Raw genomic sequence first — 71642 nt, 5'->3', positions numbered from 1 at the left:
AAGCAAAGTATGTAATGAGCCAGAAATATGCATATCAAAGAAGACACTGCACTGAGAAAATGGACAGCATGAAATAAATGAGCAGCACAAGTGCAGCGTACAGGCCTTTATCAAAGAATTTATTTTTTGTTTATTTACCACGTCCTGGTAGTGTTAGCTCCATAAAGCATTATCAAAATTATCACAATTTTCAGTTTTATTTGCTTAGGAGAAGGTTAGAGCATTAAGAACTTGGCTCATAAATGCACCTCAAATATTGCCATAAATCATCGTACTCTTCGTCCTGGGCCACAAGAGCTGGGGCTTCATGAGATAATTATTACGGTGCATTAACGAAAATTTCAACATGCCGTCAGCATGCAAAGATTTTATACTGGCGCTGAAAAAACCGCATTTTTTTAATTTTCGCTGGCAGGAGGGAGTAACTTTCTTGACTGCGCTGCTTTCTTCCTAAGCAAATGAAAGACGTGTATGCCGAGCAAAAACAATTCGAAAATATGTAGCGTAAGATATAACACTAATGCACTGTGAAGCTTGATGCCTTATTGGTCCAGTAGAGTGGAGAGCTGGGCGAGTTAATTGGTTCACGATTGTAGAAAGAAAACCAGCGCAAAAGACGGGGACACAGAACTCGGAACACAGAATACACGAACACAGAACACAGCGTCGTCCTGTGTTCCTGTTGTGCGTCTCCGTCCTTTGCCCTTGTTTTTTTTTCCTTAATTGGCCATGCACTTGTGGCAATTTAAGTGCACTTCCTGTGAATTTTGCACAAAAGTAGTGTATTTTTGCATTCACCTTTTTTACACGCTGAGTTGTTTTATCTTTTGGTCACTTCAGAAGGGAGGAGTTAGTATAGAAGTAATTTACTTGGAGAATACAAGGAAATATCTCTTGCGATGAATTTTCTCATATTTTAATTCTGCCTGATGGGAATGCATTACGCGCCATACGGTGTTACTCACAACCAAACGCCCAAGGCTCTAAGTTGGGCAAAGCATGTATCATATATGTGGAAGTGCGAATATGGCTGTGGTGCGCTGGGCGTCTTGCATGCACAGCAGGAAGTGATTTGTGTCTAGACCATCCAGGAGGGCATGTACAAGGACGGGAAGATAGTACAAACGCAAAAAAAAAAAGCTAGCTGGGGCTAGAAACGCATTTTTCGTTCTAGCAAGTACCAACGTTGGGGCAAAGCAACCAGTTTTGGGCGCCTTGTAAGAAGAAAGGATGGTTCTGGGAAGCGGAGGCAGGGCTGGGTACGGCGCACGCGAGGTCGCGGGGTCACGGAGTAGCGCTGCAGCAGCACATCGGGAAAAGGTTAAATTCTTCCACTCGCCACTCGCAGCGCACCGCAGAGCCGGCAGCCTTCTCTCTTGTCCGCCTACCCGGCAGGTTCCGGCCGGGGAGACGGACAATAGTCGCGGGCGAGAGCGAAGGAGGGGGGGGCACCACATGAAAAGCATTAGAAGAATGTCACTGGCGCCTCCACTACGGCTCAGCTTGTACTATTCTGGCGCAGTGCTGCGTTTCGCCGTAATCGCTTGTCAGCAAAGTGAACACAGCACCGTGCCTTCCCGTGAATAGTACAAGCAGGGACGTCGCGGCCACATCGGCATTCGCAGTATAGCGCCGCCCTGTCGCTTATTTGCTCGCTTATCCTCTAACAAGTCAAAAAGTCTTCCTGTTGTGGCACGCCATCCATGGCTTACGACACCACGTCTGTCATTCCCCTTCATACTTCAAGCGTTTCTCTTGCTATGGAAGTATTAGCCGTTGCGGCCACCAATTCAAGCAGCGAGAAAAATTTCAGCGCCGCAGGATTCGTAATGAAAGAGCGCCGCTCTTGTTTCGATCAAGCCATCATCAATGAACAACTTGCATATTTAGAGTGATAAATCTATACCTTTATGCGTTGTGTCTTGTGTATAATCCCAAACTGTGATCTGGAATGCGAGGTCAAAATTTGAATGTCATTGAAATAAACTCATTTTCCTGAAATTCTCTTTTTGTGTCGTCGCCGCTTTGCAGGTCGGGCCGAGCACGAGCGTGCTCAGGGTCCTTCAGTGTCGGGCCGGGCTTCCTGTCGGTAGGTTAAGTCCCGGGCCGGGCGCGGGTTCGAAATTGCGGCCCGTGCACAGCTCTATTAAGAAACCTAATCACATTTCCTTTTGTGAAAAAAGAGCTATGTGCAGAGTTTAAATGGTGCAAGTATGAAGCTACAATGAAATCAATTACCAAACACATCGAAACATCAGTTGTGATGCCTGAAAAAAGATGTACTGCAACATATAAATACTCAAGTCTCGATAAGCAGGAATACTGAAGGGGAATAAAAACAGTTTTCTTTTGTTCGGGCTCATGCACCTGCTACAAACATATTCTTTATACATAGCAATAAAACTTGAAATAACTGTTTAAGAAGCCTTTTGGTCAAAGTATAGCTAAGCATGACTGAAAGGAGTCCGCAAGAAATGCACGGAAGCAGGCATGCAGTGTGACAGCGCAGCGCGACAGGTGCGCTTTTTAATCTCGCGCGCGCACTGAAGAACATGGGTTTATGGTTTATTGGGGTTTTAACGTCGCAAAACGAGTCAGGCTATGAGGGACGCCGTAGTGAAAGGGGTTCGGAAATTTCGACCACCTGGGGTTCTTTAACGTGCACTGACATCGCACAGTACACGGGCCTCTAGAATTTAGCCTCCATCGAAATTCGACCACCTCGACCGGGATCGAACCCGCGTCTTTCGGATCAGCGGCCGAGCGCCATAGCCACTGAGCCACCGCGGCGGGTCGAAAGACATGACGGGGACACGCCGAGGAGGCAACGCTGCAGTGCACGCTGCCTCCTCGCCTCTCGGCTCCTCGCGAGCAGCCCCGTCCGCTGACGAGCGGTGGCGGGGGAAAATCTAGGGAAAACATGCCTGTCCCCAACCGGACATGACGTCATTAAAAATCACGTGACCTATGACGTCACTTGTATGACGTCATATTTTTTTGACCAATCAGCGTTTCCAGCCTGCCGTCCCGCAAACGCTTGTCTCGGAAGAGCGCGCGTCGCAGGATTGGCTCTCGGCGCGGCTGCGAGTAGCCGCTGTTTGGATTTGGATTTGTGATAGTGATCTCCATGTCCATTAGACTGCGGGGCGTCAATGAAACCAGCACTAAATTTCTTCGGCAGTTTTAATTTTGTCTGCGTGTTTTATTGAAAAACAAAGTAATTCCAGCTGTTTAAAAATATTTTAGATACAAATATATCTTTCTACTTTAGTGTTACATAGTGCAAGCACACTTGCACTGCTCACCATTTGCATACACACCACATGCAAACTTGCACTGGAAGTAATTAATAAATAAATAAATTAATACTGTCATGGTGAGGAGAAGTGATCTGGTACCGGCTTTTCTATTTGGGCTTCAGAAATAGCCTGAGAGGGCAGACAATTAGCCTATAGCATGAATGTTACGGCAATGCCATCGTATGTGGTTCAACATTTATTCATCATTTGACAATATTGCTGCAATGTGAAAAGACCACTTCAGAGCAACGTTATCCGCATGTTGTTTGGTAACATTGCAGCAACATTATCTAATGTTGAAGAATGTTAGCGCAACATAGTAGAACATTGGCAATGTTGTTAACGTTGCAGTAACATACTGTGCTACTACATGGCAAAACACTTGTCATGACAACCAGGCTGAAGAAGCGAGGAGAGATAGATGTGGTTATGAGATGAGATTTACAAACTCTCGCGAGCTGGCTATTTCATTTACGAGACGTTCCGGTCGGCTGATCAGAAAGAAAACCAAACGCGCTTAAGTTTGTGAATTTTTCCACATGAGAAAAATAAAGCTATAAAATATATAAAAGCTAAGTTTTTGGGGCTTAAGGGCCCAATGGGGGTCAGGCTGTGAGAGACACCGAAGCAGAGGGCTCCGGATCATTTCTACCACCTGGGTTTGTTCACCGAGCAATGATACTACAAAGTACGACATGGCTGCTATGCTTGCCGCCTAAAGAGAAATGCGGCCGCCGAGGCTAACAGCAAACCTCTGTTCCCCGGCTCAGTAATCAAGCGCTTTGACCACTAAGCCACCGCGGCATGGAAATACGGAAATATATTAGTCAATGAATAAAGCTTAGTTTTTTTCTCAGCGCGTATACTATAACCGCCTAGCTCATCCGTGTCGCTGCTCCAATGCCACAGTTGTGTACTTCACTCTGCAATAGTGAATGAATAGTCGGACACCAGCCGTTTCTGTACGGACCCAAGCCCGGCTCGGGTCCGCAGCTTTAAGCCCGAGCCCGGACCCACAACTTCAGGCCCGGGCCCGGCCCAGGCCCGGCAAAACAAATCATGTCCCGGCCCGAGTCCGTGCAGTGCACTATTCTGCATATCTTTCATGAAGACTTAAATTTTTTTTGCTGCCTCGACCGCTAGCTGGCTAATTTGCAATGAGAATGAGCCTAGAGCTCAGGCATTGGGTAACGTTTTTTTTTAAGTCTAACAACGGTACTTTCATGATTTAGCTGCGCATTATGGAAACCCATAACCGTCTGCGCTGGGATAAGCGAACTGAAAGCCACCGGCGCCAGGTTGCCGCCGATGGGCAGCGGTAGCGCCTTCGAAGGACGCGCGCAGTTTGCAACGCTCTCCTTGGTGTCGTGGCGCTTAACGAAGCAGGCAACAGATGGCGCCACTAGTCCCTTTCGCAAAATTCCGTCGGCTTCTGGTTTTTGAATCTCGGCGCATCCGGTCTCGGGTTGCATCATGCGCAGCTCAACCTAGGTAGTACCGTTGTCAAACTTCCTAAAAGACAAAAGTTACAATTCCAAAGCTCTGCGAGCAGTTTTACTGCAAACGAGACAGCGGTTGAGACGGGAAAATTTATAGGTTTTCCAGGTAAAGATGGACACTAAAACATGCACACACGCTGCGTGAATTTTGGACTTTCTGGCATGCTGTTACAGAAAACTCAACATTGATTCTACACCCACAAAAAGTTGGGGAATGCTTCGCTCTACTACGGCCACGCTACTAGAAGTACTATATGCTGTATAGAGCACAGTGGAGATCGAAATTTCAAGCAGCGCTCGGTCTATTCGCCGCGGCTTCATTCAAAATCCAGTTCCGCCCTGTTTCCGGAGGCGGCGCACCAATTTGCCCGAGGATTCGTGGTTAACCGGGAGGTGCGCTACTCCGAGCTCAGATCGGCCAAGCAGTGACACCTACAAAGAAATTACTACCCACTTCAAGAAAAAAAGCCACATCTTCCCAGAACCACATAAATCTCTGTGTAAAACAGAACAAGTCAGTTGGCGGCAGCTCCAAACAGACACTTTCTTCAATCCGTACATGTACTCCATACGGTTCCCGGAGCAGTACAGCCCCATCTGTTCTCTCTGTGGGCACCAAAAGGCAGACACACAGCACACCGTATACTCATGTACTCAAGACAAGCCATCGCACAGTCTGCAGCTCTCTACCCAATCTCAGTGGGAGGCCGCGCTGCTCAGCTCGGACCCGCAGGTTCAACTTCGAGTCACAGAGCGAGCCGAAAAGGTCGCTGAACGACATCGTCGGTCGGCCACCTGGCGCCCGGCCTAGAAGAGGAGCCCACCGCGGGGAGGGAACGTCACCCCAATCCGCGCATAAGACCCGTTCTTTAAGAAAGATTACCTCCTCCTCGTTTCGTTTTTAAATCGAAGTGTCGTCCGACATACCCAGGTGGTCCTCATTAACGGTAGGGCGGACGTCGCTGTAGGTCCAGAGTCACTGCATCATGCTGCATGCTACGCGCCTCTTCCCTGAGAAGGTGTTGAAATCCATTCAAGTGATTTCGTTCGCTTATCTGCTTTTAATCCCACAGTAAACACACAGAGTATAAGCAGCATTCGCCAAGAAAATTTCCTTTCCCTCCCGAAACACAATTCTCTCTCTGTAGTAGTGAATGGCAGGTAAGAGCAATTTTCAGCGATCAACAATACCGGTTGCAATGCCAAAGAATCACATAATAAAAGAAAGTGCTCCAACAAAAGAAAATTTAACAAAAAGAAGCTCCGCGGGCGACATTGACCGCAACCCCCGCCACTGTCGCGGCCACACCCAAGGCTTTTTTTTTTAATGATGAGTGCCCAGCTTTTGCTGTGGAGCAGTGCCACTGAACTCACGTTAGAGCGAACTCACTTCGTCGAGCTCTCGACACTCCGTTGAACCCGTCAACTCTCCACTTTGTGTTCGAAACTTGTTTTGCCCCCGAAAGGGCGCAGCGGGGTTAGCGTAGCCTCCTCCAATGCACACCCCTGAAGAAGCCGGGCGCCGGGCCCGGGGTGGCTTGTACCCATTTTACCGGTGGGTGTCCGGCGGTGGGTTTCGAACCAGCCACCTCCCGCAGCCGAAGCGGACGCCCAGACCACTAGGCCACGACTGCGGTGAATGCCCCAGGCACTTCCCATAGTTATTTAGCCGCAATGAAGCTGGGTTATTGCTAATGAGGCGTTCTGCGGCGGCTGCGGACTCGTTTCGCGCTGAACATCTCACAAAAGGCCGCATGCGTTCATTCATGCATACGTTCCTTCGTGTCGTCTAACCAAGACAGCTCCTGCGCACCCAAGGTACCCGCGCAGATAGTTTTCCCAATCGCCGCTAGATGGGAGCACCTGTCCAAACAAAAACACCAATTTCGTTTGGTTTGCTTGCTCGCCGTGCTCTTGCCAGTGGCCGACTGGTGCCTGTCACTTACCTCTTCTTTTTGAACGTCACATTCTTATCGCTTAACGAGAATGTCAGTGATGCGTCAAGGACACTGCACCGTATATACTGGCTGTGTCCGCTAAAAGCGCACATATAAACACGCAGAAAACTTTTTATAACTGCACTGCAGCCCTGTTACTATTTGTAATAAGAACTATAGCTGTGTTTTTTTTTTTGTTAAAGTGACAGCAAAAAATTAGCGCATAATGAACTGGCAGTTTTTGTATTAAAGGTTATAAAGAGTACAGTTCAAATATGATGCAGTAAGTGCTGCATCAGTGTCTTTATCGCAAAAAGAACTTCGCTTCCTGAATTGCACATCTTAGTTTGTGTTTGCTTGCAGGGATCCGGGTGCATGAATTAGCTCTATGCGTTGTTTTCTATTTTGGTGTCTGAATGTATTTATACGCGCAGCGTGCCAAATAAATGTCAGTTGCTAGTTCAGAGCTGTGTTGTCCATTTCCTCCTTTCTTCCGCTCTTTTCTTTGGCCTTCGGCCTTGCGCTGTTTCAATCATATCAAATATGAGAGAGCTTCGGCGTTAGCATCATAAAATTGAAAATGGCCCGTTTTGTTCCTGCTTATGTTAACTTTGCACGCCAATGCAAGCAGCTATACAACTTAAAGGGGCCCAGCAACGCTTTTCTCATATGCTTTAGATGATTTCTTCATGACACGCAGATACGGAATCAAAAAGAATCACTGGAATCGGTGCACTAGAACAGGAGTTATTAAGGAATGAATTTTCAAAATACAAGCAAACAAAACGTTGCCCTGGACTCAAATTTTCCCGGTCTTCTCTTTGCCGTTTCACTCACGCAATGACGACACGCGGCGAGACCAATCGAAACAGCGTGCACGGGCACGTCACCAAAACGTCCGGAAGATAGTTTCTCATGGTTTCCTCTTCGCTGTAACACGTTTCCGCTTACGCTGACGGCGTCGTTTCCATAGTTACAAGCACTGCTCGAATCTAGAAAGAATCCTTTCAGGTAGCATGGCTGTTTTTGTATTTTCTTGTGCGAACGTGAAGTAAGTTGAGCCTGCCGGCCGGCCAGCCTGGACGCCGGCAGACGGGATGCCGTCTGCCGGCGTCATAAAAACGAGCTAAAGAGTGTTCTTGACGTAAGTAATAAAGCCTGGGATAGGAAAATGAGAAATATATAATTTTTCTGGGTCACTGGCCAATGCCGAGTTACTGGTAAAAGGGACAACTGTGGCACGAGCGAATTTGTTGCGAGAACCGCCTCGCAGCTGCCTCTGACCCGACGGGGTCCGGCTCGACTGGCCCCCTCTAGCTCTGCTGCTGAGGGCGTAGCGGATATTGACCGCGCTATTATTTTATTGCGAGAGAATGCTGTTGACAGAAAAGCGGTGTGAAGAGTAGGCATTTTATTATAGCGCAGGCGCCTTCCGAAGCGCCGGCCGCTGTGGCTTCGACGCGAAACGAGCTATAGGCCTAGCGACGACCACGGCAGCCAGGCAGCAGCAGAGCTCGTCGCCCGGAGCGCCCGCGAGCGGTGCCGTTGCCGTAGGCTCGCAACATAAGCAGGCATGCTTTGTCGCTGCTCGAGTATAGCTGGCAGTGTTTCTGATAACAAGGCGATCTTGTGTTTCCTTGCGATATTTATACCAAGCCAAGCAGCGCTCAGGCACTAGGCACTGCTGCACGGCGGCGAAGTGCGACACCGGATGTGGGCGGAGCTTGGGCAGAGCGGCGCAGCAGGAGGCTACGAAGTTATTTGATGCAAAGTGATAGCCAGCGCCTCTGCTGGGGCTTTTTTTCTAACAAGCTTTGAAATGATTTTGCGTCAGAAAGATGCTAGTTTTTTCAATTTAATATAAAAGGACACAACAAAACAACATATTTTTGCTCACGAACACAATTAGCTTGTTATTAGTTGTTCATCCAATCATAATCGTCCGCCAGCTCAAGTCATATCCGCTGCAAAAATGCAAAAGACCACCGCTGTGTGCCGACGCCGTCAGTGCCATGATTTTGATTCTCGAGCAACTTAAAATATTAAATACAGAAATATGCGTGTTATGACCGGTGGTAATAGCGTCGCCATAACTCAACAATTACAACAAGGAAGCAAAACAATGCACTCAGATTATGGTGCATGGCCTCTTAAAGTCTGCAGTGAAGCTCCGCCCACATGCAGCGTCCGCGCACAGAATTCCTCCGCGACAAAAAAGTAGCCCGCTGCTTAAACGTTTCTTGTTACGTAAACAAGAAGCTTATCACAAGAAAAAAATTATAAGCTCTAGGATTTTGACACGTGGATTGTTTGATATAGTCAATCATTAAAAAGCTGATTTCGTTTACAGTTGCGGTTGGCCAGCGGAGTAATACAAACCGCCGCGGACCGCGCCTTAATGTTAGCAACTGCTGTTTTTTTAAGTTGTATACCACTTTTTTATATAGGGAGAGGACGTTGTCACCTGCACATGGAGGAAGGAAAGTCACTTGCGTTACAGTGAAGCAGTTCACTGGACTTGCGGGCTCTCACTCCCACTGCTGTCTGCGCATGCGCGGGATTGCCATAAGCTACAGCCATGGAGACGTCATTATAGTCTCATTGTCTGCTTCCCACGACGCCGCGGCCCCACAGCCACCGCGGTGTTAGCGTCAGCTCTAAACGTGACTGTAAGGTGCAACTCACTCGCTTCACCATTCGCGCCAAATTTGCGGGCGGTGGTACGGCCATGCAAGTTTCGTGCGGTATACCGGACTGCGCCTCGCAGTGGCCAGGCGTCGTGTCAACGGCATCGGAAGAAGAAATTCTTAGTAGACATTCGCTGTACGCAAAGAAGCAAGGATTCGTGTGAACAGGATATGCGCCATCTCGCAAGGGGTTTTAGGGTATTCAACAGGACCTCGCCGCATGAACATTCCGAATACAGTGTATATAAAAGGTTCGTGCATGCGAATTATCTCGTCTGCATGTCTCTTGACACTTTGGTTGCGCCGTCGAATCTGCTTCTATAGCACGCGGTATAATATAAAGATGCGGCGTGCACCGCGAACGACTGTAAAGGGCAACTCCGGCGATTTTTCAGTCATTTTAAAGGGACACTGAGGAGAAATTGAAGTTAACTTGTATCGACAGAATACCAGCTCCTGATTACAAAAACGCCACTCATACTGACAACATAGGTCTTGTAACGTAGAAAAAAGCAAGAACCAAAATATAGATATCGCCGCCACAGGCCAAACTCGCAATTACAAGCGTGCTGACGTCGTAGGACAGAACAGTGTTGCTAGAACCAATGGTCCTAGCAACACTAGAACACGAGAAATCACCAATCACTGAGGCGCAGCCAATCCATGCGCAAATCTCCTTAACGTCGCCATATGGCGCCACGATCCTAACATTGATTGTAAAACATTTTATTCGCCGGGAAGAGCTTGGCAAGAGGTCGCGTTAAGTGGTCGAGAGTACATAGCCCTCGACGATTTTGTCAGCCCACTCCACCGCCAAAACTTGCGTTCTGGGGTCAGAGCTAGCCAGCACGGTCTCCCACCGCTCGAGAGAAGGAGCTGTAACTAGAGCACCCGGAGGTGGCTCTATTTTGCAGTCCCACAGGATGTGATCGTAGGTAGCACGGTGGCCACAGTGTTTGCAGTTTGGGTTGTAAAGATCTGGATAAATGTGCGCGAGGAGTGATGGGGTGCGTATCGATCTCGTCTGTAGACGACGCCACGTAACCTCTTGTTCTTTAGTAAGTCTTTTGTCTGGAGGGGGGAAAATTCTCCTCTCTAGTTTAAAATGATTGGTGAGATCATGATATGTGATCATGGAGTCCTTCGTGAAATTCAGGGAGCCAGACTCATCCACTGCCCGGTCGACGAAACCTCGGGCTTTATTGTGGGCTGCCTCGTTCCCCGGATTCCCCGAATGGGCTGGGACCCATATCAATTCGGAATAATTTGGTGAGAATTTGGTTGCGTTAAGGATTCTAAGGGAGGTGTTTGTAATTCGCCCTTTAGCGAAATTATTGATACCCATTTTGGAATCGCTGAAGATGATGCTCCCTTGGGTATGCGCTAGGGCGAGGGCTATAGCCGCCTCTTCTGCCGTTTCAGAGGATTTCGTTTTGATTGTCGCCGAGACGATGTGGTCACCATTCTCGTTCACAACCACAATTGCAAAGGCATTGGTATTTTTGTATTCTGCCGCATCTACATAAAGTGTTCCAGCGCACTGTCTGTATTTGTTATGTAAGGCTTTGGCTCTTGCTTGTCTTCTACCCTCATGGTGTAAGGGGTGCATGTTTTTGGGGAGTGGTTTGATTAGTAGGGCCGTCCTATAGTCGCGGGGTAAATCTACTTTAGCATCGTTATTCGTAGGTTGAAAGTTAATTCCGAGCCTGGTAAGAATACTCCTGCCAGTTCTGGAATTGGCTAATCGCGCTGTTTGAGCCATTAAATGGGCTTCTTTCAGTTCATTGTAGGTGTTATGTATTCCTAACCTCATAAGCCTTTCAGTTGAGGCATTTAGGGGGAGTCCTAACGCAGCCTTATAGGCCTGCCGTATCATACTATCCAATTTGTCCTTTTCTGCTTTCGAAAATTTGAGATAACAGCTATAAAGCCCCTCGATAATTTGAAAGTAGCGACACTCTCCTCCACTCCGGCGTTTTCCTCCTCGAATATCCTCGCCCGCCGGCTGCGCGCGCTGCACACGGCACGCTTTTTTGGCCATCGCTCGCTCGCCGTCCGGGCAGTTGGCTGACACATGCGCGCGCTCTTTAAGTTCGCGCTTTTTCCACGCTCTGTTATTGAATAAGTTCGCGCTTTTTCTACGCTCTGTTATTGAATAAGAGAAGAGGAAGAGGACGGAGCTGTGCTGACGTGTCTCGCATGGGCTCCCGCCTCGAAGCCACTTTTCGGCAGAAAGAGTCAGCCTTCGGGCTCGAATATTTTGGACGACATCTGGGCCATTGTCCAGTGCCTGCTGAAGCCGGATTTTGCCAATCTACGGACACCTAGGCATATTGCCGGCTGACTGCCGGCCTAGCCATCGAGCTCGACCTAGCTCGTCACCTCTCCGCCGGGAACTGAGCTCCCAGGGACCTGCAAAGATGGAGTACGCCGTGGAAGGCGAGAAAATATCAGCGTCGGAGCTCGAGGACGGAAAATGGGAAACCATTCTTCGGTACCGCGACCGACAACGAGGCCTGAACAATAAAGGGCCCGCATCAACCGACGACGAGCCTGCGCAGGGGCACGGCCAAGGCAAGTCTAATTCCAATTTTCCATCGCGAAAGAACGGGAAAAAGCTACTTGCACTCAGCAAGAAAGCACTTCTCCCGCGCTTACCGACCGATGACTACAAAATCGTCTGCCGACCACAAGGTTGGAATCTGAGGGACTTTGCGTCCGGACTACTACTCTTCTGCGCCTGCGAGGTGTCCAGGCTGCCGTATGATACGGTGAAGAATGAAGACATTATCAGAGTCAATACGGCCAACAACACCTTCACGCTATGCGCGCCCGATCGTCAACGGGCGACTGCATACGCCAAGATTGAAAAACTGAACCTCTAAGGTCCAACCTACAACGTTACGTCGTACGTGGCGGCGCCCGAAGACTCGGTAAAAGGGGTCATTTACAACGCCTACGCGGGAGACTCGCCCGAAGCGGTTCGCCAAGGCTTCGGAAACAGAAACGAAGGAATAGAAGTTGTGGATGCCCGAAGGTATGACAGTCCAGAACAATACAAATCACCTTTTTTGGAAAGAAGCTACCCAGCCAAGTAATCTATCAGTGCGGCGTCTTTCGGGTCCACCCCTTCAGGGAGCAACATGAAGTATGCTACAACTGCAGGAGGGTAGGACACCGGGCCGACGTCTGCTACAAACCTACAACGAACCTTTGCCGCCGCTGCGGAGAAAATCACTCGCCTCCACCTGAGGGAGAACAGCCAACCTGCCAACCCGTCTGCATCGTCTGCAACGGGGGCCACAACACAGGCAGCCGGAACTGCAAATTCCGGCTGATCAACAGGAACAAACAAGGAACGCCCCATGGCAACCAGGCACCCAAGCAAGGGGACAACGACTCATCACTACACGGACACCAATCTAGGCCCAGGAAGAAGGAACAAGGTGCTACCGGAAAAGGAGGCAGCCACAGCCGGAACAACTCCAGCTCCTTCCCGCCCCTGGGGAACCCTGCAGGGAACGACAAGCGAAGCTCGAGCCGCGGACGCAGCGATAGCCGCTCCTACAGAAAGGTGAGCTGGCCAGCAGAGGCCTCCCAATCTATTGATGCTCGAGAGAAGGAATTTCAGATCCAACTACAATCCCGAGACAGAGAAATTGCCAGCCTTAAAAAAGAGTTGGCTGACATTAAACGCGTTACAAGCGCATCAGGTACAGAATGCCAATGCGGCTAGAATGCCACCCACCGCGTCCCAGGCTTCGACCAATAATGCGATGGAAACAGACGCCATTTGCCACACTCCCTCCACCGCGTCCCAGTCTTCGGCCCATAACGCGACGGACACAGACGCCAGAATAGCAACTAAAAGACCGCTTCCTACAAAAGAAGGCGAGGAATCCAAAAGAAAGGCCGAGGCTTCGGAAGCCGACACCCCGCAGCCGTCGAAAGCGCCTACCAAACTCAGGGCAGACATCAATACTCTGTCAGAGAGAACTAGCGCTATATCAACAGAACAAGCAACCTTCCAAGGCCTCGTTACTACCAAATTTGCCGAGATAGATATTCGCTTTGCAACACTAGAGGGACAGGTATCCCAAATAGCCACGTGCATGCAGCAAATAATGGACAGGCTTACAACTATCGAGGCCCGCCTACCCCCCATCTTGGATCTGTCCACGACGCCACAACCATCTATAACCCAACATGGCACCACGCCAAAAATTTGAAATTTGGCAATGGAACTGCAGAGGCTTCCGCCGCAAGCGGGCCCACTTGCAGCTCCACATCCAACAAGCACCGTCTGTTCCAACCCCAGACGTGATTGCGTTGCAAGAAGCTAGCGGCAGGGCTACACTGCCAGGCTATAAAGCATATCTGCCACCTCATTATGATACTAGTAACGCAGCCGGCTCCTTCACAGCCACTCTGGTACATAGAAATATCACCGCAATTCAACATTTCATAAATGATTCGGAAGAAGATTACACCCTACTTGAAATAGTACCAAGGCAAAAAGGAGACTCAAATATCTTCATCCTTAATGTATACAACCCGCCCAGAAACAAAGGCAATGGACTCCCACATTTGTTGATAAAGACAGTAAAGCTGGCTGCTGGGGCTCAACTAATAATTGTGGGAGACTTCAACGCTCAAAACCCAGCATGGGGATATGTATACCAAAGCAACTCCGAAAGGGAACCTGCTCTGGCAAATCATACAGTCACTAGGGCTCACAACGCTAAACAACCCGAGCGACCACACACGCATGGGTAACAGTGTATGTGTAGACACATCTCCAGACTTATCCCTCTCTAAAAACGTCAAGGACGCAAAGTGGGTCAACACCGGGCAAAACCTTGGTAGTGATCACTTCATCCTTAGCATCACCTTCCCCACGACAAAACTTAAAAACAAAGCAAAAGAAATATGAACCACAGATTGGGACAAGTTCAGGCAACTTCGCGACAGAACAGCCCCAAAGAAGATCTCTAACCTTAGCGGCTGGGTTATCTCCCTGAATGAGGATGTCAGCTCCACTAGCGTTGTGGTGCCAGTTGAGAAGGAGGAGCAGATTGCAGACTCAAAACTGTTACACCTGTGGCAGGCACAAAAAGGCCTCCAAAAACGCTGGAAGAAGCAAAAACACAACAAGCGACTACGCAAAAAGATCGCTGAAATCGAGAGGCGAATCGAGGAACATACACTTACTCTCCAAAAACAACAATGGAACCAAATATGTGAAAGCGTCAATGGACAGCTCGGAAATAAGAAGACATGACATCTTCTAAGACACCTGCTCGACCCAGAACAAACACGTCCCGTGCAACAAAGTCAACTGTACAGACTCATACATAAATATGAGGGTACAACTGAAGACCTAATCAAAGAGCTAGCAGAACGTTATCTAAACACGGATGATGGTACCACTCAACCAGACTACCGGGGGACTCCTAATCCAAATTTAGACGCACACATCACAGACGCAGAGGTCTGGTACGCAATTGGAAAACTGCGGACAACATCTGCGGCAGGACCAGACAAAGTAACAAATAAGACTCTCAGGAACTTAGACGCAACGTCGATCGCGGCGGTTACAGACCTTATGAACAAATACTGGCATGCAGGCAACATACCACCAGAGTGGAAACACGCGAAAATCACTTTTATTCCTAAAGCGGGTAAGAAACTCAGCACTGAGAATCTACGCCCAATTTCATTAACATCATGTCTAGGCAAACTCATGGAGCATGTCATCCTCAATAGGCTCCAAAACTATGCGGAGGACATGAACCTCCTACCTGAAACAATGTTAGGATTCAGGGCCCAACTATCTACCCAGGACATACTCTTGCAGCTTAACAAGGACATAACTGAAGCTTACGAGGGAACAGGAACGAAAGCAATATTGGGTTTAGACCTTGTTAAAGCTTTCGACAACGTCACCCACAAAGCCATTTTGACAAACTTGTCAGAAATCAACCCGGGAGAAAGGACGTACAGCTACATCCGATCCTTCCTCACTAACAGAACAGCAGTGATAACGGTCGGAACAATAGAGTCTGCCCCAATCACACTAGGAAGTGAAGGAACGTCACAGGGCTCCGTCCTGTCCCCTTTCCTTTTTAACCTCTCCCTCATCAAAATTCCCCCCAAACTGGCACAAATACCAGACCTACATCACACGTTCTATGCAGATGACATCACACTTTGGGTAACCAAAGGATGCGAAGGCTACATAGAAGACACACTCCAAGCAGCAGTGGACATCATTGAGGCATGCGCATGGGAATCCGGCCTCACTTGTTCTGAGCAAAAATCTGAACTCTTCGTGATCCGTCGTAAACAAAGAGGTAGGCGTACCACGACATCCCCCCCCGCAAATAAACGTCTATGTTAATGGACGATCTGTCAAAGAGGTACAGACCATGAGAATACTGGGGTTGTATTTACAAACAAATGGAAAGAATACTGACACACTCACTAAGCTAAAACGCACGGTAGAAGCGACGGCGCGATTAATCCGCCGCATAGCTAACCGCAGACAAGGGGTGAGGGAAAGATATTTATGCCGACTATAGTGCAGGCCTTTGCGCTAAGCAGGATACTCTATGCCACCTCTTATCTCAAATTTTCGAAAGCAGAAAAGGACAAATTGGATAGTATGATACGGCAGGCCTATAAGGCTGCGTTAGGACTCCCACTAAATGCCTCAACTGAAAGGCTTATGAGGTTAGGAATACATAACACCTACAATGAACTGAAAGAAGCCCATTTAATGGCTCAAACAGCGCGATTAGCCAATTCCAGAACTGGCAGGAGTATTCTTACCAGGCTCGGAATTAACTTTCAACCTACGAATAACGATGCTAAAGCAGACTTACCCCGCGACTATAGGACGGCCCTACTAATCAAACCACTCCCCAAAAACATGCACCCCTTACACCATGAGGGTAGAAGACAAGCAAGAGCCAAAGCCTTACATAACAAATACAGACAGTGCGCTGGAACACTTTATGTAGATGCGGCAGAAAACAAAAATACCAATGCCTTTGCAAGTGTGGTTGTGAACGAGAATGGTGACCACATCGTCTCGGCGACAATCAAAACGAAATCCTCTGAAACGGCAGAAGAGGTGGCTATAGCCCTCGCCCTAGCGCATACCCAAGGGAGCATCATCTTCAGCGATTCCAAAATGTGTATCAATAATTTCGCTAAAGGACGAATTACAAACACCTCCCTTAGAATCCTTAACGCAACCAAATTCTCACCAAATTATTCCGAATTGATATGGGTCCCAGCCCATTCGGGGAATCCGGGGAACGAGGCAGCCCACAATAAAGCCCGAGGTTTCGTCGACCGGGCAGTGGATGAGTCTGGCTCCCTGAATTTCACGAAGGACTCCATGATCACATATCATGATCTCACCAATCATTTTAAACTAGAGAGGAGAATTTTCCCCCCTCCAGACAAAAGACTTACTAAAGAACAAGAGGTTACGTGGCGTCGTCTACAGACGAGATCGATACGCACGCCATCACTCCTCGCGCACATTTATCCAGATCTTTACAACCCAAACTGCAAACACTGTGGCCAACGTGCTACCTACGATCACATCCTGTGGGACTGCAAAATAGAGCCACCTCCGGGTGATCTAGTTACAGCTCCTTCTCTCGAGCGGTGGGAGACCGTGCTGGCTAGCTCTGACCCCCAGAACGCAAGTTTTGGCGGTGGAGTGGGCTGACAAAGTCGTCGAGGGCTATGTACTCTCGACCACTTAACGCGACCTCTTGCCAAGCTCTTCCCGGCGAATAAAATGTTTTACAATCAATGTTATTGAATAAAAACACGAAAAAGACATGCGACACGCGTGACTACCATGAGTCGCATAAATTAGCGTCTCGTACGCGCAATGAAAGTGCCAATTCCGAGCGCTTACGGCACGAAATAAAACCACTTGCTGCATACATCTCACATTCTTTTTGACTTTTCAATACCGTCTGTCTCAACACGGCATAATATATGAAGCATAATATTTACAATATATTTGAACATTCCTGAATATTTTCAGCATACCAATGTTTAGTTAAATGTAGATTCACTTCGAACTAATTATCGCGGAAGTACAGTTTATGAAGTTGTTCACGAGTGGAGTTTTGAGTGGAACACTCTGGGGCATTTGCTTCGATGGCCGTCCTAAAATTTTTCATGAAGGTTCAGTCTGAGTTTGGCACCGCGCATTGCCCATGCAACGGGTTAATCGTTTTTGTAGTTGAGAATTTTCGCGGCGGCTTGAAAACGAATATGAACTTTTTTCTATTAAGCATGAAACTACTTCAGCTCCCGCTGTCGGCACCTTGAGGTGATGTCGAGCCGAAGCCGAGAACCAAAGATCCGCGCACCGATTTTCCGTCATCCAAGGAAAGTGTCCGCACCCCAAAATTTGGCCCTCTCAACCACCGAAATTTGACCTTGTCCGAATTTCATCAAAATTGGTGTCAAGCCTAATTTTAATATGACCAATTCAATGGTGAGCTCCAAAATTAGATGGGCTATCCCCAAAATTTGTCTCTCTGGAACCCATAAATTTGACGTCGTCCATATTTGACCAACATTGGGGTCCAACCTAATTTGACTATGGGAAGGTCAGTGTTGGCTTCCAAATTTAGGTATACCACCCCCAAAGTTTCGCACACTTGGGCATTTTCCGTCTACATTCTATTCCTTTTTAAATCCGCTTAAGAGATGTTACGTTAGGAAAGAAAAAAAACTGATAGCAGCGACCGTGACAAAACCAAAGAGAAAGTTTAGGGTCTTAGCAAGTTGGTCAGCCACAGTCAGGGCTATCCTAAAGCAAGTGCCTGACTGACATAAGTCTTGAGTATAGATACAGTCACAATATGACACACAGTTTTTTCAGATGCAATGTTTATTACAGATGAGTCGCGTAGTTTTACGCCGAAAATATACATAAAAACCGCGAATAAGCCAGCTGTGGACATCTGTCACCCGTTGGGTGCAGTCCGCAAAACAAAATACAGAAAACAAAAACATACTTAGGGAAATGAAACAGCTCAGATGTAGGCCTATAGTTTTTGAGTGGATGATGTATTCAACAAAAGGCTACGCGACCATGCTCAACTAAATCAAATGATCACAAACTGTAGCAATGAATACACAAAAATGGCATGCATTGGATATTTACAATACTTGAGTACATTTAGGCAACAATGGAAAGCGCTGAAGTGATTAAAAAATGAATTATTTATGTGAATGCAATGTGAGGTCTTTTCCGACAATGTGGAATTGTTAAACTCACCTGGTATAAGTGTAACGGTTCAGCAAAACAACAAATAAGCGTAGGTCGTTAGACAAGTTGCATTCATAAAAAAAATCTAGGTTAAATCTCGCTCGGGACATGCGCCGCATTACTGCGATGTGCACCATTACCAGAGGTTCGAAAAATTTACCGCACCGCTGATACTGCTGCACGCATACCAACACTTTTGCTTCCACACTTTCTAACACATGCACACACATTGCATGCATCAGCCGCCGCTGTTATAGCACGTTGAGCGGAACCATGAAGTGACAACAATAACACCCATAACGACGCAAAATGGTCAGTGAATTAAGTGAGGTTGTTGGCTTTGTGATGCGCATGCATGCAGTTTCAGTACACACAGTCGCTTAGAAGAAATGCACAGTTGCTCGCAGAGGTGGGCAGTCCTCGTCGGGGTAAAGTTTGCCGATGTTGCGCAGCCGCTTTTTTCTTCTAGTGCTGTCTTTCTTGCCGCTCGGAATCGCGAAAAGAACAAAGGCTTTTTCACGCCGGCTTGTGGACTGAATGAAATGCGCAGCAACTCGGCATAGCTGCTCTAAAAGCGCGCGAATAACGCGAAGTGCAAGCGCGCAATGCCAGGGAGCTCGGTCGTAGCAGCGGCGGCTGGCCAAAAAATGGCGCCGACGAAAAATGAAAACACAAAAAGAGCGAACTTTCCGCGCGCTTTTCCCGGAGACCGCCCGCGGAGCCAATCACCGTTGAGAAAAGCGCCGATGGGAGAGGTGAGAGAGGAGGATCGGCGAGGGTGCGCGGCGCGGCGGCATAGTTCACAGAAAGACCCTACTTTCAAATTATCGAGGGGCTTTACATTTATCTACATTTATCGCATGTCGCTGCGTTATTACTATTATTGTTTGTATTCTGTGGACTTTGTTGTTGGCAATTGTTACAAGTTGATTAAAAGAATGAGAGACCGACATTTTAAGAGTATATTTGCCAGAAAAAAAGAAGCCGCGGAACGTTTCAAGAGCTTGTGTCCTTCATAAGGAGAACAAAAAAGGTAGCTAAAATGAACTAGACATTGCGCATTCCCCAAAAGCCGTAGAGTAAAGGCGATGCTTAGCCGCGTAGAGTGAAGTATTAAGTTTCTTCACGCAAAATCTCAGAACTGCCACGTGCTGGTTACCTGAAGAGTATTGCATTCCGTTTTTAACTATTTCGAAAAAACGCTAAATTTGATCAAGAATAACTTTTAAACTAAACAAGGCAGACGGATGAAATTTTCAGAATGGAAGAGCGATTAGACGATCTCAAACTGTACAAAACGTCGCCGCAGTGTAATACATATCCCAAAAGTTATTGCAGATTACATTGTTCTGTTTTCTTTGCTTTTCAACCATGCGTGGCTAATAAACTAATCTATACACGTACTTCTAAATGCTTAAATATGCTCATTAGCATCCGATCTCAAAGTATCTCGAAAGATATTTCTCTAGGTGCAAGAGGTTTTTCACAATTTTGCATTTCCTGAGTCAAGTTGAGCTCAACTGCCAGTTTTCATCCTTGCGTTTTCTTTTACAGTTGAAACAAATTTGCAGCTACAGTTAAACCAAATCCTTTGAAAGCAGAGAAAACTAGCTTTTCGGAGATATCTGAACCATATATATGAAGCGAACGAGCGAGGTACAGTCGACGCACAAATATCACCAAAAATGGTTCCCGCTCACCGTCAGAGTGGGACCGCCACCACCGCGGCATGGAAATAAGGAAATATATTAGTCAATGAATAAAGCTTATTTTCTTCTCAGCGCGTAATAAAACCCATAGCTCATCCGTGTCGCTGCTCCAATGCCGGAGTTGTGTACTTCACTCTGCAATAGTGAATGAATAGTCGGACACCAGCCGTTTCTGTACGGACCCAAGCCCGGCTCGGGTCCGCAGCTTTAAGCCCGTGCCCGGCCCGGAACCACAACTTCAGGCCCCGGCCCGGCAAAACAAATCATGTCCCGGCCTGGGCTTTCGAACTGGCCCGAGCCCGTGCAGCGCACTATTCTGCATATCTTTCATGAAGACTTAAAATTTTTTTGCTGCCTCGACCGCTGGCTCATTCGCAATGAATATAAGCCTAGAGCTCAGGCATTGGGTAACGTTTTTTTTTAAGTCTAACAACGGCACTTTCATGATTTAGCTGCGCATTATGAAAACCCATAATCATCTGCGCCGGGATCAGCGAACTCAAAGCCACAGGCGCCAGGTTGCCGCCAATGGGCAGCGGTAGCGCCTTCGAAGGACGCGCGCACCTTGCAATGCTCTCCTTGGTGTCGTGGCGCTTAACGCTGCAGGCAACAGATGGCGCCACTAGTCCCCTTGGCAAAATTCCGTCGGCTTCTGGTTTCTGAATCTCGGCGCATCCGGTCTCGGGTTGAATTATGCGCAGCTCAACCAAGGAAGTACCCCTTTCAAACTTCCTAAAAGACAAAAGTTACAATTCCAAAGCTCTGCGAGCAGTTTCACTGCAAACGAGACAGCGGTTGAGACGGGAAAATTTATAGGCTTTCCAGGTAAAGATGGACACTACAACATGCACACACGCTGCGTGAATTTTGGACTTTCTGGCATGCTGTTACACGAAACTCAACATTGATTCTACACCCACAAAAAAGTTGGGGAATGTTTCGCTCTACTGCGGCCACGCTACTATAAGTACTATATGCTGTGTAGATCACAGTGGAGATCGGAATTCAAAATCCAGTTCCGCCCTGTTTCCGGAGGCGGCGCACCAATTTGCCCGAGGATCGGCCAAGGAGCGAGTGACAACCTACAAAGAAATTACTACCCACTTCAAGAAAGAAAGTCAGATCTTCCCAGAACCATATAAATCTCTGAGTAAAACAGAACAAGTCAGTTGGCGGCAGCTCCAAACAGACACTTTCTTCAATCCGTACATGTACTCCATACGGTTCCCGGAGCAGTACAGCCCCATCTGTTCTCTCTGTGCCATGCTCTGTGGGCACCATAGAGTTTCTTACTATTACCTAGAGGGAAAGCTGGCGGCGCTGCACTTCAGCCACCATGGACGCCCAAAGCATCATGGGGCGGTGAGCTACTTGTTGCGGCACAGTCGTAGTTTTTTGGGAGTTGCACTACTAAAACGTTTCATTCCGAAAACGCTGTTCGTGTGTTTAAACGCTGTTTAAATACCTTAGCTGCCCATCTGTTATCGTCCAATTTCCTCAGGCGTTCTTCATATAGTATTTTACTCTTAGCTTCCCGTGCTCCGAACGATGCCCAGCCCATATATCCCCTTGTGTACTGCCTCGTTTGTGGTTTTGTGAGCAAAACGCCGGTAGCGCCGCCTGTCGCCAACACCGCGAAGTGTAGACGGGCTCGGTCGGCCGCTGTTCCCGCCAGCGTCTATGCATGTCCACACTCGTGCGGTCGTGTGGGTGTTCTTGATTGTAATTAACGCTGCTGTCAGCCTTCAGCGATGTCGAGAAACAACTTCTGCGTAGTTGGCTGCTCGAATACCTACAAAAACTCGCCAGGAACGCACTTCTATAAGTTTCCGGTCCTGCCTCACGAGCAAGAGCGACGGCGGCGATGGATCGCGGCTGTACGACGCAGAAGGTGAGAAACCGCGCTATGTTTGCTTCAGCGTTCGATCGTTTTTCTTTTCTTTTTTGTCTTGCTTGAAGCGCTGGACCTTTAGCGAACGCTTCCCCGTTTAAACTTCGCCTCGTCAACAGTTAAAATCGCTAGCGAAGCTGTGATGTGCTCATTGCGCTTAGATGGTTTGAACAAAATGCTCCATGTTAAAAACAAGGTCGCGGTGCCTTTCAAGAATTAAGCATCAACGTGACACCTGTGGGCATTAAAAGCTTTCGATAGGGCGTACAACCTCTGTGTTGAATGCTTTTAGCGTGACTTCGCGGTAACAGTAACCGCCTGAACTTCGAAACATTTGTTCTGCGGTGAATGCGTAATCTCTCTACCCCGGCTATGTTACGCGTTGTGGTCACAGTGAAAGAAGTTGTAAACTCTGTGAGACCGTCGTTTTTTATTAACCCTTGTAGTAGTTCTAGCATGCGTGGTTCTCTTTTTTGCATGATATGACTTAATGTTTTCATGCTGCTTTATTGCGGTTTTGTTTCGCCTCTGAAAGCCGCCGCGGTGGCTCTATGGTTTAGATGCTCGGCTGCTGACTCGAAAGACCTGGGTTCGATCCTAGCCGCGAAAGAAATGCTTAGGTGCCCGTTTTCTATGCGATGTTAGTGCACGTTAAAGAACCCCAAATGGTTGAAATTATCCAGAGTGTTTCACTGCGGAGTCGCTCACAGCCTGAGTTTTGTGTGATGTTAAACTCGATAAACCATCTCTACCTTGAAAAAAAAAATCAATTTAACATGTGATTTCAATCAATTTAATGTGAAATCAATTTAACATGTAATCAATTTAACATGTGATTTGCCTGGCTTTGCATTTCATTTCACACTGTTAATATTGTGTCATGTGCCCTTTCAACTAATTGCTTAGTTCATGCGCCTTCCTGTTATCTAATGAATCTTGTAGAGAGGATGGCAGCCCATGGGAGCCTACGAAAAACACCAGGATCTGCAGCAAACATTTTCTACACGGCGAGAGGTCAAATGATCCGAGAAGTCCTGCATACATTCCCAGCACATTCCCAAGTGTGTACAGATGCCCAAAGCCTGGAAGTTCAAAGAGGTATCAAAGGTAAAAATAAACTTGACAATAGATATTTTCTGCTCCTTTATGGGAGACAACTCGGGTAGAGCTGCAGCGTCATAAATGTGCTTGTTTCTGGTATTTCCACAAAGGCATGGTATGCAGGAGTAAGTGTATGAAAATGAGACTAACTAAACCACCACTGTCATTTGATGGCACTGGTAGCTTACAATTGCTTGTTGCTTAATTTAAGACAAGTATTTTAATGACAAGATTATTTAGACTTTCTGGCTTCCACAAAATTGTGTTAAAGAACATAGGCAGTTAAAAATAACCGCTGGATCTCAAAGAACCTATACATACAATCCCTGTCTAGGACGCAGTACCCGTCAAGATTGTAAATTATTTTACATTCATTTCATCCTCTGCTTTACGTTACTATCAAAGAAATTTCTTGGCAATGTGATGAGGGAATAGGAACTTAATTGCACTTCGTGGTCTTAGTTCAGCTCAGAGGCCTCATGCAGGCAGAGGCACAAGGTAAGAAAGGCACAATTTGTGCATACAGAAGAGTGTCCCATGTACTGTGCATAGCTATTTATATCAGAACTGCTGTTCCTTGCGGAAAGGCCATTACTATATAAGAGTGGACTTTATGTTTTGTTATGGTTGCAGGTTGCGTGCACGTGAGCAAAAGAAGGACAGCGTTCCTTCGGAAAGCCCACCACTTGAGGATGCCATGGATGACTGCAGTATGGAGGTGGAAAAGAGAAGTGTAAATACAATTTCTTTCATAGCTGCAAATGGATGTTTATCTTTAAATGTCAAGAAACGGCAAGAGTCTGTATATGAATTGCCCTTTGTCATTAGTGAGAAAAGCCATTATTACTGCTACACCACTGCTGTCACTTACTCATGCACCTGAGAGACTAATTTTTTAACCGGTTTCACTGCCGGGCTGCTTTACTGATGCACCTTTGTAGCAGTAATTTCTTGCTGCATCAGAAAACTTTATGCATGAAACAAATGACAATTTTGATGCTGCGTCACTGAATGCTAAATATGAGAAATTGACAGCTGGCGTTCAAGCATTAAGTAATAAGTCTCGCTAAGAACTGATAAAAGTGACGACAAGTATAGCAGGCCTGTAGTCTTCTGTGCTGATTACATGACTACATGTTTATTCACATTATGTGATAAACATAAAATCATTTGATTCTTATTTTTGCTGCTGTCACACTGCACCATGGCTGGGGTGCCACACGATGGCATAGGGAACTGCGTTGCTGTGATGTGGTTGACTTGCATTTAAGTGGCTCATTACAGAGGATTTAAAATAACAAGGGTTCCACATTTTATACATTGTACAGATCGGATTGCAAACAGACCCTTGTGCATGGAAAACAACTTGACATGCCAAGCCTGTTCTTTTGCTGCATGCAAGACTGCAATGCTGAGACGCAAGTAAGTGACTGGTTGTTTATCATTGTTGCACACTGCATGATTCTATTTCTGTGCGCGAAAGGTGTCGATTGAAGAGATTTAATTTCAGGCGAAAACAAGTTGCCACATGCACAGCAATTTAAAATTAAGGGCGGCCGTATCCCATGGTTTTGATATCGTACTCACCATTTGCTTGACCCGAATTTATATTCTTTTTTTTCTATTTGTATTCCTTCTGTTTCAATTTCCTAATTTCATGGACATATCTACCGTATGTCTCTTGATTCTGCATGCTAGAGGCACGCAATTTATTTTTCTTTTTTTGAAGAATTGTGAAAATTAACAAATGAATTGAATTTCCATTAGGCCGTCCTTCCTATGAAGAAGAGCACCAAGGATGCTTCCTGGGGCACAACAACAGAGCTTAAAGACACTGCATGTGACCCGATGAATGTAGTGGTGTCGAACTCGAACACTCCCAATTTTCAAGGCTATGAGACACTTGCAGCTTGTAGCGAAGACAAGGCTGCAGACATACTCAAATCGGTTGGAGGTGTTTCAGTCCCAGTCTTTGAAAAGCTACGAGGAATAGTTATGGAATCTTTTAAAGCGCACAGATCTGAGGAGATAGTTAGTGCTTCAAACAAACTTCTCCTGTTTTTAATGAAGCTAAAACTAAATCTATCATACTGTTCTCTGCCAGTATTTTTTGGTGTTCACAGGACCACCTGTTCTAGGTATTTCTTTTCCGTGCTGAATGTTTTGCACGAAAAGTTGAGGCCCCTTATATATTGGCCCTCACAATCGACTAATCAGACGATGATGCCAGAAAGCTTTAAGCCACATTTTGCAGACTGTCGGGTCATTATTGACTGCACAGAGGTTGCTTGTGCGGCACCAAGCACTGTGCATGAACGCGTTCTAATGTATTCAAATTATAAAGGGTGCTTTACTGTCAAGTTTTTAGTAGGCATCACACCAAGCGGCATCATAAGCTTTCTTTCAAGGCCTTATGGTGGTCGTGCCACAGATTCATTTATCACACAGACTGGAATTTTGCACCTTTTAAAACCTGGGGATCTTGTGCTGGCTGATAAAGGGTTTCCTCAGATAAGAAGCATGCTGGCAGAGCATGGTGTAAAATTCCAAATGCCAGTTTTTGCCCGCCCTAATCAGCCATTTACCCGAGAAGAGGTGAATACCACATACACTGTTGCAAGTGCTCGGATTCATGTAGAGAGGTCCATACAATGGATAAAAATATACAGAATTTTGTCTGATAAGCTTTCCTCAGACCTTGTTCCTCATGTCGGAAAAATAATAGACATGTGCGGGGTACTTGCGAATCTGCAAAAGCCAATTCTGAAAGCAAAGGACCATGCCTGAAAGTAAATGCATTTTGGATCTTGTAATGTCTATTGCTGGTTCACAAAATCATGCAGCATTAAGAGAGATTTTTTTAGTCATACCATGTAACAGTTGTGTTGAAAGTGAGACAGAATGCATGCTTATGTCGGTTTGACCTTGAGAAATAAAGTTTATTGTTCTTATTTCTCAGTTTGATGTGATGATTTAGTAATTGCTGGGAGGAAATGCTTGAAGTAGAATGCCTGCAACCGTGGAACAGATGTGGCAATAAAATTCTCATCCACATGAACTTCAATGAGAATTTGCTGCTTCTTCGAGTAAACATAAAAGAAGCACTTCTGCATGCCAAGAACATACAGGGAAATCTGAATCTGCGTGTAATACTGGTGCGTCTTTTTCACTTCCAGCCTGCAGTCTTTGAATACTAAGTAAGGTACGTTACAGGATTGTTCGCTGAACTCGACAATATTTCTGTCCTTACATGTGTAAGGACATTTCACTTCAAGTAGGGCCTGCACCGGTTCTTGAGGTACAGTGGCGTCGGGTGTGCAGCACAGCCACGGCTGTTCAAGCATCACTACAAGCCCACAAGTACGGACTTGAATGCACATGTCTTCTTCAAATGATCTCACAGCTTCAGCTTCCAAGGTACTTCCATATGCTGTGGCAGGGGACCAGAATCTTGTGTCTTTTAGAAACCCTTCGGCTACTGCAATGGGATCCCGTCTCAATTTTAGTATTGTGTGCGGCCGGCTACTTGCAGATATGCGAATGGCTCGCATACTTCTCCAATGAGCAAGATCTCTGCGTGGTTCCCTTGTTGTTGCTTCAGTATGAAGTATGTCATGAGGAGTAGCCACGACCTTTGACATATAAAATTCCATTTCAGAGTCTCTGTTTGTCCAGGTCTCAACTGACCGGTAAAGTGCTGAAGTGCGCATGTTTCCCTCTACAACTGGTGTAGGGTGCTGGGCCGCTTCATCTCCTTCTGCTAAAATCTGAGGGGAGAGCTCGTTGCTGACTGCCGTGAGAAGTGAGCAGTTTTCACCCCAAAGGCCGTCAAGCAGAGCAGCCACTGTTGTCGCATCTTGAACAGGGGGGGCTGCTCGTGGCAGTGCAACCACCTCTTCCACTTGCTTCCCATAGAAGCTTTCCAGGCATGCTCCCTTTTGGTAAATTCCGAGGCTTTTCACAGAAGGCTTTCCCCACTTCCTCGGGTCATTTGTTTGAGAGCTGTGCTCTTTTGAGTTAACATATTGCACCACAGCTGCAATATGTTTACAGCGTCCTCCCTGTCCCGCCTTTCAAGTGCATTTTCCATCTTCTAGCAAGAAATCAGGCACCTGTGGGAAAAAAATAAAATGCCACTTGTAAAGCTGCCCTGTAGAAAGCTTGAATCGACTACTTTGTTTCACCAGCCCTCACAGCCTGAACAAACTATTTTTGCAAATTCTATATTTTGGAAACTTTCTGTGCAGGTAATTTGAAGGGTAGAGAAACTGTTCCAGTAATCTGGCTGGAATGTGAAAAAGCAATGACAAGACGGTGCTACACAGATTAAGCAATGAAGTGATTAAGCCAATGTTTTTGCTTTGATTAATGCACTCGATCGCTTTTTCCGCTTGCATGACGCGTATTGTTACAGTAATTTGAGGGAGTGCCGTCCAACCTGCCAGAGACTCGTGCAGGTTGCGGTCGCTAGGCCAGGTGATAAATCTTTCGCCTCAACTATGCATTCGGGAGTGAGGGTGATATGAATAACAATGAGAGCGACACTAAAAATAAAATACTTATCAAATTTAAAAACTTTTTGCTACCGGCGGTGCAACTTTCCAGCTATTTGCTCGACTGATATCTCACTCGCGTGCTCTCTTGTAATCATCGAAACGCTCTTTTTTAACGACGGAACACGTGAAATTCGAGCTGTACGGGCAGTGGTAAAGTGCAAGAATAAAAACGTTCAGCCCTTACTGCCGCAGTCCAACCTGAGATGTTTTTTCACGCCCATCGTGCTGCTTTGCACACTCGCTGGCTTTTCGCGCGACCGCAACCTGCACGAGTCTCTGGCAGGTTGGACGGCACTCCCTCAAATTACTGTAACAATACGCGTCATGCAAGCGGAAAAAGCGAGTGCATTAATCAAAGCAAAAACATTGGCTGAAGCGGCAAGGAATGAATGCATTAGAAGGCATACTCACAATGAGCTCCACTTCGTAGGCAAGCTTGTTGATGCTCGTCTGCGGCAGACATTTGGCGCGTATGTAGACGATGTCGTCCCAGACAGCCGTGAGGTCGGACACATGTCCACTATTATGAAGTGCTGTCCCCTTGCGCACACTCTCACCGAAGAAATAACCGTCCGGAACACGCAGAAACGGCAAATCGCACGGACGCACCTCAGCCATGCTTGCCGTGTGAGGCTCACTGCTGCCCGCCTGCAGTTCCAACGGCCGCCGCACCTGCGCTGGAGTTTTCTCCCTAGAGTTCCTGTATATGCTACCAAATGGTAGCATATACAGGAACTCTATTTCTCCCGTACCAGTAGCGCCGCCTAGCCGTCGGCTCCTCAAGCGCTCGGTAGGACAAAGATGGCCAACGCTGCTGAGACGTCCGAGGGCCGGCAAAAAAAAACGCCGAAACAGAAGGTATTGCTGCGTGTACAAATGCCACACCGAAGAAGGGTACGAAAAAGGAGTCACATTTTACGCGTTCCCGTCGAAGCCTTACGAAAAAGAGCGCCGGGAGAGATGGATCCAAGCAGTGCGGCGAGTACGGTACGTAAGCCCGCTCTCGACGCGTTCATGTGTTGTTTTTAATTTTCCAAATGAAGTACGGCCGCTATACTGTTGCGTACATTACAGAAAGAACTATTCATTCACACTACAGCCCAGACGGCGCACCATGGCAGCCGACATCCAATACTAGAATTTGCAGCAAGCACTTCGTCGGCAATGCAAAGAGCAATATTATGCACCACCCGGCTTACGTGCCAACAATTTTTCCCGCGGATTACCACCGGGAGACTCACTGTGATTCATTGATGCCAGTTGAAAGGTTCAACAGGTAAGTTCAGTGAAAGGAAAAGTTAATCTGCTGACGTAGGGCTGAAAGTTTTCTGCCGCGATACATATCAGATCGTAATCATTGCAGCAGCACTGATAGGACTTTCGGTCTCGAGTTACGCATGCTCATACTTGTTTTATTTTTTTAACTTGCATGCTAATGCCTAGCCTTTGCTTCGTTTTCTTTAATTTCGCCGCTTTCAAAGGCGTTACGCTGAACACTTATCTTTCAGCGGAACGTATTTCTTATACATCGCTTTTTGACATTTACGAAATCGATGCCCCGTTCTTAGCGTTTCGCGAAGTTCTTCGGATGAATCTGTGATTGCAGCACTGGGAAACGGGTTGCGAAGGAAGGATTTAGGTGCATTGTGGTCGGTATGTCTTGATCCCGCAGAGGTAGACCGCGGCACTGGTTGTATATTGACAAAAATTTTAAAGACATACCGAAGCAGGCACCGAAGTAAATCTATCAGAATAGAAATGTTCCTAGCTTTTAAACGATAAACAGCATTTGAGCGTTCTGACTTTTCTTGGTAGCACTGATTTGTGTAAATAATACAGGGGTCATGACTATGTGATCCTTTATTTTCACAGATGGAGAGTGTGCTCTCAGAAGAGTATATCTTCAGACGATGACCAGAGTATGAGTCTCAATGAAGAAAAAAAACACAGAACCACCTGCAGAGGCTGAAAATAAACAGGTGTGTCCAAAATGCATGGCTGTGTTTGCATTTTTTTTTTTTTCAAAGGTGTACAATATAGATGTTCGCTTGTCATTTTTCAGGTTGAGTGGGATCCCTGCACATCTGACGTCTTAGAGCCAGTGCCAAATTCAGAAACAGTGGGCAGCAATGTAAGTTTCCAATTGCCTAATCTTGTAGTTCCTTTAAACCAATGCATGGCTCTGTGCGGAAGTTCTTGTTTTTGTCTAAAATGCACAACATTGTCTGCTTTCCATACAGAATGTTGAAAGAGATTCCGACACATCTAGCTTTTCTGAGCCAGTGCGAAATCCAGAAACTGCGGACACCAATGTAAGATACAAATTACTTAATCCCGTAGTAACGTTCAGATGGATGAAAAAATTGTATGCCACTGTACACTATCAGTTTTGTAACCCTGTGGCTGTGTTTTTTTACTCTGCAGCGAGCAGTAAGTGATGCACTGGAGCAGTTCGAGCCATTGGACCTCTCTGTAAAAAAGGAAACAAGTGAGCAGAAAAAAGGCACCACAAACAAAATGGCAGGAGGAGTGACAATGAATGCGGCCCCCTTACCACCACCAAGCTCAACACTGGTCAATCGAGCAGTGGGACCTAATTCAAGATCTTGTTTTTTCGGTGGTTATGAGACTCTCTCATTAACCCCTGGGGCCATGGACCTTTGTGGCGTTGACGAAAATGTTTTCGCTTTGATGCTTAGCTTGCTACCCCAAGTAAGAGAAAAAGGGAGTGACGTAAGACTACCAAATAAGCTCATAATTTTCTTCCTGAAGCTTAAACACGGGCTGCCATTTAGTGCCATTGCAGTGATGTTCGGCATTCACGAGACAACAGCGTCACGAACATTTCACGCAGTATTAGGAACACTGGTTCATGTGACAAAAAAAATGGATATTCAAGCCAGAACTTTATGTAATACGTGAAACTATGCCAGAATGTTTTAAAGCAAATTACCCGCAATGCACTGTTGTCATTTAGTGTACAGAAATTCGTACAGAAACGCCAACAGAAGTAAGGCAGCAACATGTATTGTTCTCTACTTACAAGAACGACTTCACCCTCAAATTCTTAGTAGCAATTGCCCCATCCGGATTGATAATTTTCAGGTCCAAATCGTATGGAGGGCGCTGTTCAGACACTGAAATCGTTCTAGACAGTGGTTTTCTGGACTTAATTGGGGAACAAGATACCATTTTGGCTGACAAGGGTTTTCCCGGAATCAGGGCAGATGTAACTGTGAAAAGTGGCGTGCTAATCATGCCGCCATTTTCAGTAAAAGACCATCCTTTTTCACAGCATGAGCTAAAAGCAAATTACAACATTGCACAAGTGAGGGTGCACGTAGAGCGTGTAATACAAAGGATCAAAACACATGGAATTTTGCGGAACCGCATTCCTGTCTCTCTTATTCCAGCGATGTCCGATATTTTTCATATGTGCTGTGTGCTGGCTAATCTTCAAAGCCCCGCTATTCAAAAAAATGAAAATTAAACAGATTTGTGAGTATATTGAAACCTTTCAGCTGAGCGATTTTATATGGACACATAACGCACCATAGGTGCGCACAGTTTATGAAGAATGTAAATTTAGAAGGCTAGAGAGTATTTAAACCTCCTGATCATTTTTTACGTGCATTAGCAGTTCACACTGCATGTCCTTGCATTTACCTCTCAAAATATGATTGGCTAACATAGCTTGGCTTGAATATATTAATGATCCTATTTGTAAATGAATGCCTTAGTGTCAATGTTTCTTACACAATTTTACTTTACAGAGGCATTCTTAGCAAGGCAGTAAATAGCACCCTTGTTTGGGTTTCTGCTAGGGCAGGCACAATGAGGAGGTGCACGTGGTCAAGTATGCAGGCTGCCATGAAAAGCACCTAGTGCCCTAGTATTGCCTGGATCCTACTGGAAGCCTAAGATAGTTATTGCAGTATCCACCGAAAATGTGTTCAGCAAATCTCGCTTGAAACCAGTCACTGCATGATCTCTTTAATGAAAAAAGAAAAGTAAAAATCTTCCAGCCGAGGAATTTTCTCCGACAAGAAGATTTCATCCCTTTCCACAATGACTGTGACACTTTGTTTTTTGCTGTAGACAAAAAAAAAGCATTCTGTAGTGTTGGTCACATACATTGCTACTTGTACCTGGCAGTAGTAGGGATGATTTCGGCACAATTTCAGGCAGCCATCGTCATACACCAAATAGGTCACAAAGCTTGTGCAGCTCTCGTGATCAATGAGGGCTTCATTTTTCCTTGAGTAGGGGCACTTGATTTCCAGTAAGATGGTCCCGTCACATAATTCAAAGAGCCCATCAGGACTTGCACAGAGCCAAGGCTGTTGCGGGTGAACAACGAGTCCGACCTGTACAGTACATTACATGGTTATATGTCATAGCATGTACACAATAAAGCTTTTCTTGTATGCATGCGGCAACAAATACTATCTCAATATAGTAATGAATTGGCTAAATATAGTTGAAAGCTAGAACAGAGGCATGGAAGTCGTATCGACAACAATGCAGTTTAGTTTGATAAATTCATTTTTTGATGAATTATGCAAAGAAGCACACAGAAAGTAGCCCTTTTGCATAAAAAAAGCAATAACCCAAGAAAGTTAGCACAAGTCTATTAATTTGTGTAGTTGTTCTTAGTGTTTAGCAGTACTGATGTGGTTGGTGCCTTCATGAATAGAGATGCACATCAGCTATTTGCTTTTGTATTGTGCTTTGTAGTTCCTGTAAACACAGAATTGTTGTTTGATTGCTGTTTTATACATATGAAAATTTAAGAAAGCTATTTTCCCACAGTAAAAAACATGAACAGAATAAAAAAAGTGATAAAATACCTTTGTTACTTGTACATGGTGCTTTCTTTCAAATTCTCTTCTTGCCTGTGGCTCAGTCTCAGTGCCTGGAGAAAAGGGAAGGGGAAGTTGTGCTTAGGCCTTGTCACTGCTTAGGATTATGCATGTATTTGAGCAGAGACAAGAATATCAACAGGTATGTTTACCAATAATAAATAAATCCATGCAAGAGCACAGCAAACTACACGGCTTGTTCTATTTCAAAAAGTTAGTTTAGGCATGTTCAGTGGTTTAGAAAAATAGATGCCCACCGTACACAACAGCTGGCACATGGGGCGTCTTTGAGTGCCGCAACTGCTTAGCCAGTGAGTCGAAACCACGTCGTCTGGTAAGCACTCGATGGGCAGTAGAGCTCGAAATTCACAATGCACGCTCCGTGTGCCACCTGCGAATCCAAGCAAAGCAAGAATTCAGAGGATTATCGTAAACAGAACATTTCCAAACAGTGAGTGCAAGAATGACATGCCACTGTTGCAGTTGACATTAACATGGTGTCACGCCTCAAATCAATTTCACTGGTCCTACATTTGCTCATGGATAAGAGCATAGTTGGAGAATGCCAAATCAAGACCAAGTAACCCAAAAATTAAGAACCATTACAGTTAGCATATTTGAAGGCTTCCACAGTTGTTTTGGAGAGCGTAATGCTGTCATAATTTTATCATACACTTCTTTAAGTGGGAAGTCATGTTCATAGAAATATGTCATTGATAAATGACCCGTAAAGCTGCCCTGCTGGTATATTGCCTTAGCAAGCTCAGCATGCATTCTCACACAAAATTTTAGAGGTGAAAGCATTACTGGCCCCATCGGACGACATTACAGTTTGATTAAATAAATACATGCATGAAATACATAAAGCATATGATGAGGGTAAGAATAAAAACAATAGAAGCTCTGCCACCAACCGTGCACATTTTGCCTGCATTACAGTCTGTGCTGCTAAAACTGCAGCCTCGGACTGTGTACAAGCCACTCTTGACTTAAAGAAGAGCTGCTCCTGAGGGCCTCCAGCAGCAACCAACTGTGACATGCTTTTCGAGGTGTACACTGGCAGCTGCTTTTGATAATCAAGCATTTTTTTCTATTTTGCTTATATCAGCATTTAGTGCTGCTTGGGATATCAGGTCCTCAATGACTTCTTGCTCTTCACGCTCAGTATTGCCAACCTGCTGAATGCGCAGGGCAGCATGCATGCTGCTGTTAATGTCTGGGAAGTGCGAAAGAACATATGATGGTGGCTCTTCCTTCGGAGCCTTGGCTCCTACATATATAGGCTTGTACTCTGAAAAAAAAAGCAAGTAGAACACATACAACCAACATCAGATTCACAAAAATGTGAGGTTTTTATTGTAAGTATAGCTGGGTACCCTGCAAAAAATATGAATATACACCGAGCATTATTTCATAATTAAATATTCTTACGTGATGGTAATACAACCGTAAAAAACAAACGAGCTGGTTTAGGATGCTGGGCTGATTTTCATAAAAAAAAAGAAAACCGAACTCAGTGGCTATTCTCAACGAGTCGGTTTGTCGGTTCATGAAAGGACTTTAGAGGTGGAGCGAAGAAAGCACATGAAAATCAGCAATGCACAGCAGATGCTAGTGGCTGGAATGATTCAATAACAAGTTCAATAACCAATGAAGCTGTGTGTAGGGCAGCTTTCAGCATAAATAAATAGGTCGCGGCAACATAAAATGCTGCAGTCATTTTATGCCTTTCATTTATTTTATTTACCTCCAAAGAGATCCCCCATGGACTCTTTTTTCGAGGTGTCCGGTTTAGAATCAGGGCGGCCCCAAACCTGCAGCTTGTCAGTTCACATACAGCATCACAGCCGCAGCATGTTTGCACGTGCCAACAGCACCTGCTTTGCACGTGCACGATGCGCTGTGGATCTCGCGCGCTGCAGTCAGCTTAAAAAAATAAACACAGGCCACAAATATCATGAGCGCCGGCCGTACACACTAAACTGCGGAGTGGTGCGCATCGATCGAAACGCAAGGACACGACATTAGCGGCGTAAATATAGTTCAAGAAAAGCGCGAAACACGTGGTGATGTGCACATGTTTACCATGCTTAACTTGTAAAGTAAATGCGTGAAAATTCACTTACGTTAACGTCGTACGAGGCTTTCTTCACTTGCGAGTGGCACTTCGCACGCAGATACGACGGTCCGCCAACAGCCGGGATAGATTCTTCTACTGCGTACACATATTTCGCAGTACAAAGCTTCCGGCCCTTCTTAAGTGCGCCGCCGTTAAAGGTATCAGTGATATCGGAAACTATTTTCCGAAAACCATACTGCAGTATCACTGGCGGCATGATGACAGCCGCTGCAGTGTGTGTGACACTTCAGTTCGCTGAGGGCTATGGCAATCAAGTCACTCTGAATCTTAAATGTCGTTCAGGAAGCTGCGGTTTACAACACAGACAAAGCGAAAAAGATCTTACAACCGAAGGCAACGCTATGCTCGCCGAACGCTACACAGGACCCCTCGCGCCGTCCTACTAGGGTTTTACGATTTGTTCACGAGGTGGCGCGGCGTGTCCAAGGGGCTTTAAATTTAGCAGCGCCACCTAGGCAGCGCAGGTTGCCCCAGGATCGCACAGTCTGCAGCTCTCTACCCAATCTCAGTGGGAGGCCGCGCTGCTCAGCTCGGACCCGGAGGTTCAAATTCGAGTCACAGAGCGAGCCGAAAAGGTCGCCGAACGACATCGTCGGTCGGCCACCTGGCGCCCGGCCTAGAAGAGGAGCCCACCGCAGGGAGGGAACGTCACCCCAATCCGCGCATAAGACCTGCACTTTAAGAAAGTTTACCTCCTCCTCGTTTTGTTTTTAAATCGAAGTGTCGTCTGACATACCCAGGTGGTCCTCATTAACGGTACGGCGGACGTCGCTGTAGGTCCAGAGTCACTGCATCATGCTGCATGCTACGCGCCTCTTCCCTGAGAAGGGGTTGAAATCCATGCAAGTGATTTCGTTCGCTGCTCTGCTTTTAATCCCACAGTAAACACACAGAGTAAACAGCATTCGCCAAGAAAATTTCCTTTCCCTCCCGAAACACATATTAATTCTCTATCGGTAGTAGTGAATGGCAGGTTAGAGCAATTTTCAGCGATCAACAATACCGGTTGCAATGCCAAAGAATCACATAATAAAAGAAAGTGCTCCAACAAAACAAAATTTAACAAATAAAAACAAACAAAAGGAAGCTCTGCGGGCGACATTGACCGCAACCCCCGCCACTGTCGCGGCCACACCCAGGGCTTTGTTTTTTTTTCAATCATCAGTGCGCAGCTTTTGGTGTGGAGCAGTGCCACTGAGCTCACGTTAGAGCGAACTCACTTCGTCGAGCTCTCGACACTCCGTTGAACCTGTCAACTCTCCACTGTGTGTTCGAAACTTGTTTTGCCCCCGAAAGGGCGCAGCGGGGTTAGCGGAGCCTCCTCCAATGCACACCCCTGAAGAAGCCGGGCGCCGGGCCGGGGGTGGCTTGTACCCATTTTTACCGGTGGGTGTCCGGCGGTGGGTTTCGAACCAACCACCTCCCGCAGCCGAAGCGGACGCCCAGACCACTAGGCCACGACTGCGGTGAATGCCTTAGGCACTTCCCATGGTTATTTAGCCGCAATGAAGCTGGGTTATTGCTAATGAGGCGTTCTGCGGCAGCTGCGGACTCGTTTCGCGCTGAACATCTTACAAACGGCCGCATACGTTCATTCATGCATACGTTCCTTCGTGTCGTGTAACCAAGACAGCTCCTGCGCACCCAAGGTACCCGCGCAGGTAGTTTTCCCCATCGCCGATAGATGGAAGCACCTGTCCCAACAAAAACTACAATTTCGTTTGGTTTGCTTGCTCGCCGTGCTCTTGCCAGTGGCCGACTGGTGCCTGTCACTTACCTCTTCTTTTTTGAACGTCACATTCTTATCGCTTAACGAGAATGTCAGTGATGCGTCAAGGACACTGCACCGTACATACTGGCTGTGTCCGCTAAAAGCGCACATATAAACACGCAGGAAACTTTTTATAACTGCACTGCAGCCCTCTTACTATTTGTAATAAGAACTATAGCTGTGTTTTTTTTTTGTTAAAGTGACAGCAAAAAATTAGCGCATAATGAACTGGCAGTTTTGTATTAAAGGTTATAAAGAGTACAGTTCAAATATGATGCAGTAAGTGCTGCATCAGTGTCTTTATCGCAAAAAGAACTTCGCTTCCTAAATTGCACATCTTAGTTTGTGTTTGCTTGCAGGGATCCGGGTGCATGAATGAGCTCTATGCGTTGTTTTCTATTTTGGTGCCTGAATGTATTTATACGCGCAGCATGCCAAATAAATGTCAGTTGCTAGTTCAGAGCTGTGTTGTCCATTTCCTCCTTTCTTCCGCTCTTTTCTTTGACCTTCGACCTTGCGCTGTTTCAATCATATCAAATATGAGAGAGCTTCGGCTTTAGCATCATAAAATTGAAAATGGCCCTTTTTGTTCCTGCTTATGTTAACTTTGCACGCCAGCGCAACCAGCTATACAACTTAAAGGGGCCCAGCAACGCTTTTTTCATATGCTTTAGATGATTTCTTCATGACACGCAGATACCGAATCAAAAAGAATCACTGGAATCGGTGCACTAGAACAGGAGTTATTAAGGAATGAATTTTCAAACTACAAGCAAACAAAACATTGCCCTCGACTCAAATTTTCCCGGTCTTCTCTTTGCCGTTTCAATCACGCAATGACGACACGCGGCGAGACCAATCGAAACAGCGTTCACGGGCACGTCACCAAAACGTCCGGAATATAGCTTCTCATGGTTTCCTGGTCGCTGTAACACGTTTCCGCTGACGGCGTCGTTTCCATAGTTACAAGCACTGCTCGAATCTAGAAAGAATCCTTTCAGGTAGCCTGGCTGTTTTTGTATTTTCTTGTGCGAACGTGAAGTAAGCCGAGCCTGCCGGCCGGCCAGCCTGGACGCCGGCAGACGGGATGCCGTCTGCCGGCGTCATAAAAACGAGCTAAAGAGTATTCTTGACGTACGTAATAAAGCCTGGGATAGGAAAATGAGAAATATATCATTTTTCTGGGTCACTGGCCAATGCCGAGTTGCTGGTAAAAGGGACAACTGTGGCACGAGCGAATTTGTTGCGAGAACCGCCTCGCAGCTGCCTCTGACCCGACGGGGTCCGGCTCGACTGGCCCCCTCTAGCTCCGCTGCTGAGGGCGTAGCGGATATTGACCACGCTATTATTTTATTGCGAGAGAATGCTGGATGGATGGATAGGAGCGCCCCCTTTGAAACGGGGTGGTGGCAATTGCACCATGCTCAGCTTTTCTTTATTTATTTTTTTTTTGTTTACTGTGTTGGCAATTCTCATTAAGATTCTCCATAACCTTTGCCTACGGTTTCCTACTATTCTAACCTTATGCCACATCTCTACTTTTCAGCCACCAATCCTCCAATCGCTTTTTGCTGACTTCCACTGCAGATTTATTTACATGACCATTGTTATCTTTAAACCCTAGGGCCTCAGAAAGAGCGACTGTGCCTGCATCGACATCCGGATGGATACCATCACATTTGATTATGAGGTGTTCAATTGTTTCCACAGATCTACCACACACTGCACATGTGTCATCTTCTTCGTTAAATTTCTTTTTGTAGCTGCGCGTTCTAAGACACCCTGATCTAGCTTCAAAAAGTAGGGCACTGCCTCTTGAGTTATCATAGAAAAATTCTTTCCTAATCTGCCTTTTCCAGAATCGATATAGTTCTACACTATGTTTCTTTTCCATTGAATTCATCCAATTTTTAACTTCCGCGTTTTTAACCTGTCGTTTAATGCTCTTTCTTTCTCCGTCCTCATGACCGCCATACTTACTGGTTAGTTTTCTAGTTCTTTTCCGCCACTGTGAGTCAACGTTCTTTCTGTATAAATATTTAAATACCTTAGCTGCCCATCTGTTATCGTCCCGGTCCGGCTCGACTGGCGCCCTCTAGCTCCGCTGCTGAGGGCGTAGCGGATATTGACCACGCTATTATTTTATTGCGAGAGAATGCTGTTGACAGAAAAGCGGTGTGAAGAGTAGGCATTTTATTATAGCGCAGGCGCCTTCCGAAGCGCCGGCCGCTGCGGCTTCGACGCGAAACGAGCTATAGGCCTAGCGACGACCACGGCAGCCAGGCAGCAGCAGAGCTCGTCGCCCGGAGCGCCCGCGAGCGGTGCCGTTGCCGTAAGCTCGCAACATAAGCAGGCATGCTTTGTCGCTGCTCGAGTATAGCTGGCAGTCTTTCTGATAACAAGGCGATCTTGTCTTTCCTTGCGATATTTGTATACCAAGCCAAGCAGCGCTCATAGGCACTGCTGCACGGCGGCGAAGTGCGACACCGGTTGTGGGCGGAGCTTCGGCAGAGCGGCGCAGCAGGAGGCCACGAACTTCTTTGATGCAAAGTGATAGCCAGCGCCTCTGCTGGGGCATTTTTTCTAACAAGCTTTGAAATGATTTTGCTTCAGAAAAGATGCTAGTTTTTTCAATTTAATATAAAAGGACACAACAAAACATAACATATTTTTGCTCACGAACACAATTAGCTTGTTATCAGTTGTTCATCCAATCATAATCGTCCGCCAGCTGAAGTCATATCCGCTGCAAAAATGCAAAAGACCACCGCTGTGTGCCGACGCCGTTAGTGCCATGATTTTGATTCTCGAGCAACTAAAATATTAAATACAGAAATATGCGTGTTATGACCGGTGGTAATAGCGTCGCCTTAACTCAACAATTACAACAAGGAAGAAAAACAAGCCACTCAGATTATGGTGCATGGCCCCTTTAAGTCTGCAGTGAAGCTCCGCCCACATGCAGCCTCCGCGCACAGAATTAATCCGCGACAAAAAAGTAGTCCGCTGCTTACACGTTTCTTGTTACGTAAACAAGAAGCTTATCACAAGAAAAAAATTATAAGCTCTAGGATTTTGACACGTGGATTGTTTGATATAGTCAATCATTAAAAAGCTGATTTCGTTTACAGTTGCGGTTGGCCAGCGGAGTAATACAAGCCGCCGCGGACCGCGGCCCAATGTTAGCAACTGCTGTTTTTTTAAGTTGTATACCACTTTTTTCATAGGGAGAAGATGTTGTCACCTGCACATGGAGGAAGGAAAGTCACTTGCGTTACAGTGAACCAGTTCACTGTACTTGCGTGATCTCACTCCCACTGCTGTCTGCGCATGCGCGGGATTGACATAAGCTACAGCAATGGAGACGTCATTATAGTCTCGTTGTCTGCTTCCCACGACGCCGCGGCCCCACAGCCACCGCGGTGCTAGCGTCAGCTCTAAACGTGACTGTAAGGTGCAACTCACTTGCTTCACCATTCGCGCCAAATTTGCGGCCGGTGGTACGGCTATGCAAGTTTCGTGCGGTATACCGGACTGCGCCTCGCAGTGGCAGGCGTCGTGTCAACGGCATCGGGAGAAGAAGTTCTTAGTAGACATTCGCTGTACACAAAGAAGCAAGGAATCGTGTGAACAGGATATGCGCCATCTCGCAAGGGGTTTTAGGGCCTTCAACAGGACCTCGCCGCATGAACATTCCGAATACAGTGTATAAAAGGTTCGTGCATGCGAATTATCTCGTCTGCATGTCTCTTGACACTTTGGTTGCGAAGTCGAATCTGCTTCTAAAGCACGCGGCGTAATATAAAGATGCGGCGTGCACCGCGAACGACTTTAAAGGGCAACTCCGGCGATTTTTCAGCCATTTTAAAGTGAGATTGAGGAGAAATTGAAGTTAACTTGTATCGACAGAATACCAGCTCCTGATTACAAAAACGCCACTCATACTGACAACATAGGTCTTGTAACGTAGAAAAGAGCAAGAACCAAAATACAGATATCGCCGCCACAGGCCAAACTCGCAATTACAAGCGTGCTGACGTCGTAGGACAGAACAGTGTTGTTAGAACCAATGGTTCTAGCAACACTATAACACGAGAAATCACCAAACACTGAGGCGCAGCCAATCCATGCGCAAATCTCCATAACGTCGCCAGATGGCGCCACGATCCCAACAGCTACGCGCGCTCCTGCAGCATCGGGACCAATCATCGCCTGATCACCGGCGGTAGGCCGGCTCCCGGTATTCCGCTAACGGTAACAAGGTACACGGTATGCTAAAAGTGTCTATTTGCTAGAACTTAGCTGACGACTTCGAGAACGGGATCCATCGTAACGCTATCAAAACGCCGGTGCAAACGTAAACGAAGCGACGTTAGCGACTGCTGCAATAGCCGATAGATGCCTTCAACGTGCGGCCGGCGGTAGCTTTCTTTTCGGCTGCTGCCAGGCCGCACTGTTGGCCGTCAGAAATCACGGAGTCTGCATTACAGCATCTGCACATCATGTTTGACGTCACTTAGTCCTGTGTCGCACATAAGAGACTCCCAAGTTTGAATCAGAGCGGTGGGAAAAACTTTTTTCAACTTCGAATCGAAATTTCTTAGAAATAAATGCATCTTTCGCTGCCGGCCAAGTGGCAACAAAACCATGAAATGCCGAACTATCGGATTTTGCCGTAAAAAAATATATTAATATAGCTCTCCTCACAGTCACTTTGAGTTAATGGCTGTTTTGTGTTCCTAAGAACCTCCTGTAATGTGTACGATACAAGGTTTTCAAAAGCAACCCTCAAATGATGTTTAAACAGCAAAAAACGCCAAACCGAAATGAGGGAGGTGCCTTCGTGCGGTATTGACTTTGACGTCACTCCCGTGTTCGCCGCGAAGTGAAGTCCCCGAAGATATCGCAACTACAATGAGCCGCGCTGTCGACTTGACTGAAAACGCGGTGAACAGCTTTTCCGACACCAGCGAGTCTCTAGAAGAGGACTCATTCGACGATTTTGGACTGGACGAGTCGCCTTTCAGGTATTATTTACCGCCGTGCCAGCCAACCGAGTCACACCACAGGCCGCGCGTCACCTGCAGCATGGAGACGGTCTGAACTCGGAGAAGTAACTGCTTGAGTCAATTCTCGTGCATGAATTTATGACACGATCCTCAGAACAAAAGTTAATGTGATGCTCCCGCTGACAGCTGTTCGTGTGGCGACTGCCGGCCGACCCAGCCTGATGAAAGAATCTGCTACCGGAACGTTGCCGCGGTGCACAACGCTCTTACAGGGGCATGCATCACCAACAGTCCTCTCTTTGCGAAGCTTTGTCTCGACGGCGAGCTTTTGGAAGTGAATTCACGCCAGCCACGCTTATACAATCCAACATACTTTGAGCACGCTTACCGTGGTGCGCTTCATCTTGACGGCCGCGCTTCGTTGAGCTGGCCGCTGCGATGGGCGGCTCTACTCGAAGAACGATGGCACAGAATCTGCCTTCAAGCGCCGGTTGAACGAAGCCTTTGCGAGTCCAAAGCTCTCTCTGAGGTACACGCTGTCTTAGCAATCTGACGCGAAATGTTCCGAACACAAGCGGGAATGCATCCTCGGAGACCAGTTGACACGGTGGACAGCTCTCACCAACTTGTCGCGAAGGTTCTTATCGGTAGGAAACCTATGGTAGATCACGCCCTTTGTCACAGATGAAGAATTTGTGCACCCCAGAGCACAACAGAAGTTGTCGTGACCCATCACTCTGGCGTACACATCACATCAGGCACGTTGAGATGGCGCGAAATTGCGCGGGTGGCCGAAATAATTCCGGAGACTTCCACTACGGCACCTCTTTGTTCCTTTCTTCTTTTACTCCTTCCTTCTATCACTCCTCTCTTCCGTCGCGGTTCAAGTGTCCGTGACTGCGTAATTTACTTTCCTCAAAACTAATTTTCAGTTTTCCCCTGCACTGCCAAAACCAGCGCACGCCCGACCAGCTTGACATCATCATCATCATCAAAACGTTTATTTCCACCGAAATGAGAGTCCTTTTTGGACCCCCCGGCACGCAGGCCTAAGGGAGCCCTACTTAGGAGCCTCGCAAACTAAGGTCTGGTGAAGACACATTGTCTCTTCACGGCCTCAGCCGCCAGGCGGATAGCTTGTTGCTGCTTAGCGGGGTCCTCGCTCTGTAGCAAGGTCTCCCAGGCTTCTCTATCTTCTATCTTTTGCTCGGCGCTCGGGCTTCCAGCACATTCCCATATGACATGGTCCAGAGTGCCCCTCTCCCCGCACGTTATACAATATTGGTCTTTCTCCTCTTTGGAGATTGTTATGTATACCCAGAAGGGGATCATATGATTCCCCCCTTGCAATCTTCTCCGCGCAATTGCCTCCTCTTTTTCGAGGGAACGGTCAGGCGGCGGATAGACCCTCCTGCTCAGCTTATAATGTTCCGTGATCTCGTGGTATGAAATTAGGCTATCTTTCATGTCTATGCGGGAGGGCTGCTCTGCGGCCGCCCGGTGATAGAGAGCTCGGGCAAGCTCGTGTGCAGCCTCATTTCCTGCAATAGACTCATGCGCTGGGATCCATATTATCTCGATGTTACGTTCTATCGGCCTCGCCTCGAGGACGTGTTTGGCCTCTTCCGAGATTCTTCCTTTCTCGAAGTTTCTTACTGCAGTTTTGCTGTCACTTAAAATCGTCGTGGCCTTGGTACCGACGCAAGCGAGCGCTATCGCCAACTCTTCCGCCGCATTGGCATCTCTCGCGCGGCTCGAAGCCGCTACCGTTGGTACTCCTGCCCCGTCGACCACAGCGGATAGCCGCCCCGTGCTGTCCGCACGCGGCGTCTACGTATGCCACCTGGTCTGCCGGTCGCTCCTTCATCTTCCTCTCGTAGGCCTTAGCCCTATGTTCTCGCCTTTCCTTGTTATACACAGGGTCGACACGCCAGTGACGTCACAGTAGAGGGTGGCCTGTAGAAGTTGCTTGATCGATGGGTGCCGCTCGCGTCAGCTCGCGTCGAGGAGCGCTTGTCTTCAAAATTCCTTTGCGGAGAAACTACGCCGCTTTCAGGTGGGAAATTTTACATGAGAGATCAGACTACCATAAAGAATACAGACTTAAAATTTCATTTCGATCGATGAACATCGAAAAGTCGCCAGAGTTGCCCTTTAAATGTACGGATTCCTTTTGTTATCCCGGTAGCATTTGGTGCACCACTTTAGGAGCAATGCTTTTTTCTGCAACTGCAGCATCGCGCCGTCGTTCTAAACGGGTTTTGCTTCCCAAGGTTTAGGAGAGCCTGTCGCAAGCGCGCACCCCTGTGCACGACCGGCCGTGCCCTGAGGAAGCCGGGCGATGGACCGAAGAGGGGTGGGAGGAGCGCTGGGACCAGTTTTTGGCCCTGACGGGAAGAAGTGGGAAAGGGAAAGACAACTAACGTCCCCCTCTCCCATCTTCCTTCCCGCCTTTTAGAGGAGTGAGGGGCCAGTCGTATCTCCCACCAGCAATGTGCACTGTCAGTTTCGAGGAGCCTCCTCCTATTTTTTGCGCAAGTCGCGAAATTCAGGGAAAGCTACGTAAACGCCAATTCATATATAAAAACAATTGCGGTCGATCCGCGCAGTTAAGCCAAATGCAAATTAGGTGCGCTGGCACTTCAGTTTTAACCTCGGTTCCAGTGTTCGGGTATACATTGTTCACGAATGCAAGTAGTTCATACAGCGTTAATGGGTTAATGCCCATATACGCACAATCAGTTAGTCTCTACTTTGCATCACGGATCCCTGGGAGTCCTCGTAATATCCTTGGAGCAGTTGCAGTGGTAAAGCAATGCTCCACTTCCCTGCGGTGGAAGGTGCTGCCATCGGTGGGGTTTGTGAGACCCAGGCTGCTCTTACCGAGCAACTTCTCGCGACAAGTCGTTAATTTAATTCCACCGTCCATTGCGGGCAGCTTGCACAGTGGGCAGTACATATGTATACACGTCTGGCAGACTTGTTGAAGTGGAAAGACGGGCTAGTCTCGGTACGTAGAATGCATTTTTTTCAGCGCAAGACACAGGGCAAAGAAAAAAGATACACGCAGCACGAACGCTGGACGACAGTGACACAGACAGACAGACAGACAGAGAGACAGACAGACAGACAGACAGACGGACGGACGGACGGACGGACGGACGGACAGACAGACAGACAGACAGACAGACAGACGGACGGACGGACGGACGGACGGACGGACGGACAAAGACAGGCTGAAAGACCGACAAAGGCAGACAGACTGACAGACAGACGGACGGAACCCCTTCCCTTATCCCTTCCTTCACACGGTACGGTTTAGTGTCCAACTCATTGTGCAACGTGATTGATTGATTACAAACATCTTTATTTGTTCAGTATTCTCAGAACATGTGGGTGGGCCGCCTTGTCCGGTAGTCCATTGGCTGCTGCTGCTGCGCTGGCCCTCCCCACCAGCCAGTGCTGACGGTCAGGATCATCGCTGAGCAGAATAGCCTCACACTGCTCCTCCGAGGGGTTGGGAATGGGGTCAACTAAGGGATTAAATTGGCATCCCCACACCATATGGTAGAGGTTAGCTACCTCTCCACAGTGTGGGTATTGCGGAGAGTATAGTGTAGGGTACCACTGGTGTAATTTAGCTGGTGTTGGGTATGTGTTGGTGGTGGTGGTGAAAACATTTATTAAGAATGAACAGGAGGTATGTTTGGATCAGCACGTAAGGGACCGATCCTTACGAACACTAGGTGGAGGTCCCTAGCATGGGATCCCAGTGGCGGTGGCCGCCACCCGGGCGCGGCAGACTAAGGCTTGTTGGGCCTGTAAGTCGTGGCAGCCGAGCAGGGTCGCCTCCCAGTCCTCCCTGGTTGGGTTGGGGATGGGGGGAATAGCGGGGTTGGAGGGGCTGGCCCACACCATGTGACAGGTGTCAGAAGACACTGCACTACAGTGTGGGCAGCTGCCGCTAAAGGAGGGGTCAAAATATTTTAGCGCTGCCGGGCACAGCAATGTATTGGTGAGTTGGCGGAGAAGGAGCCGCTCACCCGCCTTGTTCAGGCCTTTACATGGGCTAGGATAAAGGCGACGACAATTTTGATAATATGTTGTAATATCTTTGAATATATAGACCGGATTAAAATCTTGTTCCTGATCGGATGGGGAGGAGAAAACAGCCCGGTGAGAAAGCGCGCGGGCGGCTGCGTATGCTGCCTCGTTTCCTGCCAACCCCTGCTGAGCAGGGGCCCATATAAGGTAACGGTGTGCGGGGTCCGTATCACGTATGCAATTTTGGTAGATTCGATAGGCTAGGAAGGGAGTGCAGCCTTGTTCGACGTTCCGACAGGCCCCTCGCGAGTCGGTGATTATGTATTTTGAATCGGAATGCGAGGCCGCGAGAGCAACTGCGACCCCTTCTGCTTGTGTTACACTGCTGCCTCGGAAGGTGAGGCCGTTAACTGTGTTGCTGTTGTGAGCTGCCGCGACCGTGTACCATCCCCCGTGGTGAGGACCGGAGGCGTCCACGTAGTATACACCTGTTTTCTTGGCATAATGTCGGGCTAGCGCTTCCGCTCGCGCCATGCGCCGACCGTTATGTTCTTCGTGTGACATGCTGGCTGGAAGAGGCCGCACGTGGAGGGAACGTCTCCACAGTTCTGGGATGTGAAGCCTGTCTTCCATGGGAGTGGAGTGTTGGATATGGAGTCGAGCAAGAAGGCGGCGATCCGACTTCGTTAGCGACAAGCGCGTGTACTGGTTTGTAAGGTGCGCCTCCCGGAGCTCCCGGAAAGTATTCACCACCCCAAGGGCCATAAGCCGGCTGTTTGAAGTAGTGACGGGGAGGTCAAGGACACGCTTAATAATTTTGCGAAGGATGACCTCAAGCGCATCCTCCTCTTGTTTCCGTAGGTGTAGGTAAGGAGTCGAATAGAGAATTCGACTGGTTGCAAAGGCGTTTGCCAACCGCAAGGCATCCTTACTTTGTAACTCCCCGCATTTGTTGGAAACCCGGCGGACCGTGCGGCCCACCTGGTCCTCCACCTTACGGAGTTTGGCCAATGTAGTGTCTGGCCGTCTGTGTTTGTGGATGTAGAGTCCGAGTACCCGTATCTCATCACTTTCGCGTATGGGACCGCTCTCAAGAGAAAGAGATATTTTAGTTGTGCACTTTTGTGAGTGGCGGAGGTGCACAAATTCAGGTTTTTTAGGGGAATATTGAAGACCGCTGCGGCGGGCGTAGCGGTCTGCTATCGTCGCCGCTGTTTGCAGGCTTGTTTCAATGTCCCCTGTGCTGCCCTGCGTGGCCCACAGAGTGATGCCATCAGCGTACAGGGCGTGCCGCACGCCGGCGACACTACTCAGCCGGGCAGCCAGGTGCATCATGGCCAGATTGAAGAGCAGCGGGGAAAGTACCGCGCCTTGGGGTGTTCCCCGCGTGCCGAGTAGATAAGGACCATGCTCTCTATCTTGGATTCGGATGTACGATTGAAGATCCATTAAAAATTGGCTTATGTACCGGAATGTGTTGAGGCCACAGTCGGTCTGGCTTAAATTAGTGAGTATGATCTCGTGTGTTACATTGTCAAATGAACCTTTGAGATCCAAAGCGAGTACTACCCGCTCATTGTGGGGGCATTCGACGGGGTCTAGGACTTCCCGATTAAGTTGCGGAGGACATCCTGTGCGGATCTGTGTGGGCGGAATCCGAACATGGTGCTCGCAAAGACATGTTTGTTTTCAAGATATGCAGATAACCGATCCCGCGCCATCCTCTCCATTAGTTTGCCCACACAGGAGGTGAGAGAGATGGGGCGGAGGTTATCTGTGTCAATTGGTTTTCCTGCTTTAGGAATAAAAGTGACCAGAGCCGTTTTCCAGTCGATTGGAGAGGGGGTGTCCCCACGCCAAATTGCATTGATGTAGTCTAGGAGGGACTGGTATGCTAAATCGGGCCGGTTCGTCAAAAGCTTGACGGTGACGTTATCCCTTCCTGGCGCAGTGCCCCGTTCCATTTTGGCGAGAGCCGCCCGCAGATCATGGAGCTGGAAAGGTTGATCCAGCTCCGTGTTCTCTCTGCCTGCATAAGAGTACGCAGATCCACGGGGGTCTTGCGCTGTACACAGCTACTGGTCCCGAAGTTTCTGTCGCGATTGCTCTCGCGGCCTCACATTCCGGTTCAAAATACATAATCACCGACTCGCGAGGGGCCTTTCCGAACGTCGAAAAAGGCTGCATTCCCTTCCTAGCCTATCGAATCTACCAAAATTGCATACGGGATACGGACCCTACACACCGTTGCCTTATTTGGGCCCCTGCTCATAAGGGGTTGCCAGGAAACGTGGCAGCAGACGCAGCCGCCCGCGCGTTCTCTCACCGGGTTGTTTTCTCCTCCCCACCCGATCAGGAACCCGATCCTAATCCGATCTATACCTTCAAAGATATTATAACCTACAATCAAGATAGTCATCGCCCTTACCCTCGCCCATGAAAAGGCCTGAAAAAGGCGGATGAGCTGCTCCTTCTCCGCCTTCTCACCTATTACATTGCTGTGCCCAGCAGCACTAAAACCTTTTGACCCCTCCTTTAGCGGCAGCTGCTCGCACTGTAGTGCGGTGTCTTCTGACACCTATCACATGGTGTGGGCCTGCCCCTCCAACTCCGCTATTCCGCCCATCCCCAACCCAACCCGGGAGGACTGGGAGGCGACCCTGCTCGCCTGCCACGACTTACAGGCCCAACAAGCCTTAATAGTCTGGCACGCCCGGGCGGCGGCCACCGCCACTGGGGTCCCAAACTAGGGACGTCCACCTAGCGCTTGTAAGGATCGGTCCCTTACGGGCTGATCCAAACATACCTCCTGTTCCTTCCACATAAATGTTCTCACCACCACCACCCCTACCGAAACGCGGCCGCCGCGGTCGGGTTCGAACCCAGGTACTCTGACTGTAAATTTATGAGTAGCCTATTATGAGTAGCAGATTACCGATATCCCTGGCAAGAAAGTGATTTCAGCGGCAAGGGACGTCACCAGTGCGGATAATTGCCATTGGCTGGGAGGAAACAACGTCACTTCCCCTAAAGGCATCCACGGCTTCTAATGCTATCGTATTGCCAAACATAATATGTGACCCTGTCCATTTTGAAGCGAAAGCTTCACTACGCTATGTAAAGCCAAGGTCACCATGTTTGCGGATTTCTCATTCATTTGACCTTCAGATAAAGCAAAGGAAAGGAGCATAACTGGCCCCCTGGTAGAGTGGACACCTTAGCCGCACTCTAAGCCACGAAACCGATGAAGAGTGGTAGCTACCGGCCCTCTCTGGGGCAGTGGACACCTCAGTCACGCTTTAAGCGACGAAACCGATGAAAAGCGGGGGCTTCGAAAGCACAGGAAAGGCATGTAACTGGCCCACTGGACAGGGGACACCTCAGTCGTACTAAGCTACGCGGTAGTAGTGACAGCTGTGCGCTGCATGAGTTGGCACTGACAGGAGGGGGAGGATAAACTTTATTTCCGCCGACAAATGTAGCAAACGGTTTGGGGTTATAGCCCCACCAAGTGGCCATGAGCCCGTGGCGTTCGGCGACTTTAGGGCTCTTGTCACAACCGTCCGAGTCGGAACTGTGCAATGCGGCCTCCCACTGGTCTGTATTCGAGAGCTGCAAGCCTCGAGGAGGGGAGTCCCGAGGGCAAGCCCAGAGTATGTGGGATAGAGTGGCATGTTGGCCACACAGTTGACAGGAAGGGGGGTAGACCCCGGTCGTTTGGAGCCTCCACGCAACCTCTTGGGGCTTGGTGGGAGAGCTATGTGCGGGGGGACAAGTCGACCTGAGCGGTAGTGCATGGTTGTGTCATGAAATGCAACCATAAGATCTCTCGCCGTCCGCAGGACGGGCGACACCACATTCCGGTCGACGAATCCTCGGGCATAAGTGTGGGCCGCCTCGTTCCTTGGATGGCATGAGTGCGCAGGGACCCAGATCAATTGGATCGGGCGGAGTTGGAGGTTGGTGGAGTGGAGGAGAGAGAGGGTGACAGGGGAGACCCGGCCTTTGGCGAAATTATGAATCGCAGATTTAGAGTCGCTGAAGATGATTTCTAGGGCTCTTTAACGTGCGCTGACGTCGCACAGTACACGGACCTCGAGAATTTCGCCTCCATCGAAATTCGAGATGTGGTATGCGTATGCGAATCTGATCAATCATTACAAATAACGCGAATTACCGTTTTTTTAGGCAGTAATTATCTATTTACATTGGTAGCAGAGGTCGTACACCATACGAGGCAACAGTGTACAAAGTATAAACCCCGTGCGTGGATTACTGCTGGGGAAATAAGTAGACTATAAAAAAATTAACTGTGGTTTAATTACTACTGAACCAGGTTAGAGAGCGAAAGCTATGGCGTATCGGGCAACTATACACGGCTTGGCGTTTGTAACGTTGAGTGCGTTCCGGAGACTGGATAGGCAGCGCACCCACACTGCCACCCTGGCAAGTGGCAGTTAATGGTTGATAGTGAGAGTTTGCTCATCCAGTGAAAGCTCCGGCCTATGCCTGCAATGCCGCGTGTCTGCCACAACGGTGTCAGCGCTAACGCAAGCAGCCCACATCACCCTCTCACCACCCCACGTACCTCAAAGCGCGATTCAGGCATCCACTGACCCAGGGAGCCAGTTATGCGCGCTTCCTTTCCTTCAAATCATCGGACCGTAAACATTGACAACGCCAACGCCATAGAACGCAATGAACGCCGACGGCCTATGACTTCATGAAGTGCCGCGTTTCTGCCACAACGTTGTCAGTGCCAGTAGCAGTAATGCAGGTGGATAGCTCTGCTAATGGCACTAACAACGTTGTGGCAGAAACGCGGCACTTCATTGCGGCAGCTGAACACAATACACGACCGCTTGAACTCTGGCACGTGCCACATGCTCGCACTAACTACGCTTTTCAAATTTTACACCATCGCTTGACATGCCTACAAAACAACCTTAAAGGGACCGTGAGGAGAGCTCTATTAATATTTTTTTTTATAGCAAACTCTCATAGTTCGGCATATCATGGCTTTGTTACCATTTGGCCGGCAGCGAAAAATGCATTTATTTCTAAGAAATTCGGATTCGAAGTTGAAAAGATTTTCCCGCCGCTCTGATTCAAACTTGGGAATCTCTTAGGACGACACAGGACTAAGTGACGTGAAACATGACGTGCATACGACGTAACGCAAACTCCGTGATTTCTGTCGGCCAGCAGTGCGGCCTAGCAGCAGCCGAAAAGAAAGCTCCGCCGGCCGCACGTTGATCATGAAGGCATCTATCGGCTATTGCGGCCGTCGCTACCGTCGCTTCGTTTACGTTTGCACCGGCGTTTTGCCAGCGTTACGATGTATCCCGTTCTCGAAGCCTTCAACGAAGTTCTCGCAAATAGATACCTTTAGCATACCGTGTACCTTGTTACAGTTAGCGGAATACCGGGAGCCCGCCCACCGCCGGTGAGTAGGCGCTGAATACTCCCGATGCTGCAGGCGCGCGCGTAGCTGGCGGGTACGTGGCGCCATCGGGCGACGTCAAAAAGATTTGCGCATGCATTGGCTGAGCCTCAGTGATTCGTGGTTTCTCGTGTCCCAGTGTTACTAGAAGCATTGGTTCTAGCAACGCTGTTTTGTCCTATGACGTCAGCACGCTTGTACTTGCAAGCTTGGCCTGTGGCGGCAATACCTGTATTTTGGTTCTTGCTCTTTTCTACGTTCAAGAGCTTTGTTGTCGGTATGAGTGGCGTTTTTGTAATCAGGAGCTTGTATACTGTCGATACAAGCCAACTTCAATTTCTCCTCAGTGTCCCTTTAAGCAGTCCGGTACTCCGCCGCCGCAGAGGACTCCTCCCTCCCCTCAAGCAGCCGAGTTGGAATCGCGCTTGTTTTAAAATTGCGCTGTATAAGCTCGCGCTTGTTTCTGGATGGTGACAACCTCGTATGAGCCAGGCTTTAGTTTCTACGGGGCCTGAAGGAATAAATGACAGACAAGAAATAGTTGTGGCGTTTGAAAACTCCAGGCGTGAAAGCGGACCGGTAGGCAGTCGACGCGTGCTATAGCGAGAATTTAAGATCATTGACACCGCCTATGAAGGCCTTCGTACAACGAGCGACTGAATGACGGAACTAGAAACGCAATTTTCTGCATTTATCACTACAGGTCAGCATGCACCAGAGATTATCAGCGATTTGTGTAGCGCTCGCGCAAAAAATAAAACAAGCCAGAAAAGTTTGCAGTGAATATCATTCGAGTTTTAACTGATAAAGCGTTTTGCGTTTGTTCGTGCTCATAAATTTTATTACCCACGTGATGCTTTTAATAATAATGTAAATTTCGAGTCATGTGTGGAGATAGAAAGTGAAAGCAATGATGAATACGGAACACTGCGCAGACCACGGGACTATGAAGAAGTAGACGGTAAAACGCGGTGAATATCAAAGGAGCATCGAGGACAGCTCCATCCAATTATTTTTCGCAGTACGATTATTTTTATCGCACAAGTACAAGTGAGCACAGATTGCAAGGACGACCATGTAGTCTCGGCAGCTCGATCTATGCCGCACTCCCGCCTCTGCTGCTTCCTCCCTCAGACCTCACTTGCAATCTGCTTGTTTGGGCGATGCCATCACCTGGTCGTGCTTAACGTTAGAAGTTATTGCCCGCTTTGCTAGACTTCTCCCGATATGAGCCATTGAGCAAACTCTTTAGTCTTCCAGGCCAACGCTTCGATGCAGGCAGTAGTAGTCTATACCTCCAGCCGCACTGAGCAGTCTTGGGGACAAATGTGTGCCCCACAGGGCGTACAAGGTTCGATGTCGCGCAAGCACCGCGATGCCCCCTCAGGGAACCCCCACCGCGCAGGTCCCGGGCTCTTCGGCGCGAGGTCCTCAAGGGCGACGTGATCATCGCCCCGTACGAGGCCACCGTCCAGAACAGCGTGAAGATCTTCGTCGACGCCATACGCTGGGTGCACGAGCAGTTTCTTTGTTTGTTTATTGGTTTCATTCCAATACAAGGAAAAAGCGAAGGGAGAGCTAAAGGCTACTAGCCTGACGAAGCTCTCCCTCCGCATACAGTTTCGACAACATTACAAAAAAAAAATAAGAAACAGCACACATATTTGTAGATACACTCTACACAGTTCTATACCATGAAGGATCCAGTACATATGACTGCACACAAATATATACAACAGATTTCTTGTCGTAGATGTGACAAAAAAGGGGGAAAGAAAACATGAACACAAATGCAAAGGTCAGTCATCGTGGCGAACATATGTACATATGAAAAAAAGGAAAAAAACAGAAAAAGGCGACATCCAACACACAGTAAAAGAGCACTGTTTTACAAACAAACGCTACATACGGCTTTAAGAGAGAAGTCACTGGTAGCGAATTTATTTCTCGATAACCATTGTATTGAACGTTTTTTTCTTAATCGATTTGTTGAGGTCCACATCATCTGGAAGTTAATTTAGAATCACCGGAATTTGGTAACTTAAATGCTGTTTTCCATAATTCGTGCGTGTTCGAGGCTTTCTGCGCTCTTGCCTTCGAAGGGCGAGCGTGTGTGTTTCAGCGGGATTGCTAAATGCGTGTAGTTTATGTTTTTGTACATACTGCAATAACAGTGCAGGCCGAACCTGCGCTACTTCATCCACACCAACGACACCACGCTGGTGGACCTGCTGGCCGCGCACGAGTACATCGGGGCGCTGAACGAGACCAACGACCGGTACTTCCACTGCGTGCCGGTGCAGCTGGTGCAGGTGAACCGGGACATGAACAGCTCGCTGTTCGTGCCGGAGAGCCAGTTCCGGGACGATTTCTGGCCCACGCACTGCGAGGGGGACGCGTACATCATCCACGCCAAGCACCTCAAGTCGCTTCTGCGGGGCTCGGTGGCCATCAAGCAGTACCCGCGCCTGACTCAGTACGTCACCGGACACCTACCTGTCGTGGCCCGGGTGGGACACAAGAACATCACGAGAAAGGTATTTTGATTGATTTACTGATTGATTGATTGATTGATTGATTGATTGATTGATTGATTGATTGATTGATTGATTGATTGATTGATTGATTGATTGATTGATTGATTGATCGATCGATCGATCGATCGATCGATCGATCGGTCGGTCGGTCGGTCGATCGGTCGGTCGGTCGGTCGGGTTGGGTCGGTCAGTCGGTCGGTTTCGTCGAAACTTGTTTATAAGGGTTAATACTCTGTCGGTCTATAACCACTTTCCTTTGATGCGAATGATACCACGAAGATATAACGGAGGCACATATCAGTAGAACTTCATTTCTGGCTAGTTCGTGCATTTTAGTTTTAAATAGTGCTTAGCGAGGACGATACAATGCGGAACGCATAGAGGAAGACCAGAAGCGCAGGAAGGGATCCTATGGTCGGATGGTGCTCAGGAACGAAGCGCAGATGCCGCTCAGGGGAGGCCCGCTAGCTACCTCGGTATTTCATCATCTTCTGCTCAGTTGTTATTCATTTCTCAGGGCCAACACTAATCGGCGCGAAACGCTTCCACAAACATTCGGTCCTCCTCCGGCGCACCAACGTTTCGCACGCATTCGCGACAGGCCGCTTCTTATCGTTCGCAGTCCCTCTTGGCATACTCAATGCCGGCCGGTTCCCAGGTGAATTAGCACGTATACGGTACGGCTTAAAGCGCATGCAGCGCACCTCAATGACTCCCCACCATTTCGTCCTACTGAGAAATGTTCCAGCGCACGGCATAGAGTTTGCTTGCACCGTGTACACGCTTAAGGGTGTGGGGCGTCGAATCAGTGGGCAAACCGAATGTATTGCGAAGGCAAGATTACCGCTGGTCCTTAAGGGTAACGGAGTGGATAGCGAAGGCAAGCGTAGCAGGGGGCAGCAGAAAGTTAGGTGGGTGGATGAGATTAAGAAGTTTGCGGGGATACGGTGGCCGCAGCTGGGAAAAGGACAGGGTTAATTGAAGAGACATGGGAGAGGCATTTGCCCTGCAGTGGGCTTAGTCAGGCTAATGATGATGATGATGACAGTACGCGCCACGAAATACCATCGAGATCGTAGTGTGTGGACGAGGGCAAACGCCAAAATCAACGACCCGCTTCGCACGCTCAGTGCCTCTGGCATTTAGCTGCTGATCGCCAGTTCGCGGTACCGAACCGGCCCGCGGCTGCCGCACGCAAAAAGGCCCTTTGTGCTTAAAGGACCAAGGTGGTCTCAGATAATCTGAGGCCATCCACTGCGGCGTCCCTCATGTAGCCCAAGTGCCGCTTCAGGACGTTAAACTCCACGTACCATACCATAGCATTCCATGCGATGCCATACCATACCATACCCGGGTTCAAACCTGGCCTCGGCGGTGACATTTCGATTGAGGCGAAATGCTGGAGGCTCGTGTCCTGTGCGATATCCGTGCGCATTAGAACCGCAGGTGGTCTAAATTATCCGGAGCCCTCCACAATGGCGTCCCTCACAGCCCGGGTCGCTGTGGGAGGTTAATCCTGTGAAGTCGAAGCATACGTGCCATAATTCTATTTGCTCACAAATTCAACTCTATACACATGCCGCCGCTGTGGCTCAGTGGTTATGGTGATCGGCTGCTGATTCGAAAGTCGCGGGTACGATCCCGGCCGCGGCGGTCGAATATAGATGGAGGCGATATTCTAGAGGCCTCTGCACTGTGCGATGTCAGTGCACGTTAAACAACCTCAGGTGGTCGAAATTTCCGGAGTCCTTCACTACGGCGTCTCTCATAGCCTGAGTCGTTTGAGACGTTAAACCCCATAAAACCAACCAAACCAACATTTTCAATGGGGATACCACACCATACCATACCATGCATACTAATGATATACCGTGCATACCATCCAAATCAACGTAAAAACCATATACACACTTTTTTCACTAGGGCGTTGCCGACACCATGGCGCAAGCATGGTGTAGGTGTTAAAGCCTGCGAACGATTAGGTGGCGCCCAGGTTATAAAGCTCTGCGGCCGAGGACCGTGCGTGCCGTATGGTTTGAAACGAAGACAGTCACCGCACCTTTCCTTCCTCCTCTCCCTTTTCGCAGGTACGTGCTGAGGATGCGCAGCAGGCGGCGGACGAAGTCGCCCCAGAGCGGCCCATATTCGTCAGTCGACTGAAGAACATCTCGAAATGGAAGCCGCAGTGGCTCAAGACGCTCATCTGCTACGCAAGCGCCAACGAGACCAAGGAGTTGACGGATAAGATCATGGGCAAGATCAAGATCCAGATGCTAGACTGAAGGACGCGACTGCACACTGCCTCGAAGCTAGAGCCATGGCTGTCTTCTTCCCAGTCAGGCCGGCGCAATGGCAGTTTCATGCTGGCTTGTTCGCACACACTATACTCTGTTTTTGCATTCCTCGTGGAAATCCTTTACCGACCTGGTTTCACGCGAGCGCTGTGACAAGCCGGTCCCGTGGGTTTGCGTTTCGCAAGGTATTTTTTCATCCACGTTCTCCTGTGCTTTGAGCAGTGCCACGCGACCGAGACCTTTGGAAAGACTATGGTTCCTCTGCAGTGATGACACTTTTTTACTCGCCGTCTCTCCGTGTACTAACCGTTATTCTTGAATTTTTGTGTTGCAACCATTTGACGCGCCAGCGCTTTGTTTTTGTTTTCTTTCTTTTTTGTTGTTTGGGTTTTTTTTTCCTTTTCGTGTACTCTTCCTCCGTTGTCTAGTGCACCGGGTAGCGATTCTCGCACAAACTCAACTAGGCACTTATGAAGTTGTTTCTGTTGGAATGTGGAAAGAATGCAATTTAACTGAAAGCTCGGCCCGCATGCGCTTCGCTGAGTTTACAACTCTGGCTTTAGACGACTCGTTTCAAGAAAATGCAACCTCGGAGCAATCCTGGAGATTCAGAAAGTGGCTGGCACGACTGGCACGTTTAAAAGTTTTATAGTGCGTCTTTTGTCCTGTGTCATGACATTCTTTATTGTTGTCATTTTCTTTTGTTCTGCCCTCCTTTCGAGCCGTCTACAGTTCCGGCGGCCAAAGTGACAGTTGTACCACGGGGGTTGGTCCTGCGACGCAAGAAATTTGTTTTCCGCTGTTCTTTGCTCTTACCTCCCACAAGCCTGTTTGTACTGTGTGGTCTGTGGTACTGTTGTACTGTACCTTGTTCCTGTTGTTTATTTACAGTGTCTGCTTTGTTGAATAACAGTGAAACACTGTGCTCACTTCGTTACTTCGTCTCCGAACACCTATTTACCGCTACAGCGATTAAGCGTGTCAGCTGGAATACGAGGATTCAGAATGGTGCCTTCGCTCGTGGGCAGCTTATGGAACCTCGCAGGTCAGTGCGCTGCCTATATGGCCTTCGACGTAAGCTATCGGCCGCATTTTAAAGCGTTATTTGCTCTGGACAGGTCCTTTATTCGCCGATAGATGACGCGACCACTTGCAAAAATTTGCCTGGGACGGGACGACTGGCCCATTCATCGTGATAAGAGGGGCGCCGATTTGTATTGCACAACAGCCAGCAACAAATGCACGAGATACTTAGCCGTCCTAAGGTGTTTTTTTTTTGTCGTTTGTCTACATTGTCACAGACCTCCAAAGCTGGCTGTGCTCACAGCATGTCCAGTTAATGTCAGTTTCCTTTCTTTACTTACATCTAAAAATTTTCCCTCCGAGTACCGGTGTCATAGACAACTCTTGTAATGTAGAGAGCTCTTGTACTCTAGAAAAAAGCAAGAACTAAAATACAGGTACCCCCGCCACAATTCAGTCTCACAAGTACAAACGCGATGACTAAATAACCAAAAACATGGCCACGGTTCTCGCAGGCTGACAAACGTGCATGAAGGTCGCGCGTTTAATCGATATTGATATATAGAAGTTATTGTTTTGAAACCATTGGTGCACTTTCAACGCACGAGGAAGATGGAAAGAGACAACCTGAATGTTGGAAGCGATCGAAAACATATACTTGACGGCGACCCAGATCGACGGTCAGCTGAGTTTGTTTTGGTGCTTCGCGGCTATGCGCTTTGCGTACCCGCACGGTTTACTTTTTGACTTGAAGTTGAAGTTTTTCAACTTGAAATGAAAATATCTCAGCCATAAAGTTACCTTTCGCCGCTGGGCCAGCGACAACAAAGCCACGAAATGCCGAACTGTTGGTAGAGTTGTCCTCAATGCCCCTTTAATCTAATCTGCCCACCTAATTTCCTGCCGCCCCTGCTACGCTTGCCTTCTCTAGGAATCCAGTCCGTTACAATATTTCGCTCTCGTGATACGGATCTGCGGTCACTACCTGCTCTAAGTAGACGTTTTCCCTTGCCACTTCCAGCACGTCGCTGCCAATCGTAAGCTGCTGCTCCCTTCCGAGACTGCTGAATAGTACTTTAATGTTCCGCACATTAATTCTTAGACCCACCGTTCTGCTTTGCCTGTCTTAATCATTCCATGAATGGCATTTGTTTGGTTTGGTTTACGGAGTTTGAAGTCCCGAAGGCTATGGGTACGAGACGCCATAGTAGAGGGCTGCAGATTTCGACCACCCGGGGTTCTTTAGCGTGGACTCACATCGCACAGTACAGAGGCCTCTAGAATATCGCCTCCATCGAAATTCTACCGCCGCGGCCGAGGTCGAACCCGCGTCTTTCGGGTAAGCACCAGAGCACCATAACCATTGAGCCACCGCGGCGGCTCATGAATGACAACCGTAGTAACCATAGATGTCGTAATAGACGATATGCGAAATTGCTTGGCGGTCTGGCAACACCGCGCCCACAACTTCCGGTTTCCATCTTGGCGCGGTCGAGCTCGTCGAGCTGCTGCATCGTTTGCTATGCGTACTTTCTTCTTGCGAGTGGAATTTCAACAGGCAAGCTTCAGCTGCTGCGTTGTTTTCACAGCTGATCTTTGACTAAATGTAGGTGCTGTCAGTAAGCGCCAGCTTACTCCTACCGCGTCCTCAGCTTCGCTTGAAGTCTGGCGCTGATGATCACAATAATCGGCACACGAAAGTGGGTTGGTAAGTCGAACCGTGACCGTGTGCTGTTGTCGTTTTAATGCTCGCATTAAAGCACCAGTTCAAGCATCACGCATTATCATGGCTATTTTATTCCCAGGTGGACGTGAATTCATCTGGCAGGGTAGCGAGCGGTTATTTTGCGGTGAGTGCGCACGTGTGTTGACAAACTTGTGTGATAGTGCGAACTTTCGTTCGCGCCGACGCCAGGAGCTTCGTGCATTGCAGTATAATCACACAAGACCCTCGACCAGCTGCGTAATTCGATTCCTTTATTGTAATGTGCAATGCGCATCTGCGGTTTTCAGAGCCCGGCGTCGGTTGATTTTCGCCGCAATTCGTTGAAACCGCGTCTTGATTAAGGCGCAGTTGAATCGAGTATTGCGATGTTGTCAATCGATATTACCATGAGGAAAGTGGGCACATATAATTCAAAATGTAAGCAAAGACGCAGTTTTTTTTTTTCAGATAAGCACTAAGCTACCGCGGCGGCTTGATTAGAGAAAGAGCGTACAGCTGTAGGTGCCTGCACGGACTCGATACGTTGGTCAAGTTGTGTGTGCAGGGGCGAAATTAGCATGTTCGGTTGCTTCCGAAACTTAATTAGCTTACTCCCAAACTTGGACAAATGGCTTTGTTGCGAAGCAAGCTGTTGAAGCTTGCCACAACGATAATAAAATCTGATGGCCTAAAGCGTTTTCAGAACACTGTTGCACGAACTTTCTAGCTTAGAAATGCGTCCCCCCTTCATAATAAAGTAGCTATATTATTCGCTTCTTTTTTTTAGATTTTCGTCGCCGCAGATATGGAAGGTATAGCAATCCTCAAGAAATAAAGCATTCGCACCTCAGTTTTTATACGTAGGGTGTGTTGCTTCACAAAGACTCCTTAACGCGCATAACATATGCGTATGGTCCAGAGAGTTTGCTCGCCCTTCTAAAACTAATTGAACGCGGGAAAAATTTAACTGAACACGTAGCAAACTAAGCAGCAATCGGCATATGGTTCTTCGAGTGAACTTATTTCGCCATGGCACGAGCGATTGGCCCGCTCAAAAAAATTACCTTCTCTATTACGTTGTTCAAGTACGCGTCTATATATATTCACGCCCGACCGGGGAGTTGATAAATGCCCGAAATCGGCTTCTAATTTTGATCAGAGATAACAAAGGCTGTGGTCCTTATCATAATTTAAACGCAAATCACCTCGAGAAATTTGTCAAAAATCGGCGCAGAAAGCGAAAGCTGCGCACTGATCCGCGTGCTGACACATGATACCTCGCATGGCGTTTTGTGTTACTAAAACGTTGGGACGGAGTAAAAAAATAGAAAAGCGAAAAGCTGGAACGCACCTAGTTCTGGCACGCATCGTAGTGTCTTTTCACAGTGGAGAGGGTAGCGCAACACTGCATCGGCATTTTACTGGGCAGCGGTTTCGTTTTCTGTACCGTGCCAACATGGAGGACTTAGTTCTCGGAGCGTCGACAGATGGCGCTGCGCATTTCGCATATCGTCTATTAGATTGCAAGGGGGCAATCATATAAGCCGCTTCTGGGTATACATAACAATCTCCAAAGAGGAGAAAGACCAATATTGTATAACGTGCGGGGAGAGGGGCACTCTGGACCATGTCATATGGGAATGTGCTGGAAGCCCGGGCGCTGAGCAAAATATGGAAGATAGAGAAGCCTGGGAGACCTTGCTGCGGAGCGAGGACCCCGCTAAGCAGCAACAAGCCATCCGCCTGGCGGCTGAGGCTGTGAAGAGACAATGTGTCTTCACCAGACCTTAGTTTGCGAGGCTCCTAAGTAGGGCTCCCTTAGGCCTGCGTGCCGGGGGGTCCAAAAAGGAGTCTCATTTCGGTGGAAATAAACGTTTTGATGATGATGATGATGTCAAGCTGGTCGGGCGTCAAGAGAGAGCTTTGGACTCGCTAAGGCTTCGTTCAACCAGCGCTTGAAGGCAGATTCTGTGCCGTCGTTACTCGAGTAGAGCCGCCCATCGCAGCGGCCAGCTCAACGAAGCGCGGCCGTCAAGATGAAGCGCACCACGGTAAGCGTGCGCAAAGTATGTTGGATTGTATAAGTGTGGCTGGCGTGAATTGATTTCCAAAAGCTCGCCGTCGAGACAAAGCTTCGCAAAGAGAGGACTGTTGGTGATGCATGCCCCTGTATGGGCGTTGTGCACCGCGGCAACGTTCCGGCAGCAGATTCTTTCATCAGGCCTGGTCGGCCGGCAGTCGCCACACGAACAGCTGTCAGCGGGAGCATCACATCAACTTTTGTTCTGACGATTGCGTCATAAATTCATGCACGAGAATTGACTCAAGCAGTTACTTCTCCGAGTTCAGACCGTCTCCATGCTGCAGGTGACGCGCGGCCTGTGGTGTGACTCGGTTGGCTGGCACAGCGGTAAATAATACCTGAAAGGCGACTCGTCCAGTCCAAAATCGTCGAATGAGTCGTCTTCTAGAGACTCGCTGGTCTCGGAAAAGCTGTTCACCGCGCTTTCAGTCATGTCGACAGCGCGGCTCAGGGTAGTTGCGATATCTTCGGGGACTTCACAGCGCGGCGAACACGGCAGTGACGTCACAGTCAATACCGCACGAAGGCACCTCCCTCGTTTCGGTTTTGCGGTTTCAAGTTTTGCGTTTTTTGCTGTTTAAAAATCATTTGAGGGTTGCTTTCGAAAACCTTGTATCGTACACATTACAGCAGATTCGTAGGAACACAAAACAGCCATTAACTCAAAGGGACTGTGAGGAGAGCTATATTAATATTTTTTTTTTACGGCAAAATCCGATAGTTCGGCATTTCATGGTTTTGTTGCCACTTGGCCGGCAGCGAAAGATGCATTTATTTCTAAGAAATTTGGATTCGAAGTTGAAAAAAGTTTTTCCCACCGCTCTGATTCAAACTTGGGATTCTCTTATGACGACACAGGACTAAGTGACGTGAAACATGACGTGCAGATGACGTAATGCAGACTCCGTGATTTCTGACGGCGAACAGTGCGGCCTAGCAGCAGCCGAACAGAAAGCTACCGCCGGCCGCACGTTGAAGGCATCTATCGGCTATTGCAGCCGTCGCTAACGTCGCTTCGTTTACGTTTGCACCGGCGTTTTGATAGCGTTACGATGGATCCCGTTCTCGAAGTCGTCAGCTAAGTTCTAGCAAATAGACACTTTTAGCATACCGTGTACCTTGTTACCGTTAGCGGAATACCGGGAGCCGGCCTACCGCCGGTGATCAGGCGATGATTGGTCCCGATGCTGCAGGAGCGCGCGTAGCTGTTGGGATCGTGGCGCCCTCTGGCGACGTTAAGCAGATTTGCGCATGGATTGGCTCCGCCTCAGTGATTGGTGATTTCTCGTGTTCTAGTGTTGCTAGAACCATTGGTTCTAGCAACACTGTTCTGTCCTACGACGTCAGCACGCTTGTAATTGCGAGTTTGGCCTGTGGCGGCGATATCTATATTTTGGTTCTTGCTTTTTTCTACGTTACAAGACCTATGTTGTCAGTATGAGTGGCGTTTTTGTAATCAGGAGCTGGTATTCTGTCGATACAAGTTAACTTCAATTTCTCCTCAATGTCTCTTTAAAATGGCTGAAAAATCGCCGGAGTTGCCCTTTAAAGTCGTTCGCGGTGCACGCCGCATCTTTATATTATACCGCGTGCTTTAGAAGCAGATTCGACGCCGCAACCAAAGTGTCAAGAGACATGCAGACGAGATAATTCGCATGCACGAACCTTTTATACACTGTATTCGGAATGTTCATGCGGCGAGGTCCTGTTGAAGGCCCTAAAACCCCTTGCGAGATGGCGCATATCCTGTTCACACGAATCCTTGCTTCTTTGTGTACAGCGAATGTCTACTAAGAATTTCTTCTTCCGATGCCGTTGACACGACGCCTGCCACTGCGAGGCGCAGTCCGGTATACCGCACGAAACTTGCATAGCCGTACCACCGGCCGCAAATTTGGCGCGAATGGTGAAGCAAGTGAGTTGCACCTTACAGTCACGTTTAGAGCTGACGCTAACACTGCGGTGGCTGTGGGGCCGCGGCGTCGTGGGAAGCTGACAACGAGACTATAATGACGTCTCCATCGCTGTATCTTATGGCAATGCCGCACATATGCGCAGACAGCAGTGGGAGTGAGATCACGCAAGTACAGTGAACTGGTTCACTGTAACGCAAGTGACTTTCCTTCCTCCATGTGCAGGTGACAACATCCTCTCCCTATAAAAAAAAAGTGGTATACAACTTAAAAAAACAGCAGTTGCTAACAATGGGCCGCGGTCCGCGGCGGCTTGTATTACTCCGCTGGCCAACCGCAACTGTAAACGAAATAAGCTTTTTAATGATTGACTATATCAAACAATCCACGTGTCAAAATCCTAGAGCTTATAATTTTTTTCTTGTGATAAGCTTCTTGATTACGTAACAAGAAACGTTTAAGCAGCGGACTACTTTTTTGTCGCGGAGGAATTCTGTGCGCGGAGGCTGCATGTGGGCGGAGCTTCACTGCAGACTTAAAGGGGCCATGCACCATAATCTGAGTGCATTGTTTTGCTTCCTTGTTGTAATTGTTGAGTTATGGCGACGCTATTACCACCGGTCATAACACGCATATTTCTGTATTTAATATTTTAAGTTGCTCGAGAATCAAAATCATGGCACTGACGGCGTCGGCACACAGCGGTGGTCTTTTGCATTTTTGCATCGGATATGACTTCAGCTGGCGGACGATTATGATTGGATGAACAACTAATAACAAGCTAATTGTGTTCGTGAGCAAAAATATGTTATGTTTTGTTGTGTCCTTTTATATTAAATTGAAAAAACTAGCATCTTTTGTGACGCAAAATCATTTCAAAGATTGTTAGAAAAAAAGCCCCAGCAGAAGCGCTGGCTATCACTTTGCATCAAAGAACTTCTTGGCCTCCTGCTGCGCCGCTCTGCCCAAGCTCCGCCCACAACCGGTGTCGCACTTCGCCGCCGTGCAGCAGTGCCTAGTGCCTGAGCGCTGCTTGGCTTCCCAGTCAAAAAAAAACATTGGAACCAATTGGATTTCCAATGGGTTCCAATTGGTTCCAATTGAACCATTTGGGTTTCCAATTGGTTCCAATTGGAATGGTGTTCCAATTGGATGGTCCAAATGGACTAACCAATTGAACCATTTGGGTTTCCAATTGGAACACCGTTCCAATTGGGTGGTCCAAATGGACTAACCAATTGAACCATTTGGGTTTCCAATTGGTGAGCCCAATTGGTCTTACCCATTGCATGCAATTGGTCCGCCGAACTGCACCCAATTTATCCAATGAATGTTTGCATGTTTGACGAAAAAGGTAGAACTAATATGGTACTTACAATAAGAGCTATCAGCAGCTTAGCCTAATAAATTGTACTCATCACCTACACCCCCACTGGAGCTGAAATTAAATTAAATATCTGCGCTCAGTGGGCAAGCGCCACCGGCCCCAGCATGAGAGCCTAATAAATTGGGTATATAAGTTGGAGCAGAAGTGTGTTCTCTGGATGTACATATTGAGCTAATGTATGCTACTAGTGCCTGAATGTGCAGTGTTGCTTGTGTGTGATGCATGTGTGTCTGTTGGCTTTGATTTCCATAAAAGCATGCTAATTTCAATTCCGTAGAAAAATGTTGATTGGTACTAGGCACAGTGTCTCCTTGCAGTCCTCATATATCAGTTTTCCTTTTGCACATTTTAATATGTTAAGTTGTAGAAATATTCATCCAAGATCCTAGCGCATATTATTCAAACATTTAGCTACCTTTTTCAATGAACGTAGCATATTTTGTGAATATTTTCTGGGTCAAATAACTGCCTGGCCTAATGGGTCCAATTGGCTAGTCCAGTTGGATCCAATTGGTCGGGGGCTAAAAACACAACTGGAACCAATTGGTTCCAATTGGGAAGTCCAATTGGAAGCAATGGGAATGTCCATTTAGTTCCAATTGGAATGTCCAATTGGTTCCAATGGTTTTTTTTTGACTGGGTTGGTATACAAATATCGCAAGGAAAGACAAGATCGCCTTGTTATCAGAAAGAGTGCCAGCTATACTCGAGCAGCGACAAAGCATGCCTGCTTATGTTGCGAGCTTACGGCAACGGCACCGCTCGCGGGCACTCCGGGCGACGAGCTCTGCTGCTGCCTGGCTGCCGTGGTCGTCGCTAGGCCTATAGCCCGTTTCGCGTCGAAGCCACAGCGGCCGGCGCTTCGGAAGGCGCCTGCGCTATAATAAAAGGCCTACTCTTCACACCGCTTTTCTGTCAACAGCATTCTCTCGCAATAAAATAATAGCGTGGTCAATATCCGCTACGCCCTCAGCAGCGGAGCTAGAGAGCGCCAGTCGAGCCGGACCCCGTCGGGTCAGAGGCAGCTGCGAGGCGGTTCTCGCAACAAATTCGCTCGTGCTACAGTTGTCCCTTTTACCAGCAACTCGGCATTGGCCAGTGACCCACAAAAATGATATATTTCTCATTTTCCTATCCCAGGCTTTATTACTTACGTCAAGAACACTCTTTAGCTCGTTTTTATGACGCCGGCAGACGGCATCCCGTCTGCCGGCGTCCAGGCTGGCCGGTCGGCAGGCTCGGCTTACTTCACGTTAGCACAAGAAAATACAAAAACAGCCAGGCTACCTGAAAGGATTCTTTCCAGATTCGAGCAGTGCTTGTAACTATGGAAACGACGCCCTCAGCGTCAGCGGAAACGTGTTACAGCGACCAGGAAACAATGAGAAGCTATCTTCCGGCGTAAGGCTAAATGGAGGAAGACGATCCTCATGTCACGTGACTTTTAATGACGTCATTCCAAAATGGCGTTTGTTTAGGTACATTTCTGGGTACTTTTTGTTGCAAAATTAGGTAAAAATGGCGTCGCAAAATTTTGAAACGTCCCTAGCCATAGTTCCTAGGTCGCTGGCGTCTCCACGGTTGCCACGGTGACCATCGCCAACGCCACGGTGGTTTGTTGACATGGCTGCGATGGCTGTTTACCGCGCGGTGCATTGACGTGTGGAGTAAGTGCTGCCGTGAAAGTCATCAAAGGTTGGTGCAATGGCGAGTAATATTGACCGCGCTAACGTCCGGACTTGTACCCCAGTGCCCTAGTGTTGTCTTTATTATGGAAGTTTGCAGTGCGACCCAGCCGTGGTATGATATCGGAAGCCCCTAGAGACGTTTTGCAAGGCGGTGCTTGACTGAATTTGAGGTCACTTCAGTTCTCTTCGGCACCTTTCGGTATTGTATCTCGTGTTTGAACATTGCCTCCTCTAGAAGGAGGCAGTGGTTTGAAGCATTGGATGAGTGTCGAAAATTATGTTTCCTTGTGTTGCGTGTAACTGATTCTGACCTGTACGTACTGATAGGATGAGCTCGTATGCATAAAAATGGTGGGTACTGCGAGCCATTTGGCAGTTGCGGTGCATATATGCTATGTTCCTGGAGTCCTGCATGTGTGCCCACCGGCGACAAGCTATGCTAAAAAAAAAAAATTTAAATGCGGAAGGAATGCGGACTGGACGTAAACGCTAGCCATTGAAAGGACAACACATCTTCCATCTTAATGTTTAATATGCCTGCAGTGTCTACCCACAAACTAGCCAAGCTGTAATGGATTACTTCGCGTTGACACCCATGTTGCGCCACAGCTGCTTTGTACGACGCCGTAGCGTTGCTCACGACGCATCGTGCCACATGAACTATGGTACGCCGCTTTCTTCGCTGATAGGCGTTTAGCAAATGTCGTAGTATGGTCACACCACCGAACCCTTGAATATCTGGAAAGCTGCTTTTCTTTTATCTATTTGGTGAAGTGTTTTTATACCCATCAAGTAGAACGTGTGCTTCTTGGTGTATTTCTTTTAACGTTCAGCATTGGAATAAAGCCAGACAAGGCCGAAACTTGTTTTGCTTGCTCTGTCATTTCTGTAATGGTTTGTGATGAAGTGGGAGGCTTGACTTAGGCTTTCAGCATCCGCGTAGCCAGTGTGGCCCTTGGGTTTGTTTGGGAACGATGTTGGGTTATTGCAGGGTAAGTAAAACACAACACAGAGAGAAACGTAAACACTCCGGATGATCAGTTTCTTGCACTTTCTGTGTGTTACATTTTCTGAGCTTCAATTTCTAGACGCCATGAATGCATTCCAAATTTCACAGCTGTTTTTTCTGCTGCAGCAGTTAGTAAAAACATTGACTGATAGGCAAGTTGGTATGACATAATAAGGCAAAAACAGCAGACCTGCATAAGGAAGATGCTGTGTCTTGTCTCATCTTCCTTGATCCTTGTGCAGGTGCAGTGTTTTAGCCTTATTAGTAAAAGTATGTTGTACAGGGACGTTGGATGCCATGCATGCCATAATGCGCTGCATTAACTTTGTGCTAGCATTTGTAGCTAGAAGGGTTTCTTTTTGACATTAGCATTGTATAAGTGAATATAATTTGTGCGCATACATGAATAGCATGCTGGCTTGGCCTTATGTAGGCGACTGCATCATTACGAAGTGTATGAGGTGTCACATTAATTGCACGCCTGCTTTTACTGCACGTTGCCAGTTTTGAGGGGAACATCTGTTTTGTGTGGAGTCAGCAGTGACTAGGCAAGCGACCTTTAAATGCAAATAAGCTTGCTCCATAGATGGCAGCTCTGTGGGGCAATGGACACACACAAAAAAAAAGAGTAGCCATGACCTTTCAATATAAAGTGAAGAAGCAGCATAAACCAAACATCAACACGCCATGCATGTGACATGCTTCTCTGCATACAGTGAAGAGCTTAAAAATGCATGAAATGTAAACATGGCTTGTCTGCTTATATTTGGTTGTTCCTTTTAGAGGGAAGCATTTTGACAAATTTTTCTCTGGTTTATGGCAAACGTCTAAAGGAGTGTGGGATTTCAGTAAGGAAACATTTACAGTTGGCCACATAAGTTTGAAGTATTCAAATTAGAAGGTCTGAAAAAGCTCTGTGCCTTTTCTTTCTAGCTGCATTCTAATTTTCATTCTTCGCTTGCCATGCTGCTGAATGGGTGGGTCTGCTGGTTCCTGAATTACTGTTTTTGTAATGTGCACAGTCAGAACATGAGTATATCAAGAGTATGAGGCAACATATTTAAAAGCACAATGTGAAAAGAGCTTGTGGATGCATTTTTGAAGGTTGGCAGCTCAGTTGGCTGATATGTATAGGTGCTTTTTATATTGTCAAGGCCCATTAGGTATTAAAGGAGTAGAGACAACAAAGTTTTAGTTGTTTCTTTCGGTTAGAATGATGCGCAGTACAGCTGCATGGATTGCGACGACAAGAGGCGATATATTTATAATTGCATTTTTTCTCTCGCACTGCTTTAGTTTAAATCAACTCGTACACAAACCTGTCTTAAGAGTTGGAGTCACATAAAGTGAACAGGCAGCGATTATATCTCTTTTTGCATGCCTCATGTGACCTGAACATGTATCTGACTTCAGAGCAGTCATTCGGCTGTTAAAAACCGAAACCAGATGACACGAGAAAGAAAAATTAAATTGTAAATTATTTAGCTGACAAAGTTAAAATCCTTGTGTACAGCATTGCCTAGTGCATCACTGTAAAGAGAAATGTGTATCCAAAAATTTGGTTTCTCTACTCCATTAAAGATGTGGCCCATGACATGTTTGTGGCAGACCTTTGAGTTCATCATTCTTTTATGAAAGTTGTGAAACTGGCTCACTAGAGTGTAGCATATCAGGAGTCAGTGTTACTGGAGTACTCTGACCTCATGGTGATTAAAATAGAAGAAAACTAGTTGAGTCCACAAAGAATGAGGTGCTCCTTTCAGAAGCAGAGCTGCTGTGAAGAATGTTGTATGAAAAGACAACCATCAGCTCTTTGCTACATTTCAGTTTATTATTTTCTTGAAGACCTAGTAACGGGTATTACAGAAATGATAAGAGGTACGTTACAGAAATAATTGGTACCTGCATATTAGCACGACAAGGGGTGACTAATAAAATTTTTGTAGGGGTCTATAGAATTTTGTCTCCATCGAAATGCGACCGCCACAGCCGGGATCGAACCCACGTCTTTCGGGTCAGCAGCCAAGCACCATAACCTCTGAGGCACCGCGGCGGCCAGTGATTTTCTATTACTGGCCCTCGGTACGGTGGGTTCACGGTTTTGCGGTAGAAATGTTATTGGTGTATGCCTGTTGTGTGTATATTGGCTGAATATTTTTGTTCAAAGTAGTGCAAAATTTGTGAGTTCTTTTTTCTCTTAGAATCCACAATTCATACTGTGGCAGCTGTTACACTTGTATGACACGTTGATAAAACTAGCCAAAAATTATAAGCTTAAGCGTGTAGCAAACCAAGAAGGGCATGGGACTATTATAGTAATTTAGATAGAGTGGGGAAGTTGTCTATCGTTAATTTTTAGATTGCAGATATAGTAAAAGTAGACGATACCTAGGCAACATGTAAGACATAAAGCAGAGACCTGGACTTTTGGTTGCTTATAATGTGGTCAGCCGTTGCCCCGCTGCAATGGCTGAGTGGTTAGGGTGCCCGCTGCTGTTCCCAAAGACGGGTTCGATCCCAGTTGCGGCAGCTGCCTATCAGTGGAGGCGAAATGCTAGGCGCCTGTGTACTGAGTGACATCAGTGCTCGATAAAGAGCCCCATGTGGTCAAAATTAATCCGTAGCGCTGCACTATGGCGTTCCTCATAACCCATGTTGCCTTCGGACATTAAACCCCATATTCTATACCATACCATAACTTTGACGTGTTCTGTGTGCTTGACCATTTAAGCTGCAGTAATTGCTGAGCACTTGTTAAGTTTTCATGAGTATTTTTATGTGCAAATGCACAATGTGTGACGGGGTGCATATCGATAATTACGTATGCATGGCACTCATGCTAAGACTGGCGTGCATGTGAATATTTGTGTCCATCGTGTAAATAAACGGAAGTTGCATAAATAGTGAACTAAATGTAGTGTCAAAATGTCTGTGAAAAAAAGATTGTCATGTTTGCATGTGCTGTTGAGTCATTTTGATTGTAATGGCAAGCGTGGTTACGTTCAAGATTGCAGCAATATCTCGGCACATTATGATTTTGAATGGTAAAATTTTGTCTGTCTTGCATCCGTTGCAGTTTCAAGTAAGGTGGACGCACACAGTTTCAACATTGCTGCCAACATGATTTGTGTGAATGGCTTTGGCACTGTTGGGAGTAAGGCTTCTAGTCCATCTGAAGTGCTCTGATGAAAAATACCTTTTATAATGGTACTTGTGGTTCTTTCATGTCATTAAAACTAAACTCAAATAATAAATAATGTGAGTTTGAGCCGCATAAGTGAAAGTTATGTGACCGTTTTGTTCATGACAGTACATTTGGTTCGGTTCAATCCGCTATAATGATAGAAGACCATTCTGCTTTGAAACAGCAAATTGACATGCATTCAAACTTGGGATGAGCAACAAGAGAGAAAGCGTGCATATTGTTGACGATGCAATGTTGACCCTTAAGTGCCCCTGTTACGTTTTCAGTTTTCTTGCCTTAATTTTCTTATGGTCGCACTGGTATAGAAAACTGCCAAAAAATAGTCGCACGTCCTAGCTTTAGTCAAAACCAAGGAGAAGAAAACATGCATATTTATATTTTTGTTTTATTTTTATGAATCAATTTTATTGGCGTTTCCTTTGAATGAGTGTGTTGATTTTCGTCAACTGCATAAACGACTTTCTTATTTATGTTGCAATTTTTAACGTCTAATGCTTTTTTTTTTCTAGTTTATTGCTGGTTTCGGCTATTTGTATATACTTTTCTTTGAGGGAACGCGCGATGATGATGATGCTAGCGCTCTTACAGCGCCCCCTACAGTCAGTTAGCAAAGAAGGCAAAGAAGAAAAAAACAACATGGCGGTTGTTTACGTACGTTCGAATCGCGGTCCGCGGCTGTTGCGAGTGAAGTATTCGTCGGTGTCTCGTCTTTGTGGCGTGTGTTGTTCTTTAAATTTGCCCCTTTTTTGTTTGTGACCAGTAGACCGCCGATGGAATGCGTGTTTACTTCCCATGCGTCCCTAAAGGTGAGTGAGCAGGACGCAAGCCCGCGCCGTCCAGTACTGGCGTCCCTGATCTGGGTGTTTCCAGCTCATTCTGGAAAATATCTGTGCATATAACTCTTGTTATAATCATCACGATGCAGTGCGTGGGCTGTGATATGTCGTCGCATTGACTTTCTCGTGATGCAAGGGCTGGAGAACATTGCAGCATGTCGTTTCCAGCCCGCCTTCGATCCTTCAAGACACTGATCTGGACACCGAATGGCGACAGTACCAGTTGACGACTGTTGTGGGTGCGAGGTGGCGTAGATCTGCTAGATCACAGAGAGAAGCAATTGCCGGCAGAATAATCGCAAGACTAACCCACCTGTGGCTCGCAACCACCTCAGTGGACTGAAAAATGCTCGGGACAGAGCGAAGCAATAAAGCTGCACGGTGCGAACGCTATAGGTACGTTGCTTACGTCTCATGTAGTACCTATCTGAATTAAATGTTCTGGAATGCACTGGCAGTGTGTACTTCTGCTCTTGAGACCGAGTCGTCCTTCATGGCGCAGAAAGAGTGCACTGAACGCATGTGCATACGCTGGGCGGCGCACCTTAAAAATAAAATTGTTTCCATGTTCACTGCATGTTTTCAAAGGCACATGAGTTCTAAGGTAATCCTCTGAGTTCACTTTCTGTTGGTATAGTCATATTTGGTCTGTGCAATCAATGACTCTGTGCCCACATACTGTCAAAAAGCAAGATTTGTCAGAT

At 47.4% G+C, this 71642-nt stretch overlaps 2 protein-coding genes and 2 pseudogenes across 3 annotated transcripts; 3 read left to right on the top strand and 1 right to left on the bottom strand.

The window, feature by feature from the left end:
* The first annotated feature begins 22081 nt into the window (after window positions 1–22081).
* On the top strand, window positions 22082–25201 carry LOC149348340 (uncharacterized; annotated as a pseudogene). Its single transcript, XR_016292243.1, has 4 exons — window positions 22082–22332; window positions 23275–23439; window positions 24067–24166; window positions 24762–25201. The product of XR_016292243.1 is annotated as an uncharacterized LOC149348340 (transcript).
* A 3748-nt stretch (window positions 25202–28949) lies between these two features.
* On the top strand, window positions 28950–31496 carry LOC149348339 (uncharacterized; annotated as a pseudogene).
* A 470-nt stretch (window positions 31497–31966) lies between these two features.
* Window positions 31967–34617, bottom strand: LOC149348338 (uncharacterized). Its single transcript, XM_089541728.1, has 6 exons — window positions 34599–34617; window positions 34027–34142; window positions 33229–33242; window positions 33109–33182; window positions 32840–32904; window positions 31967–32356 (listed from the first exon to the last, which is right to left on the bottom strand). The coding sequence occupies exons 1-6, from the start codon at window positions 34615–34617 to the stop codon at window positions 31967–31969; spliced, it is 678 nt and encodes a 225-aa protein (XP_089397854.1).
* Window positions 34618–41676: 7059 nt separating this feature from the next.
* Window positions 41677–57044, top strand: LOC149348337 (uncharacterized). Its single transcript, XM_089541727.1, has 4 exons — window positions 41677–41789; window positions 52664–52792; window positions 53438–53795; window positions 55883–57044. The coding sequence occupies exons 1-4, from the start codon at window positions 41677–41679 to the stop codon at window positions 56075–56077; spliced, it is 795 nt and encodes a 264-aa protein (XP_089397853.1). The 3' UTR covers window positions 56078–57044.
* Window positions 57045–71642: the final 14598 nt, after the last annotated feature.

The sequence above is a fragment of the Amblyomma mixtum genome, chromosome 4 (assembly GCF_055824585.1).
Source record: "Amblyomma mixtum isolate Tamu chromosome 4, ASM5582458v1, whole genome shotgun sequence".
Lineage (NCBI taxonomy): Eukaryota > Metazoa > Arthropoda > Arachnida > Ixodida > Ixodidae > Amblyomma > Amblyomma mixtum.
This window is presented reverse-complemented; position numbering and strand designations above follow the sequence as displayed.

Bases quoted from the DNA above. Each gene is read 5' to 3' on its own strand.
- LOC149348338 (XM_089541728.1), bottom strand. The intron at 32,905-33,108 runs GTGGGCATCTAT...CCTTTTCTCCAG, and splicing joins TGTGCCAGCTGTTGTGTACG to GCACTGAGACTGAGCCACAG. The intron at 32,357-32,839 runs GTATTTTATCAC...TGTACTGTACAG, and splicing joins ACCATGTACAAGTAACAAAG to GTCGGACTCGTTGTTCACCC.
- LOC149348337 (XM_089541727.1), top strand. From the start codon at position 41,677: ATGAGCCGCGCTGTCGACTTGACTGAAAACGCGGTGAACAGCTTTTCC. The intron at 41,790-52,663 runs GTATTATTTACC...CCCACCGCGCAG, and splicing joins CTGGACGAGTCGCCTTTCAG to GTCCCGGGCTCTTCGGCGCG. The intron at 52,793-53,437 runs GTTTATTGGTTT...ATAACAGTGCAG, and splicing joins CACGAGCAGTTTCTTTGTTT to GCCGAACCTGCGCTACTTCA.